The sequence below is a fragment of the Taudactylus pleione genome, unplaced genomic scaffold (genome assembly GCF_031769625.1).
Source record: "Taudactylus pleione unplaced genomic scaffold, aTauple2 ptg000439l, whole genome shotgun sequence".
Lineage (NCBI taxonomy): Eukaryota > Metazoa > Chordata > Amphibia > Anura > Myobatrachidae > Taudactylus > Taudactylus pleione.
The window spans coordinates 470,578-542,666 of record NW_028284841.1 but is presented as its reverse complement, the minus strand read 5'-3'; the positions used below and the strand labels follow the sequence as shown (position 1 = coordinate 542,666).

Sequence of the window (72,089 nt, the reverse complement as noted above, 5' to 3'; positions counted from 1 at the left end):
TAATCTTAACTAAACAATAGAGTACAGTATTAATATTTGACGGCAATAAAGGTGCCTACACATGATTTGTCCGATGTCCAAATCGTGAGTGTCCACTCAGGATCGCGATGCCGATGCGCGGCCCCACAGGTTGTACATCGCATCTTCAGATCTGCCGTGCTGTAGGGCAGATCTAACAATCTCAGTCACGATGCACTGGAATAGTTAGGAGGCACGATAGATCGTTTGGCACATTGGACAGTTTTTAACACCAAATCGTGCCCACGACTGCCAGGGAGCTGCTGGGGAGAGTTCAAGGGGAAAACGGAGACGATATCGCATCATGACATCATGACCACATCGCCAAGTGTGTAGGCACCTTAAGACAATATAATGTCAAAATAATATCTGACTGTAAATAACAATAGAAATAAAATAGTGTATGTTGGAAATGTGTGTACAACTTGGTGTTCTAGCAGAGTTGTGTACACACCAGCAGATGTATAAAGAACCCAGGCAACTAGTCCAGTGGAACTTAACCAGGGTGTGTGGTTTATTGTGTACAGCCATACTCATTTTAACATTGGTTTTGTCCAAAGCATGAAGCGGAGCTTGTAGCAGAGCGGGGTTAGGCAGCTCACCAGCCAGTGACTGTCTCATGTACTGTGGTAATGGTCTCATGTACTGCAGCAATGGTCTCATGTACTGTGGCAACAGTGCAGGCACTGGTACAGTGGTAATAAGTGGTTACTGGTCTCAGGAGCTAAAAGGAGGACAGCTGTCCTCCACTGTATTGCTCATACACAGTGAAACAAGATGACACCACACATGTGCAGCTAGGGTATCAGTGGCCATCTTGGTAAGGAAACAGAAGTATCCCTTGAGGTGCCATATTGTTGGAGCGCACTCAACTTCTAAGCCCCCCCATCTTGCTACAAGCTACTCCATGTTACACAAACTTACGCATGAAGCTTCTCTGTAGCAACCTGTAAAAGAGGTGAGGTTAGACATGTAAAAGAATATCAATATATCAAACAATCTTGGTTTGGCCTTCTTAGCCGGAAAATTTTATGAAAGTCCATTTCACTCATTACATAGGCCTGAGCGACAGTTTCTTGACTTATAATTTCTGACTTGCTGTCCCTGCAATGAATCTTGATGCCTTTTACGTTCTTGACTCTTAAATAATGAAAAGTCTTTTTTTCCTACATTAGACTTCCATTCACACCAATTGGTCTTTGACTTTGGCCTTTGAACTTCTTAAGTTACACTAAATCCAATATTAGCAAAATCCTCATCATATCTTTGATCTAGCAGATGATCTTTGTTGTGGTTAAACTTCCACACTGGTAGTCACTGGTTCAGATCCTTCTCCAGCTGCTGGTATGTCCAATGACACATACTTGCACTGCATGTCAAAGTTAAAGCTTCTCTTCAACTTGTATTGCCTCTTTTAAATACAACGTCCCTTGATTTAAAAAGTTTTCTTGTACTTGGATTCCATATTCTGTAACCATTACTTTCATGGCAATAGCCAAGCATTATGCACTTTATTGACTTAAGACCTGATTCGGAGATGGACACAATTGTGATATTTACACAAATCAAGCAATTGTTTGCTAGTGCACATGCGTATTAGTCGCAATACACACGCGCCGTGATTGCTTTGCAATTACATTCGCACAAAGTATACATTTGCAAAGTGAGTGACAGGTAGTCAGCATTTGGGGGTGTTAATGTGGGGTTTTCAGAAAAACGCAGGTGTGACACTCTGTTTGAACGCTGTTTCATGTGCATGCATAAATTTGCCCTTGCAATTGCAATCGCAGCATGAAGCTCTCAGTGTGCGAGGAGAGCTGCATTGTTTACGACTGGTTAGGCTTGTTGCAAGGGCAAGATGGCTGCCCAATGTGCGCAGGTAAGCGACATCATACGCAGGTGAGAAGGCAGCAGTGGACATCCATATGCTCGAGTGATCTTTGCAAACATTAGCATATTTTTCCAGCTGCATTGTTTACCCTTTACCCTCTCTCACTGTTGTAAACTGTTTCCTGTCCCTGGCTATGGCTCCGCCCCTCACCAGGAGACCCTGCCCCCTCTTCTACCCTGTCTATTTTAAGCCACCTCCTCCTGTCCCTGCCCAAGACTCCGCCCCCTCACACGAGCCTCCGCCCCCTCTCAAATCTATCTTGTCTTTTGTATTTCTTCCTGTACCTGGAGCTCCGCAGGGACCAGACAGATCCTTCCAGACAGGTACTTGTCAGTGGAGATATGAAATGTTTAAATTATATTTGTGGGGGGGTGGAATACTTATGCAATGGGTAGAGGTGTAGTCGCTTTTGTCTTGTTTTCTGTGGGGGAGTGGGGTGTTTTAATAGTTGTGCTGGGGTTGGTGTAGTAATGTGTGTTTATGGGGGTATTATTACTTTATGTTAGGGCATATTTATAATATATGTGTTATACATGGGTCTATGTTGGTCTCTGCATTATCTGGCGATTTCTGGGATGCTCTGCATTATCTGGCGATTTCTGGGATGCTCTGCATTATCTGGAAGCCACTGCACACTCCCTGATCTGGCGGTTACTGCAAACCTCTCTGCATTATATGGCACATCACTGCGACGCTCCCTGATCTGGCGATTACTGCAAACCTCTCTGCATTATATGGCACATCACTGCGACGCTCCCTGATCTGCCGGTTACTGCAAACCTCTCTGCATTATATGGCATATCACTGCGATGTCCCTGATCTGGCGGTCAAACCCCTCTGCATTATATAGCACATCACTGTGACGCTCCCTGATCTGGCGGTCACTGCGAACCCCTCTGCATTATATTGCACATCACTGCACTGCTCCCTGATCTGGCGGTCACTGAGGAATAGTCCCTGTATTGTATATTGATAAGTAGAATGGTTCCTGCATTGTATATCCGCCACCAGAGTACTGTGAGCATTTTGTAGGGGTCACTAGAATGGTTTCTGGTTTGGGATGGGGCTGGTCGCTGTATTTGTTAATAGTTCTTTGAAATAACAATGTTTCATATATTTCATTGCAGGGCCGCAACTAGGGGGGAGCTAGAGGTGCACTTGCACCGGGTGCCGGGATGCAGGGGGTGAAATAGGGCTGACACAGCCCCTGCACACCCCACGCAGTCTTGTAGTGCGCGGTGATTTGGGGGCTGCAGATTCCATGCGTACTAGCCATCCGCATGGGCTCTGCTGAAAACTGCCCTCCAAAAATGGCTGCCATCAAGTAGGAGACAGATGCTAGATGTCCTACTGGACCTCTAGTGTCTGTTAGGCCAGCGCAGCTGCCGGGAGAAGATGCAGAAAGGTCTTGTCCCGTGAAACCCCCTGGCAACGAGCATGAAACCCCCTGGCAAGGAGCGTGAAACCTCCTGACAACGAGCATGGAACCCCTGGTAATGAGCATGAAACCCCTGACAACGAGCAGGTAATTTTAAAGTAATTAGAAGCCTTACTGTGGGGCATAAAATGGTGTCAGGGGCAAATATGTAAGTGGCACTTTGGTAATAGACATTACAGTGTGTGGCATAATGTGTAATGGGCATTACGGTGTGTGGAGTAATGTTAGTCACTATACCAGGGACGTCTAACTAGTGCACTGCCTTATGGAGGAGCAAGGCCAAAATCCAGGTACGGGAAGGGAGGGGGCGCAAAATTACTGCCTTGCACCGGGTGACAGATATCCTAGTTTCGGCCCTGTTCATTGGCTATTTAAAGCACGCCCACATTAGACCAGCTTTACCTACAAAGGCTATTATCATGCGTCTTTCCCACTGCAATGCGCTGGTGGAAAAACAGGGCCACTTATTTGTGTCTGCCCCCCAGGTTAAAAGTTGCCAGCCAGCCCCTGGCCCTTAGAGCAATACTTCCAAATGTTCTAAGGTGTTTGACATTTGGCTTTCTTTTTGACCAGGCCTAAATCAGTATTATGTCATTTTGGGCCACTTTTGGAGAACTGTTCTTTAACCACTTAACTGACGATTTTTTTTCTAAAAACCGCTCCAAAATTTATTTATTTTTTTTAAATGAGTGAATTAGGTGAGGAACATCCATTTTGCTTATCCAAAATTATTTCATTAAAAAAAAAAAAAAAAAAATAATAATAATAAAAAAAAACGGTTTGTTAAACGTCGGTACCACCATCGGAAAATAAGAAACATTGCGACCATCACGAAGTTCAATTTGAGACCGGTTTCAGGCACCAAGTATACTAGCCGCTGACTATCTTTGCAGCCGCTTGGTGGGGACTCCTACTTTGCTGACCGATCAGCAGTGATCGGCAGCACAGCAGACACAGGGGGAGAGGGTGCAGGCAAGCAGAGGGACCGGAAGGTCCCTCTGAGAGCAGCAGCTGTGGGAAGATTCTCTTCCTGCAAATCGCCCTCATGTATACCTGACTGGTTGAAATTTTGCGACCAGAACAGATAAAGAACTGCCTCTTGTGGTCAGAAAATTACGACCATGCCGGGCAAGTGGTTAAATAAACAGCTGTGGCCACGGCTTCTACTCAAAACTGTTTCTCTAGTTTTGCATCCTTCAGCATGCATCTTGCTTTCTCCACTAGTGTGCTATTTGCTTGTTAACTAACACCATATTGCTGAGGAGTAGCATGGTACCATGGCGCCTGGAGAAAGTGCATGTCATAGCGCCCACCCCCTCCTTGTACTGAACTGTGTCTGTGAGGTATGGCCGGCCCTCGGGGGAATACTGAAGTGAAGAGAGAAACAGCAAACCGTGGCAGCATCACGCTGGGAATTAAACTCCCATTGGGGGAATAGAATGCTTCGGTGGTGCATCTGACATTAAGGAGTATCTTCTTTGGCACTGCTTTATTTATTTATAGCACCTAGGATCTGACTTTTATCTCATTGTTATTAGTCAATAGAGGACATTGTATTATATATTCTGATCATTTTACTTAAACGGGCAGAACACATGTGCTAGAGTGAGATTCCACAGGTGCACAGCTTATTACTACAATTACTGCCCCAAGCAGCTTTCACCTATGGGAACACCTATGGGAAGTTTCCTTCTCAGCTATGCTCCTACTTCGTAAATATACATTGCACCTATATTAATGTACTACTAACCATGTCATGCTATGTATACCACCATTATTAATATTTCAGGTCACCTAATATTTTTAAAAGACCTTTCAAATAACACTTTGTGGTCATGCCTGGGAATATCTCATTACTTTACATAGCAAAGCAGTGACTTTTTTCATACTCATACCTTATAACTGAAGTTTAGGATTTTACCTCATGTGTCACTTAAAAGCACAATGAATGAATAAATGAGGCGAGAAGGAGGGAGGGGATCAAACGGGGGAAGGGGAGAGGAAAGTGCTGATTAGAGAGGGGAGGTGACAGAGGCCAATAAGAAAGATGAGTGGAGGGGCAAAACCAATCAGAGAGGGGCATTGATAGAAGCCAATAAGAAAAGGAGAGGAGAGGGGTTTTGACAGAAGCCAATAAGAATGGAGTGGACAGGGGCAAAGAGCCGATCGCAGGGTAGAGAGGGAGGGAATTAAAGAGGTGAGAAGTGGATATAATCAATCTGACAGAAAAGGGGAGGTGACAGAAGATGATCACAGAGGAGGGAGGGCCGGAGGGGAGGCAATCTGGGCAGCTTAAGGAAGCATGAAATGTAGAAACGGATCTCAGATCCGTAACTTATGTAGGATATTGAGAAAAACAAACCAAGATAAAACTAACAGGAGGCTCTCATACTGTGCAGTGCCCCATGAATTCGGGAACCCTGGATGGTGCCCTCTGTCCATTTTGGTGCCGGAGCTCATGCTCCACTGGAACCACCCTAGCTACACCCCTGACTATAAGCAATGCTCAACTGATGCTTTATTCCATACTTCCTCAAGAATTGTTCCACCTCTTTGTTAATATATTTACCACTGGGGACTTCCGGGGGTGGGGCATCCAAGATGGCCGCATCTTAATGAGGCTCTGCTCTGCCTTTCTACAACCTGCTGCCACACCTATGTTTCAAGCTCTTGAATCAAGTGGAAACAACAGAATTTAGTAGCTGACACTTGCAGGACCAAAGTGTTATGCTTATAGTGCAGAGCAGTGCCTACCATTTCATCCCCGGAGTCTGGCCATATTTTGGCGCAAATTTTTACATGGCAGCTGGTCTGCCGGAGTAATACTGCCTAATCACAGTTATCAGCTTGGAACGTTTACCGTGTTCAGAACCAGAAGAAAAATACCTCTGAAGCGGGATAGGACTTATCGGAGGTCCATTCTACTTACCTTTCCAGAGATTGAGGAACACGCTGTGGACGCGATCTCCCTTCCGCCAGCCTGTGGAGCCTATGCAGCTGCTTGCCTGCTGAGTGGAACTGACCTTAATCAGCACCTTACTACAGCCAACACTAATCAACTGGGGGCTGTCAGCTACTGGAACAATCGGGTGGACTCGTGGATTACAGCCCTGACTGACTTCTACCTCACCTGGCCTGTAACGCTAGGTGGAGATCCGCTGAAACTTCCTGGCTTTACATCGGGTGGCTGCTGTGTACCGAGCAACAACCTGCTGTTATTGCCGTGTGACACCGGGTGGACATCTGGGATCAGGTGGTCGAGGTGAATATACCTGCGGGGCCCATGTGGACTGATCCTTCCCTCATCTCCCTTCTTTTTTGGGACGCTTGTGGGAATCCCGCTGGGGAGCAGGATTGTATAACATAAACGGCAGTGCTGGAGATGACTCGCTCTCTAAGCATTCTGCCTATTATCATCCCTAACTGTGAGATCTAACAAAGAATGGGCCGAAAGTGATGCCGCTGTGATTTCCTCCAGACAGCCACATAACTGTGTAACAGCCAAAGGGCCTGATTCAGACCCACTCGCGAGCGGCTGTCCGCTCGCAAGTGGGTCGATGTTCTGGACTGAGCATGCGCACGACGGAGGGAGCTCCGTCGTGCGCATGCGCCAGACGCGATGAGCGAAGGAAAGTCCTTCGCCCGTTGTGTCCGATCAAAGGGGGCGTGCTGTCAATGTTGATTGACAGCACGCCCCCTTTGGTAGGCGTGCCGGGGGCGTGCCTCCCTGACGGGGGCGTTCCCACGGGAACGCCTCCCGTCAAAAGCCGGCCCACTGACATCACTAGTGATGTCAGTGGGAGTGATTTTGGCTCTGATAGAGCCAAAATCACTCCGGAGCTTGCGGTTGAAAACCTCAACCGCAGGCTCCGGCTCACAGTTTCGATGGTCGCGATGGTCACGACCATCGCGGCCATCAAAATGCACGCTCTTATAGCCTGTGGGTGGTGACCCACAGCTATACGAGCGTCCAGGAGGACGCTCCATTTTCATGGAGACCGGCCCTCATTCAGAGCGTGCGCTCTGCTCAGAGCGTACGGCTCTGAATGAGGGCCAAAGTCTGCTGCGCTGATGCTCGCTTGGGGCTTATCACGGCTGTGACTTTGGACTCTGACCCCTGGCTCCTCTGCTATACAGAAGGATACTGAGCCTTACCAGCTGAAGATTTGGCTATTATAAATCACTTTGGAATACCAGTGTCTGCTACTTGACCTACTAATCTTTCTGTTCAGAAACCAATCATAAAGTTGTAGACCGGAGAGGCAATCTGACATTCCGAGCTCTGGCAGAGGAAGATATTGTAACTAAGGAACAATATTGCTGATTGATTATACAAGTGGATGAACCTTGGTTAATTACTGTTCCTCCCATTCCTTAATCTGCCATAGTGAAATGATAGAAATGAACTAACTATTCGACCCCCTCTGCTCCTCCTCCGATGCTGATTGCCTGCCTGACGTTTTTCCGCTTCTGCTTAAGACATCGTTTCTGTTTGTAATGCTCAATGTGACATATGTCTTACTATAACCACTGATTGTGTGATTACTGGAATAGAGTGTACTATTTAGTGGGCATTTCACCTATTATTTGCAGCCGTATTTTTCTAAGTCTTTACCTGCCCAGCTTAATTTGCTGTGTACCAATATGTCACTGTTTGATACTACATTAATGGCTAAGGCACTGGTGACAGAATTGCTTAAGATATTACTGCCTGAACTAGATAAACGATTTGACCGCTTAATGTTCTCTTTTGACCGGGTTCTGACCCTGTCATCTGACCATCTAACCTGCTCTGATATACAGGAACAGGGGGTAGATGATACCAAGATTTTGTTTGTTCATCAACATGACCCAGAATTGGCATTTGCTCATTTTGCAGATGAAGGTACTGCCAAAGGCACTGAGGGCCTGATTCAGACCCGCTCGCGAGCGCTGAGCGCTCGCAAGCGGGTCGATGGTGCCCTAGTGCGCATGCGCAAGACGGAGGGAACTCTGTCGTGCGCATGCGCGAGACCCGGATAGCGACAGCCAAGCTGTCGCTCCTGGTCTCGCACCAAAGGGGGTGTGCTGTCGATGGTGAGTGACAGCATGCCCCCTTTGGTGGGCGTGCCGGGGGCGTGGCTGCCAGACGGAGGCGTTCCCATGGCAACGCCTACCGTCTGGGTCCGGCCCCACTGACATCACTAGTGATATCAGTGGGAGTGATTTTGGCTCTGATAGAGCCAAAATCACTCCAGGGCTTGCGGTCACCAGGACCCTACCGCAAGGTCTCGTCGCAAGCCCGATGGTCGCAATGGTCTTGACCATCGCGACCATCATCATGGACGCTCGCATAAGCTGTGGGTGGTAACCCACAGCTATGCGAGCGTCCAGGAGGATGCTCCAAAAAAAAACAAAAAACGCCCTGATTCAGAGCGGGCGCTCGTTCAGTGCGTCCAGCTCTGAATCAGGCCCTGAATCCATAGCTTATCTCGATTTGAATTTCTCATTTAAGCAGGATGGTCCTGTCGGGTGCTTATTATTTTGTTGTTTGGATTGCTCCTTTCCCCTCCACCCCCCCCCCCCCCCATTTTTATGAATGTCCCTATTAAAATGGTCCTAGGCCTCTAACCGTGTGCTACTTGGAGAGTTTGGCTGATTGCAGACATTTAGAGGCCACCCATGGAAACCAGTACATCATTGTATACACTTATGAAACCTTGATATTTTTTTTATTTTTCTCATACACGGACAGCATTTAACTAAGGCAATTGATTAATACTATTATATTATTGGTTTTGATACGCATCTGTTTGTTTTTTTTTCCTTTAATTATTTTCATTTATAGCCTATCGTCCCTATATGGCCTATTGGAATACATAATTTTTATGTTGAGATATTTTAACTATACATATGTAAACACTTTTTTTTTTCAGTGTAAGTTTATCATTTTTTTTTTCCCCCGTTTTGAGATTCCCTCATTGTTTTATTTTACCTTCTATCTCATTAGCAGATACTTAAATTAGATGCGTGTGTCATGCTCAAGAATTCATCTATGAATGTTAAGTAGTATCTGTATCCACTAACAGATTTTACTTCCATTGGTCCACACACATCTTAATGCACTATTTCAAGTGGTGCCATTGCTCTAATTTGTTAACTTTGGAAGCGGTTGACAACTTTGTTTCCCAAATAAGCAGCTTTCACACACAGGTTTCTCTGTGTTGGTCACTGACATTTCTGTGACCATCGCATTCTGCAGCTTTTGGACACTGTCATATACAAGATGACCAAATCATCTATGCCAAAGTTCCAATGACTGTGACTCACTTGCTATCTTTGCATAGCAGTACTGTTTAAAAAGGACATACATTACTGTACAATTGTTGGAGTCTTCTGCCTGTAGCAATAATTGTCCCACTTCTGTTTCTCACAATGCACTTTCCTTTGGTGAATTGAACTCTGTCGTCTCTCAGTTATAGGACACTGATTTGTTCCCATTTCTGTTATATAAAATAAATTTTGGATTTCTGTGACTTTTATTCTCGATCCAATCCTCGAACAAGCTTAATTATCCCAACTTCTGTGATTGTCAACATTTGAGTGCCAATTCCCTTGATTGTAATAGGGTCACACTCACTTATCTTAGTGAACCACTCCTTGTTGCATCTGAAATGTCTGGTTGCACCTGAATTGATATGCCAAGAGTCTTTTCTGTGGTTATCTGTGACTTTTAGTGCTGAATGATCTCTGTCATCACATTTTTGGCTCTGCACAGGACTCACTCTGTTAAATTCTGAAGCATGGCCATTGCTATTTCCTGATTATCTATTTCTACATCAACAGATGTTAACTGCTGATAAATAGATGTCCTGTCTATATAATTACTCATATCATTGCATTCATGTAACTTTGTATTATACAGTAAACTTCTCAAATGTATTCTCCTCATGAGAACTCCATCCTGACATGCCTCCTACAATGCAGTCCAAATGTCTCTAGCTGACATTTTCCCATTAATTATGGAGTACATATGTTGCTCCACACACAAGCCTATGGTACCCATGGCTCTCTCTATTTCATCTGGCCTTTATGACCAGGATCTACTGTTACTTTCCACAGTCTTTCCCACTTAAGTTGCACCTCTATTGCAAATTTTCATGTAGTGTATTTTTCTGCACCTTTAAGTATTGTGAACCCCATCATTGGTGTAATTCCTGTATGCTCGCTCCTCACAGAATTGATGTGCAGCTGTTGTATTGCAAAATGTCATTGCAAAATGTGTTTGCAGTGACATTGTTTTGCTTGAAATACACTCTGCCTGCTTTAGTGTGTGCTGCTGCAGCCCTTGTATCTTTACATGCAGCCAAAATGGTGCCTGTACACTGCTCTGGCATTTATATTGAAACTTCACATGTGCTTCTGCACTTTCCGTATACTCTCTGTGTGCCTTGAACGCTGCTTGCCTACACTTTGTGTGACACTTAAATACTTGTGTGCGCTTGTAGCATTTTTGCAGTAGTATGTATTGGGTGCCTTTATATAGTTGTGTGCCCATAAACTGTTGGAAATGTGTGTACAACATGGTGTTCTAGCAGAGTTGTGTACACACCAGTTTTGTATACCACATCATAGGTGTAATTCCTATATGCATGCTTCTTATAGAAATTTGCTGTGCAGATGTTGTGTTATAATGTGTTTGCAGTGACATACATTGTTTTGCTTGAAACACACTCAGCTTGTTTTACGGTGTGTTGCTGTAGCCTCTGCATCTTTACTTGCGGCCAAGATGGCGCCTGAACACAGTTCTAGTGTTTATATTGGGTGTCTTTATACAGTTGTGCACCCTGGGCCCATAAACTGTTGGAAATGTGTGTACAACCTGATGTTCTAGCAGAGTTGTGTACTCACCAGTAGATATATAAAGTACCCAGGCAACTAGTCCAGTGGAACTTAACCGGGATGTGTGGTTTGTTGTGTTTCACTGGCTTTGTCCAAAGCATGAAGCTGAGCTTGTAGCAAAGCGGGGTTAGACTGTTCACCAACTGGTGACTGTCTTATGTACTGCAGCAACATAAGCAGTAATAAGTGGTTACTGGTCTCAGGACCAGTAACCACTTGTTACTGGAGGAGAAGAGGAGGATAGCTGTACTCCATTGTATCGCTCATAGGCCCTCATTCAGAGCCGTTCGCTATTTGCGTTCGTTCGTTCAAAAACAAGGGGTGGCTATGCAAATGATCCGTTCGCACATTGCAGTCTGTTCACACCTCTAAGTCTGAACGAGCGAGCAAAACATACGCTCTTTTATTTCTTAAAAACGCCCCCTGGCCGCTCGCACCATACGTCATGTCCGTTATTTATTAGATTAATCGAGTACATCGAACAGGATATGAACTGCTCGCTATTCTTGTGGTTGGTTTTTTCAACCGCTATTTTGCGAGCAGTTCTGAGTTAAAAAAAACCAAGTGACGTGGTCATTGACGCTGCTATATTAATTATGCACACCCATAAAACGCCCGTTTTGACCTTTAAGCACGCCTGCGATCGGATCTCCACTCCCCGTTTTCAAGCACCTTCCCCTGTTACCACCCACGTACGCCTCATTCTGTCACTCAAAATAGCAGGCACTCGCTATATTGCGTACAAATAATTTTCGGCCGCACTGAATGGTTCGCGCATGCGTACTAAAAACCGTACGCATGCGCAGATGTGCGAACATCACTCGTAACGAGCGTACTGCCGATAGCGAGTGGCTCTGAATGAGGGCCATAGTCAGTGAAACAAGATGGTGCTACACATCTTGGTAAGGGAACAGAAGTGTCTCTTGAGGAGTCATGTTGTTGGAGCAGAAGCACACTCCACTTCTAACCATGTAGAGGAAGTTGCATTTTTTGCAATAATCACTATAATGCGTCTCAGATTTACAAGCTTTTCATATGTAGTTATACATTGTTATGCAACAAGTCCTATGGCTTGAAAAGCACTATATATTTCATTTATTATTTTTATTATGATATTTTGACAATATTTTGAATAAAAAATAACTTACATTGACTAATGAACTCATACAAAAGAAAGACACTGACATTTTATTTTCTCTATTCATTTTATTTGAAGTACAATATTTAAGAATTTTACTTTACTTTTGGCTTAAGTAAATATACGTTTACAGTTGAGTTTTACTTTGCTGCGCACTTTGATTGCTGTTATTCAGGTTTGAAAGTGGTTTATACATCCAACATGAACCTGATCACACAACTCTGTGCAAAGATTGTGGCCATGCCAACAAATTACAGTCTCATATAGATGATGGGTGCTTGAAGCTGGTATGGTATCCTGCAGCTGCCTCTCGTTTATGGGTAAGATCCACAGGTTACAGCTGCTACATTTGAAGATCATGCTCATAATCATACGTCACCACCTGTCTTCTGAAATTACAAACAAAAAATAGATAGTTTTTGCTTTTACAGTGAAGTTATATTTATAGTGCTGAAAAACATATGCACCATGTAATGATAAAAATATTTTTATAAAGAATCACACTAGTAAGTGCATTGCAAATATTGGTAACAGTCTGTTAAAATAAAGTAGAAATGAGCGGTTCTGTTTGTCAGGAAACCGGACACACCAGAACTTGGTGTTTCTTAGTGGATCTGAGTCCCAACTTGGTTCTTCCCACCAAGCTCAGAGTTCGGAACAAGGAAAAATGTACTTTTCCCCTAAATCTCAGATCTCATATTTCTTAGGTCGCAAATAGCAGTCCCTTCATCGTGATCAGGCGCCATTTGAGATAAGAGAGTGTAGGGAGAGGGTGCAGGCTTTAGTTGGTCTTAGACAATGCCATTAGGCTGACAGAGAGAGTTGTAGTAGTAGGTAGATGGGGAGTAGGTGGGAAAGGTGACTGGCTGCAGGCATCTTTGTCACTGTGTATGTGTGTTTGTCAGACACACTAACTAGCAACATCTGCAATCCAATGCACTGCAATGCAAACAGGCTAATGTGTGTTTGTCAGACATAGAAGAACCTGCATTCTTGTGCTGCAAACAGGCTGTTGTGTTTGTGTATGTTTGTTAAAATGAGCTTGCACTTGTTTTTCACAAGGATAGATCAGTATCTCTGACAATACAATATATACACTGCATTGCAGTCACTTGTGTATGAGGGCAGAAACAGTGTTATCTCAACTTTAATCTTATTTGTTAATAAATTACTGTGCTGTGTCTGAGTGAGCTGCACCCCAATGAAAGAAGACTTATTCCTTTTATAATAAAAATAATAATTTAAGACTTTTTTTTTTGCTAGTGTTTTTCATGTCTTTTTATATTTTCAAGAGTGTGTGTTTCGCAGACAGCATATATTACTATACTTAGTGGGTGAAGACATATCCCTGTCAGCTACAGCTCAAAAATAATAAGTGGAAACAAGGCATTTTTGTTTTGCCAGTGTTAAAAAAACATTTCAAGTCTCTTATTATAATTCAATAAAAATGTTATTATTTCAAGAGTGTGTGTCTTGTAGAGGCAGCATATATTACTGTACTTAGTGGGTATAGATGTGTCCCTGTCAGCTGCAGCCTAAAAATTATAAGTGGAAAATAGGCATTTTATGTTTTTGGTTTCAACAAAAATCTCCAGTTCCTAAATTCCCTATCTCATTGTACGTTCACTTGGTATGGTGGCAGTTAAGTTCAACTACAGTAGCTTTTCTCTTGTCCTGTTGTAAAAAATAAATCCAATCATGGATCAGTCGATAGAAGAGCTGGAGCAACCAAGTACTTTTGCTGGCAGTGATATTACTTCTTTAACATCTACAAAAGGAGGTCAAAGGGAAAGACATTTTATGAAAGGGCACCTCAAATCTAAACAGTATTTCTACTTCAGGGTCCATAGGGTTCCACAGGATACCTTGGGGTATAGGTGTGACGTCAGTCATTGGGCACCAAAGAGTTAAGCTTTCAGCCTCCCAGGATGCACTAGGTCCCCATCCTATACCCCGCCCCCGAGCCAAGGCATCTCAGTTTCGTTTGGTGCCCGGCCATAGTCGGAGGCACCTGCTAGAGGGGGGCTTAGAAGAGCCCCTGAAGCTTTTTCTTCATGCAGCTGTGGCTGCACATCTGGATGAACAGCATGGACAGTCAGTCCTGACGTCCATGCTGTCTTCCCTACACCCCGCCGGTACCAGAACGCCGGTACTGATCCGGGGATGCTGGTGGACATCTGGGGTCACAGCTAGCGGTGACCCCAGATGTTCCGGACCATGGCCGGATTCAAGGGGGACAGAGGTAAGCAGCGGGGTCCCGCGGTGGGTCCCCGCTGGTCACATGGTCCTAAGTCCCCAGGCAGGGGGCTCCCTGGGGACTGGCTGCAGCGTGGAGCCAGGCGACCAACCTGCGCTTTCCACTACCCCCTGGGACAGCGGACCGCAGCAGAGCGGTAGCGCTGCGGCGTCCCAGGGGTTAAATGCATGCCAGGGGAGCGCGCCTTCCCTGTCTCACAGCCGGCGCCTCCCCCGCTGCACACAGCCCTCTCTGCACTGTGCTGACTGGCCCTGTGCCAGCGCTCCTCCCCCAGGCCAGCCTTCTCTCTGCTCCTCGGTGGCCATCTTTTCTGAAGCATGGTGAACGCTGCTGGAAGCCTGCATTTGAAGCATCGTGGTCTGGGTCCCCCCGCATACCTCTCCTCCGCTGTGGTCAGGTCTGTGTATGCAGCGCTGTGTCCTACCAGGCCCTGTGTCTGTGTAGTTGAGTGATCAGCACTGTTAGTGCAGGAAGTTATTTCTCTGCATTGTATGTGACTGTGCTAGCGCTGCTGCCTGTAACTTTTTTTCTAAACTGTCAGCTTTATACTGTCCCTGTTTTTTTCTGCTAAGCCCTTGCGGTGCGGTGCTGCAGGGTGGTCTCTCGCCTCTTAAATATATAATTGGTGAGAGGGGTCACATACGTGGTGCCATCATGTCTGAAAGTGATTTTCCCCTCCGGCTACAGTATACTACGTGTAAAGTACCGTTAGTGGAGGGGGAGGGTAGCGCGGAGGGCCTCTGCCGGCAGTGTTTGTCTATGGCGCGGCCTCTTACGGTTACTGCACCGGTACAGGAGCCGCCCTGGGCTTGTTTCGCTCAAGCGCTTACAGCCTTAGTGGGCCAGTTAGCTCCGCAGCCCGCGTTTACACCGATGGGTTTGTCCCAGCAGTCAGTGGTGTCGTCACCCATGCAGGGTTTCCCACGACAATTGGTGGTACCCCACAGTCTCCCTATTTCCCCGCTCCCGGTTTCTCAGGAGCCAGCGTGGGTTAACTCCCTGACGAGTTCTGTACAGCACTTGTCGGATGTGTTGCAAGGGGAGTCTGTGATGCGGCCACATAAACGGCCGGTGGCGTCTCTGTCGGCTCCTTATGAGGATGACGAGGGGATGTCTGATGATGGGGAGATTCTGGATCCTTACGATCAGGAACCTCTCCATGCTAAGGACGCTGATGCTAAGTCCAAAGTATATATTCCTGGACTTATTCAGGCGGTCCGCACAGCCTTGGTGATTGAGGACGAAGTTCCACCAGCGGCTAAATCTAAGTATGCCTTTTTCAAAGATGTGAAGGGCGATGCCACAGTCTTTCCTCTTTCGGGTCAGTTGGTGGACCATTTAGAGGAGGCGTGGAAACAGCCTGGCAAAAGATACCAGCCGCAGAGACGCCTGGCGGTGGCTTATCCGTTCGTGGATAATTATTTTGCAAAGTGGGAATCCCCTCCACAGGTGGATTCTCACGTGACCCGTCTTGTCCGTAGTGCCACATTGCCGATGCCATCCATGTCCTCCCTTAAGGATGCTACGGACCGCAAGGTGGAGATCTGCCTGAAGTCCGCTTATTCCCTTGCGGGGGGGCAGCACGGCCGGCTATGGCCATTTGCTGGGTTGCCAGAGCGATGGAGCGCTGGGCGGATTCATTAGAGGCTTCTTTTGATTCCGACTGTCCGGCCGAACAGGCAGAGTTGATTGGCAATCTCCGTGATTCGGCCACCTACATCAACGAGGCGGCCCTAGACATTAGTACTCTGGTGTCTAGGATTTCTTCAGCAGCGGTAGCTGCTTGTCGCACCTTTTGGCTGCGATCCTGGAAAGCGGACGCAGATTCCAAAAAGGGTCTGGAGGCATTGCCGTTTACCGGAGAAGTTCTCTTCGGTCCGGATCTGGATAAGATTGTGGCCACGCTGGCGGCAGCCAAATCGGCTTTTCTCCCGTTGGCCGCTGCTCCTTCTGGTTCTTGACCATCGTCCTTTCGGTCATCTAGGGCCCAGGGCAGGCCCAAACCACAGTCGTTTCCTTGACAGGCTGGCCCTAAGAAATTGGTCAAGCCCCGGAAGCAGACACGGAGTACCAGACGTCCGGCCCCCAAGCCAGATGACAAGCCTGCGGCCTGACGGTCCGGGCCTCCCTTTGGGGGATCCCAGGGTGGGAGGCCGCCTGCTGCAGTTCGCCCAGTGTTGGTCGACCACTACGACAGACACTTGGGTTCTGGAGGTGGTCTCCCACGGGTACGCCCTCTCCTTCCGGCACAGACCCCCGGCTCGATTCTTCAACACGGGTCTACCATCAGACCGGAACAAGGCTACGGAGCTGCGGAAGGTATTGCACACTATGCTCCAGGCTGGAGTTATAGTGCCTGTTCCATTCTCCCAGAGGGGCCAGGGTTTCTATTCAAATCTTTTTTTTGGTACAGAAACCCAATGGGTCGTATCGTCCGATTCTCAACCTCAAAGCACTCAACAGGTCTTTGCGGGTACCGAAGTTTTGGATGGAGACCCTACGGTCCATCATTCTGGCGCTGGAACCTGGGGACTACATGGTGTCATTGGACATACAGGACGCTTACCTGCATGTCCCTATTCTTTTGCGCCATCAACAGTTCCTCAGGTTTGCAATCCGCAGCGACCACTTCCAGTGTCGGGCGTTACCTTTTGGCCTGGCGACAGCACCACAGGTTTTCACCAAGGTGATGGCGGTCATGGCGGCTTCTCTGCGGCTGCAGGGAGTCCGCATGTTGCCGTACTTGGACGACCTGTTATTGGTGGCAGGATCTCCAGAGCTCCTGTTACGCCACTTGGACCTGACCATTGCACTGCTGCAACGGCACGGCTGGCTAATCAACTGGCAGAAGTCCACTCTAATCCCGTCTCGGAGGATTCTGCATCTTGGAGCCTTATTGGACTCGGGACAGCAAAGGATCTTCGTGACGGAGGACAAGATCTCTGCTTTACAGTCAAGGGTGCGCAGTTGTCTGCACAGCCGCCGGGTGTCCCTACACTCGGCGATGAGGTTACTGGGCTCCATGGTGTCGGTGTTCGACATGGTGGAATACGCCCAGTTTCACTCCAGACCTCTGCAGCACCTGATCCTGTCCAAGTGGAATGGGCTGCCTCAGTCTCTGAAGTCCCAGACGATTGTGCTCACCCCGGAGGTTCGCCTGTCCCTTGCTTGGTGGTTACAGACGACCCACCTCAACAAGGGACGTCCGTTCTGGGTTCCAAATTGGGTCCTGTTGACAACGGACGCCAGTCTTCGGGGCTGGGGAGCGGTTTTGGGTCCACACTTGTACCAGGGCAGGTGGACGCCGACAGAAGCGGAGCTTCCCATAAATATCTTGGAAATCCGTGCGGTCTTCAATGCTCTCCAGCAGGCACATCGGTTTCTCCAGGGTCACCCGGTACAGGTCCAGTCGGACAACGCTACCACCGTGGCCTACATAAACAGGCAAGGAGGAACCCGCAGTCGGGCGGCTCTCGTAGAGGTCTCTCGGATCCTGGTTTGGGCGGAGCGCAATCTTCCGGCCATATCAGTGGTCTTCATCCCGGGAGTGCTAAATTGGGAGGCGGACTTTCTAAGTCGCCAGGACGTTCATCCGGGGGAATGGTCCCTGCACCCGGATGTTTTTCAACTGCTGGTGGACAGGTGGGGTCTTCCAGAGATCGACCTCATGGCGTCCCGGCACAACAACAAGTTGCCGGTGTACGGGTCTCGCACAAGAGACGAAGGGGCGTCTCTGGTGGATGCTCTGTCCGTCCGGTGGACGTTCCGGTTCGCATACTTGTTCCCTCCGGTCTCCCTTCTTCCACGGGTAATCTGGAAATTCAAACAGGAAGGAGGGACGCTCCTGTTGATAGCTCCCGCGTGGCCCAGACGGCACTGGTTCTCAGACCTTCAGGGTCTGTCCGTGGTCAGTCCTCTGCGGTTGCCGCTACGACCGGACCTTCTATCTCAGGGTCCTTGTCTTCACCCAGACCTGACTCGGCTGTCTTTGATGGCGTGGCTGTTGAGACGGCTATGCTGAGGTCCCGGGGGTTTTCCAGCTCTGTGGTGCGTACCATGTTGCGAGCTCGGAAACCGTCTTCCGCGAGGATATACCATCGCGTGTGGCATACGTTCTTCCAGTGGTGTCGACCGAGAGGTTATGCACCGCGGGAGTTTCGTCTGTCTCGGATTCTCGCCTTCCTACAAGCGGGACTAGATCATGGGCTTCGCCTTGCTTCTTTGAAGGTACAGGTTTCGGCCCTGTCTGTCTGGTTTCACCGTAGGATTGCTACAATCCCGGATATGCGCACCTTTATGCAAGGTGTTGTCCGCATTCAGCCGCCCTTTGTTCCACCTGTGGCGCCTTGGGATTTGGCTGTGGTCCTGAGGGCTCTCCAAGGACCGCCGTTTGAACCACTGGGCTCAGTGGATCTTAAATGGCTAACAGCTAAGACTGTTTTCCTTCTGGCTATTGCTTCGGCCAGATGTGTTTCTGAGTTAGGGGCTCTTTCTTGTAGACCCCCTTTCTTGGTTTTTCATGGGAACAGGGTAGTGCTCCGCACTCGGCCCGAGTTTCTTCCCAAAGTTGTTTCCCAGTTTCATGTTAACGAGGAAATCGTTGTTCCGGCCTTTAACTCACCGGGTCTTTCCGTGGGTGAGGCCTCTTTGGATGTCGTGCGGGCCTTAAGGACTTATGTTGACCGCACTTCTTCGTTTAGGAAGTCGGACGCTTTGTTTGTCCTCTATGGCTTCCGTAAAAAGGGTTGGCCTGCTTCAAAGCAAACTTTGGCAGCCTGGATCCGTATGGCTATTTCTGAAGCTTATCTTCATGAAGGCCTGCCGGTTCCTCCTTCTGTGAAGGCTCATTCCACTAGGTCTGTGGGTCCTTCGTGGGCAGCTCGACGTGGTGCCTCTGCAGTCCAGATCTGCAAGGCTGCTACGTGGTCCTCTGTCCATACCTTCGTGAGGTATTACAGGTTTGACACCTTCGCCTCTCAGGATGCTTCCTTCGGGCGGCGGATTCTCCTTTCTGCACAGGAGCGTCCCCACCCTTAAAGTATACTGCTTTGGGACATCCCCAAGGTATCCTGTGGATACCCTATGGACCCTGAAGTAGAAAATATGAGATATGGTAAGAACTTACCCTTGTTATCTCTATTTCTACAAAGTCCATAGGGTTCCACAGGACTCCCGCCCTGTCGCACCTGTGCTGCAGATGGGCTTTGCTCTGGTCACCGGTTTTCCGTCTCCCTCTGGTGAGAATGTGATTCTTGTATGTGTCCAGATCTTTGTTCTCTCTCTTCCTTCTCCTCCTCCGGCCTATGGCTTGGTAACTAACTGAGATGCCTTGGCTCGGGGGCGGGGTATAGGAGGGGGACCTAGTGCATCCTGGGAGGCTGAAAGCTTAACTCTTTGGTGCCCGATGACTGACGTCACACCTATACCCCAAGGTATCCTGTGGAACCCTATGGACTTCGTAGAAATAGAGATAACAAGGGTAAGTTCTTGCCATATCTCATATTTTCACAATCTTAAAGAAAACACCACCTCTAACTATGAGGGAAAAGTTACTGCCGAAAAATGTAAAATTGCTAATATGCAGTGGCAAGAAAAAGCTCAGACCTTGGGTTTTCTTTGTGAGTGGTGGTTCTGCTGCTACTGTTTCATTAACCATCTAGGCACCTCCTCCCTGTTACATAATTTGCAGTGAGTTCATGCAAATTTATGTATCGAAATCTGGAAAATCATGTAAAATAAAACAAGCAGTCCAGCATCAGCTACCAGCAGTATGGATAGATCCCAGCACATGCAATCTTCACTGCCAACATCTTCATCATCAATCTCCTCATTAATCGGAGGTAGTCCTCCTGCACCCAATTTGCAGAGGCAAACTGCCTCCTCCCCTATCCACGATTCCCAAGAAGAATCCTTATGCTAAGGTTGCTGCTGCTTGGGGTGAATCTTCATCACAGAAGGGGACCAAGAAGACTAGTAATTTCAAAAACAATTTATTGTGAAACAAGCTGTAGCAAGAGGAACCAGGTATGACAGCTGCCATCCTATTGCACAGCAGATCACTGAAGCCAAGATGCCTATGTAAGCATTAGATCTGTGTTCAATACCTGCCATCAATGCATCTGGTTTTAGACCATTAGTTGAGGTCATGTGTCCACACTACCAAATTCCATCTCAATTCTATTTTACCAGAACAACAATTCCTCACCTGTACCAGGACATTAAAAAAAATATATTCTTTGCCCAGAATGCCATTGTACTGACTAGCCACTTCACTACAGATATGTGGACAAGCGATACTAGTCAAACTAAAGATTACATGACTATAACAGCCAACTGGATGGGTGTACCGCCTTTAGCAGCAGCAATATGTATCACACAATGCCAGCTCATTCAAATGCAGGCTATTCTCTGTAGCATTGGCTTCACTAAGAGACATACTGGTGCCAATCTGTTTAAAAAACTCAGGGATGTGATCACAAAATGGCTTATCCCGCTAAGACTCTCAGGATTTGTCATTTCCAATAATACAAGTAACATGCAAGCATTACGGCAGACTGATTTTTCTGGGCAACATCCAGGAAGTGGGACAGAACCTGGAAATGGTGACAGGTGATCTTGCTCAGATAAAGAAGCAGTGTGGGTTGACAACTTTCCTAATTAGACCATATGCTTTTGAGCATTCAGGTTGAGAATGGATTATGTCACAGGGAAACCCTGGACACTGGGAATAACGCATGGTAAGCCAAAGATCGCTGCTGGCATAAGGTTTATGAATGACAGTGTTCCTAACCCTATTACTTACTGAAAATTTCTAGTGTATTTTTTTTTTTGTTGAAAAACTGTTTACAATACTTTGTTCAAATATGATAGCTTGTAGCTCAAACTAATATTGAGTGTACATTGACAGAGACATGTAGTTCTCTGTACAGTCTGACCAAAGCTGTCCATACACTGAAAGGTTTTTTCAGACAATCTGACAAAGGACCATTGGTCTGACAGGTGTAAAAGATCTTGAAGTGACTTCATACAATCACGATTTCACAATCACTGGTAATACAAAGGGAAACGTCTGAACATCGGTCAGGTAGATCAAATGAGCTTGAAAATCACATCAAAAGCATAAGACTTTTTTGCCGTGTATAATGCTGTACTTATTTATAAACAGTGCTATAAGGGTTTAGACATATTGGTGTGTTGGCAAAGTATGACAAGTGTGAGTCCACACGAAGATGCACTTAACTGGTAATAAAATCTATTCAGGAAACACAGGTTTAATACAGACACAGCCAGGAGCATACGGGGTATATGCAGGGTAAAGGATATATTGTATAACCAGTGGTGACAGTGGTAGCTGTACGGTTATGCTGCCCACCAGTGGTGGTGTAGCACCACTAATATAAATAACACTCCTTTGCAGGAGCACTTGGTGGGCAGGTCCTCGCACTATAAAGGATGAAGGATAAGAATTTGCAGGGACTTTGCACATACATACATAGTAGCGCATTTGGCCCGAGACCGCAGAATCAGCAGTCCATGCCCAAAAGTAACCAGAGGAGACAGAGCATAGAGCTCACTCCTCTCCACATGGTGAAAGTAAAATACATTGAAGAGGAGACCACCAGACCAATACTTGTACCCAGGGGCGCTGGGAGGGAAATTGAGCCATGTCTACATTGGTGTGTGCTGCCCCAAAGCATTGGCACAAGAGAAACTTGTCTGGGCTTGGCCACGTACCTACTTGATTATCCCTCTACCCAGCATCTGGGCCACCAGTCTGTGCTGGATTTGTCAGCAGCCCTATCTGTACCCCTGCTTCTGCTGTTAGTCACTTTGCTGCTTATGCTTACTGTAGGCATTTGAGTGAGATTGTCTTTGAGGGGGATATATTTATTATTATTTGCAGCCAGCACCCGAAAATAAAGATTCCTTAACTCCACAATTGTGCCATTGGTGTGTCGCTGGGACAGGGTCTCCAATAGAAGCCCATCCCGACTAGCACTGATAAGTAATGTGATCACATTGCGATCATATTATTTCCTCCTTAGCCCCCTCAGCTGAGCTCCTGTGGGTGCATACATCCTGGGGATACTTAATATTTGTGGGTATCGCCAGAAATATGCCACAAATATACTTTAATAAATAGGAATAGGTCCCTTAGTGTATGTTTTCCCATATATTAGCACCTAATATGTCATATAAACATATACAATATTTTAATGGGCAATAAATGTGATCTGTTGTTCTAAGATATATCACATATATAATATAACATTATGGTTAGCATTGCTGGCTCACAGCACATGGACAGGAGTTTGATTCCGACCAGGCTCTTTTTCTGATCAGGCTCTTATTTATGTGGTGTTTGTTTGTTCTCAATCATGTTTGTGTGCTTTATTTCAAGGTATCCTTCCACACCCCAAAGACATACTAGTAGGTTACTTGGCTTCAGACAAATTTAACCCAAATTTGTGTATTTGTCTGTCCATTTGGTAGGGAATCTGTGTAGTAGTGAATATACTGGGGCAGTGAGTAAAGTCAGTGGCAAACGCAGGATTTCTAGTCGGGGGTTTCCAAATGCTTGATTTTAGAGCGAATGTGGCCTGTCCATGAAGAGGGCAGGATTAGGGTCAACCAGTTTTAATATGCATCATACAAAGTGTATTGTGTATCATAATTCCAGCATATACAGGACCAGCGATCACAATAAGCCATTAGATGCGGCAGTAGGGCCATCCTTCCTGAGCTGGATGTTTTTATTTTAGATGTGGGCACCATTCCAGAGCATGGGAGCAAGTCCGGGAGTCTGGGGGAGCAGCAGAAGAACCTAGCACTGCCCTGGACATATATATATGTACATATTGGGCTCTATAGCAGTGCATCCCTAATAGTGCATGTTTTCCAGATCTCCTAGTTGGTGCACAGGTTATTTATTACTGACTGATACATGGTAAAAGATCCACAGGTGGTGTTAATTATTTCATTTGTGATACTGAGAAGAACATGCAACACTAGCAAAATTTTATTATATTACTATTTCTACTGTGGTCGTGTGTGCTGGGGAGGGGGGTTTCCAGGCAGACGGAACCCCCCCCCTGCGTTTGCCTATGAAAGTGAATAAGTAAATTATTACTATGTAATACGCAGATGTTATTTAAATAAAGGTTAGTAAATTAATGCTAGTATGTAAAAATAATTAATTTGTTTTGATGGTTTTATCGTCACCAGAAATGGCCTCTGATTTCACTATGGGACTTAAATACTGTAGTAAGAGCAGCTATTCATAATTAATACTGATAAAGTAGTGGCATAGTATAGCATAATAACAGTTTATGTTGACGACATTGCTTACCTGTCATTATCTTCATCAGAGTTTTTCACTTTTAGTGGATGGGAACTCAATTTATATTGTAGTTTTTGGAGATGTGTTGCTCTTCCAAACTGAAGTGGTAATGAACCAAGGGACTGATGGAAATTTCCACCATATTGTGACCTTCCAAACCTCTGGGGCAAGTTAGCCACTGACTGGATGTTGGCCTTGCCAGATATGTATCTCCCAAATCGCTGAGGTAGGTTTGGAAAGCTCTTTGCTATTTTCTCATCAGATGCTCTTCCAAATCGTAGTGGCAGATTTGCAGCAGGCTTCAGGCTTCTTTCTTCAAGTAATTCTCTATCCAGCTGTATCGGCATGCGAGTGTACTTACTCATTATAGGGGAGCTCATCTCACTTATGCTATTGGGTCTCCAGTATCGATACTCATCAGAATTAGCATTTCTCTGATTTTGGAAATCTTCTCTGGACTGTACAAAATAAGTTAAAAAGAAACAAAAACAAAACCACAAATATGTTTATAAATGTGTTTTCTTCTCAGGGGACTAGATTTAGTTGTATAAGGGGTAGCATTTATGTTTAAAGGATGGAAACTGTATTGCCTTTAATTTGTCTATTTATGTACAGTATCTATATTTGGAATTCTAAAGCTGGCACTTATAGGTCAATCCTGATACTCGGTTAGAGTAACAAGATCGCTTTAGAATTTGGGCATATTGGATAAAACCTATCCATTCTAATCCTTATAACTATTTTTCTGTATATTTTAATAATATATTAAAGTGTAGCTTTTATATTTCTTATTGAAATACATTACTAGCAACCAATTCAAATCAATAACTTGTCTATTAAAGCATTTCTTTCTTAAAGCTGTCCATACATCAGACCAACTTTCCTCCAACCATCCAACTAGTTGGTTGGTTGGAATAAAAATCCGGTAATGTATGGGAGCAAATTACAATCAGCCCTTTGCTCCCAAACACTGGAAAACAGACGAAAGCTTCTGTTCAAACAGATTTAACCCACTTGACTGAATTACTTTTTTTTAGTGTTTTGTGGTGATTGGGAGCAAATTACTGATTGTCATTTGCTCCCATATATTACCGGATTTTAATTCCAACCAACCAACTAGTTGGATGGTTGGAAGAAAGTTGGTCTGGTGTATGGTCAGCTTAACAAGACAAGATACATATTATACCCTACATTACAGATTTTTGTTCAGTGTGTTGTCCCTTTAAATGTTTCAATTCTAATCTGTATTTACAGTAAAAATTTCAATAAGGGATAATGAATTTGTAATGCCCTCATTTAAATATACAGTTAATGTTTCCACTTTTCATTTAAAACCATTTCTTACCATTATTTTTACCAGAAAATAGAAAGCGTAGGTTTGGGGCAGCGTGGTAGAAGTCTTTGCGGTAAGAGCTGTGGTTGAAGTGGGGCGGTATACAGCGGTATGACATACCGCCACTTCCCGGCTCCACTTAATTTAAGCCGCAGTAGAGAATACACCAGCACTGGGATCCAGTATGACATCCCAGCTGGAAAAACGGCGGAAACGTGTAGAGATCTCGATCTGCGGCAGCGGTGACGCTGGCATGTAGCCAGGAGAAAGCATCCGGTCCCAGCTGCACTGTAAGCAGCACACACTGGCTGCCAGCCAATCACGGGGCTCGCAGCCGCCAGTCAATCATGGGGCTCGCAGCCGCCAGCCAATCGCGGGGCTCTTGGCCGCCAGCCAATAGGAAGCTGCCAAGTAGCTGCATCTCATTGGCTCACAGTGACGCCGAATTAGTGTAAACTGCACTGCATTACTGCAGCAGCAACAAGGACCCGGTGCTTCCGGTGGCTCCATTCCAGCAGCGCAGGTCAGAGGGAAGTAGAGAGAGGAGAGGATGTGAGAGAGGGAATAGAGAGAGGACCAGACAGTGGGAGGCAGGCAGTTAGTATTGTAGGGGGTGAAAGAGAGAGGGAATCAGTAAGTGAGAAGGGCAGGGTGTGAGAGAAGGGAGCAGGCAGAGATAAGTGTATGAGGGTGGGTGGTGAAAAGTACAATGGGGTGATATGGAAGCAAGGGCCCAAGGGGGGAGATTCATTCTCCATACTCCCATCTCTAAATTCCCACTTCGAGCACTGGGTAAGAGTGAGTGATAATCAGTGGGGAGGAGTGGTGATGGAAACCGGCTGAGCGGAATACTACTGTAGGTCCTTTAAGGGATAAGGAGCCAGTGGTGGGATTGGCAGAGAGGTGAGACAGAGCCACGTAAAAAAATATCTGTCTTGCAGCAGCGTTAAGGAGAGGTTGAAGAGAACAGAGAGTGCTGAGGGGAAGACCTAAAAAGAATGTTGCAATAGTCGAGAATAGATGAGAGATGATGAGGGAATGGATACATGTTTTGGTAGTGTCGAAGAATAGGAAGGGGTGAATTCTGGTGATGTTCCACAGATGAAACTACAACTGAGTGTGGTGAGTGACTGAATGTGTGGAGCTAATGAGCAAGCGGAATCAAGGGTCACTCCCAGAGAGCAAGCTGAACAAATAATTGTGTTGTCAACAGTGATGTAGAGATGCTCTGCTTACACCAGCCCATGACAATACTATTGTCAGTGATAGTACAATCTCCTATAGTTTCCCAGCTCAGTGAAAAGTTAATAACTATTGGACATCTGAATATTATTGATGTATTATGATCTAGATATTTTGGTTCAAATGATAAACACCCACATCTGCTCCATCAGGTAGTTTGGTGAACAGATTAACCACTTAACTGGCCACTATTTTTTCTAAAACCCACTCAGAAATTGTAATTTTTTTATGATTGAATTAGGTCAAGAACATCTTTTTAAAACTTTTCTAACACGATTTTATAAAAAACTTTTTTTTTTAAACACTGTTTACCATAAAAAATAGCAATTTTTATGGTATACTGTAGTGATGGCCATTGACAGCTGTACCATCAATGGGTGATGGGTTCAGCCATCGATAGAAACCATGAATTGTTTGAGACTGCAGCTGCCTATGTTTCCTTAACATCAGTTGGGGGGCTGCCATAGGTGGTGCAGCAATGGTGCCCATCAGCGATGGTAAAACCACTTGTCATAGACCAGTGATTCCCAACCTCGGTCCTCAAGGCACCCTAACAGTCCTGGTTTTAGTAATATCCATGCTTGTGCACAGATGGTTAAATCAAAATAACTGAGGTACTAATTAAGTCACCTGTGCTCAAGTATGGCTATCCTTAAAACCTGGACTGTTAGTGTGCCTTGAGGACCGTGGTTGGGAACCTCTGTCATAGACTATCGATGGCATACAAACCATTGATGGTCGGTGGCAATCCTAGTATACTGTATAGTATACCACCCCTAATCGGAGGCCCCGTATCGAGTCTTGATCGATACAGGACCGCCATAATAAAAATGAAATGATCTATAATATCAATGTTAATAATAACTAAGAAACTATATACAAAATTGTAAAAGAAATTTTTTTTATATATATATATATATATATATATATATATACACACACACACACATCTATGCACACGTATATACATATATGTATATTCGTAAAATACCTATTATGTGCTATACATATATAAATTAATGTCTATATATCAGATCAGATTTCTTAAAAGATACTGGGCTGCTTTTCCCCCAAAAAAGTCCTTAGCAAGTAGGACTTACTGTATATGAATTTAGAGTACATGAATGATTTTTTGGGGAGCGCCTATTTTTTCAAATTAATATAGTCCACTTTTCAATAAATTTATTGTTTTTCTGAGCATATTTCCTGTTATATTTAATAAAAAATTTTTTGAGACTTCTTCGATTTGCATATCTTTCCTAGATATAATAAATACTTTCCTGAGTACACCCAATATTTTCATATACCTTATACAATTTTAAAAACAGTTTAATTGTCAATAAAACAACTTAAAAGCTTTTCTCAATACACAATTCATAATTCACCATTTCATTACACAAGTTTTTACTTAACAAAGGTTTTTCTTATGTTGTTGCCTTCACATGGGCTAGCTTGTTATCAACAAATAAAGTTCCTGTTGTTCAAAAGGAACTTGATTGGTTGATAACAAGCTAGCCCATGTGAAGGCAACAACATAAGAAAAACCTTTGTTAAGTAAAAACTTCTGTTATGAAATGGTGAATTATGAATTGTATATTATGTGAGAAAAGCTTTTAAGTTGTTTTATTGACAATTAAACTGTTTTTAAAATTGTACAGTATATGGTATATGAAAATATTATTGGGTGTACTCAGGAAAGTATTTATTATATCTAGGAAAGAAATTGAAGAAGTCTCAAAAAAATAAAAATTTATTAAATATAACAGGAAAATACTCATAAAATTAATAAATTAATTGAAAAGTGAACTATATAGAATTGACAATAAAGACACTCTTTGGATACACCATTATTACAAGTCTCAGAGTGCCGTTGAATTATGCTAACTACATTGGAAGGCATTATACACCATGGATGAAGGCACCTGAGCCAGTTAAGTTGGGCTTGAGCAACCCGTGAGTGCCGGTCCATTTTTTGGATATATATATACAGTGTGTATATATATATATATATATATATATATATATATAAATTTATCCAAGTCCTGCACTCACATCCACATTAATCTCCAGCATAGTGGTGCACTCCAGCCACACCAGTCCGTATTCCAGATAGAAGGCAACAATATCAGTCCCAATGGAGGCACTCACCAGTCAGATGTAACCAAAATGATTTATTCCAGTGTTATATCGATGCTGAAATGGCGACATTTTGGTCATATCCAGACCTTTTTCAAGCCAACAGCATATATCAACAGCAGCAACAATCAAAGGTATACACAATGCTGGAGCTATGGCTGTACATTGTGTATACCTTTGATATATGCTGTTGGCTTGAAAAAGGTCTGGATATGAAACGTCGCCATTTCGGCCTCTGATATAACACTGGAATAAATCATTTTGGCTACATCTGACTGGTGAGTGCCTACATTGGGACTGATATATAAATACATACACTAAACTTTTGTCCAGGAATGATGATGTTTGTCCATGAAAGATGACGTTTTGCCTCTTTCTGAGTCCCGTTTTTTGGAGGGAAAAAATCCGAACCTGGCGTGCAAAACGAACTAATCCGAGCCTGCACATCCATAATATATAGATCAGGACAGAGGTGGAGCTTGAACAGGAGGGAGGGGTTATGGATTCCGCCAGCTGTAGTACTCACAGTCTCACACAAGCAGCCACACCAAGGACATGCGGAGCAGCCTCGCTGGGAGGAGGAGGGGGAAGGAGGGTCGGGCACAAAGCAGCAGCAGCTAGGAGGAGGGGGTGGAGGATGGGCTGGCCTGGGGACACATCAGCCGCCGAGCCGGGGGAGGGGTTGACCAGGGTCACAGCAGGAGGCAGCCACGCCGGGAGTAGATCATACACCGCCAGCTTTCCGGGGGGACCATGAGCTGTGGCTACTGCTTACAACTACTGCAGGGAGTAGGGTCACGCAGGCTGCTCGATTACTGCTGGCCACAGTGATCGGGATACACTGGAGCCTGCAGCCGCGCTGGGAGGGGGGTGCCACCGGGTGTGATCGGGACATACTGGAGGGACAGCCAGGGGTGCAGAGAGACCAGCAGGTAGGCGGCTACTACAAGATTAGCTTCCCGCAGGCACCTAGTGGGCATTTCTGACTGGTCGCATCAGATGCGACCCTGTCAGGGAAAGCCCAGTCTGGTGTGGTCGCATCTGATGCGATCACACCAGGCAAGTGGTTAAGCACTTTTTTTTATTCATGTTTATACAGCTAAGGTGTGGAAATCAGTTGCAACATCCAGAAGTATTTATCACAATAAATTATTAAAATAAATGTAAAAACCTAGGGCACATAAAACAAACTACATTGCTTTGGTTTGTGTGGCAGATTCTTGGATAATGATGTCTGTTCTCTCTAGAGACATGTATTTTTGGGACGGGCCTTGCATATGTGTGCGTATGTGTTGAACTGATATTTACAAATGTATGTTATTATGCTGTTTACCCTAGCTAAGGTTTGCATTAGGCCACAGGCCGCCCATTCATTTATAGACAAGTTCCCTGATTCTTCATGTACAAAACTAATGTGTATATATCAGTTAATACTAATTATTAATCATACTTTAATGCAGTATAATTTTTTTAAAGTTATCAACTTTCTGATCATTATATCTTAACATATAACTAATATGTAGACCAATAGTATCATAGTCAAAATTAAAATAAAGTTGATCAAAACTGTACCACGGCTTGGGAAGTTTCTACTCTAATGCATTTTGGATCTTGTACATCCTGGGAACTGATGGACAAAAATATTTTTATTTATTTTATTTTTATTTTAGCAAACAATATAAAATCAGAAAATGAACTAAGTATTTCTTATGTGGTACAAATATGTCTGTCATATATTGCTCTACAGATAGAGTGTTCATATATGCAAATCTTTATATAGATTGTAATAGGTAAAAACAGTATCATGTCATACAAGACTACTGTATACTGTACATTATTAAGCTACTTTTCTGGACAAGACTTGCAAAGAACCCATAGTCATCAGATACACAATAGCCATTGATACCGTACATACTAATCAAGCCAATAGAATGTTTCCTTACCTCGAATAAGTCATTGTATTTCTCTTGGCTTTCCAGATTTGTCATTGGAGTCTCATCAGAGCAGATGCAAAATGCAAAAAGAATGGAGAAAGTATATAGAGAAAAAAGCATGATGGAACGGGTAGAAAAGCTGCCTATTTCTGTAGCTTGTTCAGCTTGTTTATATAATCCCAGTTGCCAGGTCTCCTTCATTTTATATAGTGATTGCACAAAAAAGCAGCATCAAACAAGGACATTCCTAAGTATCTTCTCAGTCTTAATTAATATAAAAACATTAATATAACAACCTTCAATTAGATCATAAAGAATTAGAAGAATGTTTTTGCAAATAGCTTACAAACACATTAAATACATGTAAAAGAAATGTATCCTAATTAATTAAGTATTTTAGAGAACAGCAAATTATGACCTACATGAACTATGTTCAATTAGCACATAGCCCACATTTTCATTTCTACATAGATTATTTAATTAGCATAAATATAATTTAATTAACGTTCATTTATGCACATAAAGCATTCTCCAACAATTTTTGTTAACCATAAATGTAGAATGAGATATTTTTGTAGACATAGAATGAGATAAAGAAAAGAAGCTACATAGATGTGGGATTATGAAATAGGCAAAATTAGCAAAACAATTGGAAGGTCGCAGTAACTTCTTGCCTAGGATAAACATTGTGTTTCAGACAAATCTTAAGGCTCCTGCACACTAGACAATATCTTGAGCGATTTGGCTAATTCCGATGCATCGAAACAAAAAATCATTCCTATTGTCCAGTGTGTATGCACGACGCCGATGCCGACGGGTCGTCCGTCACATCCTCAGATCTTTTATACATGCAGAAAGATCTGAGGATGTAGCTAGCAAGGCCATGCTGCTGAATGCAGCATGGCCCCAGCTACCCTCGTCCCCGCCGTCGCTGGCAAGTGTGTATGCATTTGCCAATGTCGGCACCCCTGTCAGGTTCGTCTCGCACAATAGATCGGCTGGGTACACATGGTCTAATGCAGGGGTGGCCAACCAGTCAGTGGCAAAGGGCCCAAAAATATCTGTAGTCAAGTTAAAGAGCCGATAGCATGTCACAAGGCCACGCCCCATTTTTGTGCGCCCGCCTTTGGTATGATATCTGCAGGAGCATGACCCTGTGTCATACCCCGGTTTGTTCACGTTGTTAGCGCACGCACACATTCGCCATGGAGGTAACTGTTGAAGTGAAATTAAAAGCCACATTCTCATAAAATACACTGAAACAAGCCAGATCCACACAAAATATACTGAAACAAGCCAGATCAACATAAAATACACTGAAACAAGCCAGATCCACCTACTGTAAAATATGTTTTAAAAACCACATCCACATAAAATACATTTTGAAATTCAGAACTACATAAAATACCTTGAAAGTGCAAAATTCACATGATACACACTTCAGATACTCCATGTGTCAATTCAGCCCCCTCCCTTGCCATTCCAGCCCACATTCATGTGTCATTGCACCCCCTATGCCACTGCAGCGGCCCCTCATGTGTCACTCCAGCCTCCCCCCCCCCCCCCCGGGGAGTTATCTCAACAGCCCCACTCTGCCCCCATAAACATGAAAGCAGGCATCATCCCCTCAGCTCTCAGGCTGCCCCTACCCACTGGCTCTTAGGCACTAGTGCCCATTATGCTGTGCCCCCTGTAGTTGTGCCCCATATGCAGTGCCCCCTGTAGTTGTGCCCCCTGTAGTTGTGCCCCTTATGCAGTGCCCCCTGTATTTGTGCCCCTTATGCAGTGCCCCCTGTATTTGTGCCCCTTATGCAGTTCCCCCTGTATTTGTGCCCCTTATGCACTGTCCCCTGCAGGGCAGGCTCCTCACATCACGTCACCCGAACACTGCATCACTGGGAACGCGGGCCTCTGAAACGATCAGAGGCTTCTTTAGCCTCTGATCGCTTCAGAGGCCAGCGTTCACTGTTCAAGTGGGGGCAGCCGCAAACTCAAAACCAAAAGAGCCGCATGCGGCTCGAAAGTCGCAGGTTGGCCACCCCTGGTCTAATGTGTACCCAGCTTTAGGCTAGTCATAGAGGTCCATCAAACCTAGAGTGCAAATTGCTTTATAATCAAATAGTCCCTAGTTAAATATTCACAGTATTCTGCCAAGGCTAAGACCAGGATGGGATATTTTCTATGCATATTAGACTTATTATATCAGCAAACCAGCACTGGATTTATAGTTTGTAGAGATTATATAAAAAGACCATCTTTCTCTTTCCAAAATATATTGTAGATAGACTTTAGGACTGGGCTCCATAAAGAGGAGGTGATATAAAACAGCCGCAACCTATTTAGAAGCATCCCGTAGTCCCAAGGCGGATACTGATTGGAATGCAGGACTCAGAGACACTACAGCACACAGAGAGGTGCTTTGTGCACCAATAGCAAAAATGATCCAGTTTAACTATCCCCCTATGATCAAGTTGATCGTATTGAAGCACATGCAACAGATTACTATCCTAACTTCTGTAATATTGCTGCATGCAAAGAGTAGTGGCAAATGATGAGCCCATGTTGACCTAGAAAAGCAGGTCACCACTGCTTCACCGCTGCATGGTACATTATGTACAGGGACATTATTACAGTACATATTATAGAGGCCTATGAGAGCAGTGTCTTTGGGAGAATTATCACCTATACAGTATATATTGGAATTAATGTTCTATGGAAAGTCCTGCATAATTTTATTTTGTAGGATTAAGTTGATAACTTGATATATCTCCAAGTGTTCTAATGATTTATGTTATTTTATTGTAATATTATTGGAGCTGCTGGAATGTTATACTGTTGTTTTAAATTGAAACCAGAACACAGTTGAGCTTCACTCAGTATGGACTGAGCTAGACATTGTACTGGCGAGGACTGAGAGCCAGAAGCTGAAATATATACCCCGTGGGTTAGCCAGGATTGGATTAACAGCATCAGATGTTCCCGGCTGACTCAGGCTGGCCAGTGATTGGCCGGATTGATCAGGGGATCTGGACTGCAGTACTCCTGGACTGGCTGGATGGGAGCTGCGGCCTAGCAGGCCAGAAACAATGAAGCCTGCGTCTCACAGGGATGACAGTGGACACACGAACTGAGCTCAGGGAGCTGACCACCGGTAAGTGACCCACCGGCAGGGGTAACAAGCCCAGGTTGTGACACCCCGCTAAATAGTGTCCGGTGCTGGATGTGGAAAATACGGGGGACCCCTGCTCATTTTGTCTCCCATATTTCCAGAACCAAGACTGGCTCACTGAGCCTAGTGCTGGTTGAATAAACTACAGGAAAAGCCTATGTCTTGATATTGCAAATTTATTGGCATTACCTAAGTAAGTCAAACTAATGTTTTTGCAATTGCAAGCAAAATTCTGGTTTGAATAGCTGCTTTAGGACCTCTTAGTTTCTGCCTGGAATCTGTACAGCCTCAGTGTAGCTGGCTTCTTATGAAAGAACTTTCTGTAACCGTATTATCCTTGGTCTTGCTGGGTGAATCTGCAAGATCTATAGAATCCCTGGGAACATGAGCCACAGAGAGAACGTTGAGCACAGAAAATACAAAAACTGAGCACGATCTGAACTGTAGTATGTGTCTAATAAAGTTGCATATAGTATTGAAATGAATGAATGGCCAACTGCGTGCCTAAATAGCTGCAAATGTTCATTGTCAGTGACCCGACATTGTAGTTTTAGCAACATTAAGAAACAGTTTTTGCTATAAATGAACAATACCAAAACATCACTCTTTAGGGCAAAACAATATTACAAAACACCCTGAATGATGCCATGTTATTTTTAGGATTTATTACATCTCTTCTGTTGGTGTATACTAGTGGGGTGTCATCATAAATTCACTAGCCAGTCATGCCTCTATTGAACTTAGACTGGAATGCCTTACACGTGAGGAATTCCCCCCTGCAGATGGCACTTTAGTGGGTTGGATTAAACTGGCGCCTCTTTTATTGAAAATTGTAAAGAAAGAAAAACATAGATATATAATTGAAGTTTCAAGTCATTGTCATAGCATTGCCTACATTCTAAGCTTGGCAAATACTTCAGCTACAATATCCATCGTGCCCACATGGGGGAGCAATATTCATACGAATAAATGCAGGCTCACAATACTATGACACTGAATTCCAGATAATCTTATTTTAAAACATATTCACTTTGTAAAAGGGGCAATATCAGACTAATGTGCATTGGACCACCATAACTGATTTCATGGATTTGTTGAAAAGCTGAAGTTTATTAAGTTTAGAACATTTTATTTCCATTTTTTAAAAGGCTATTACATTTTGCAAGCATGAAATGATGTAGAATATCTAGGAAAACTATTATTTGCCCAAGCAAAGATATGCAAACACTATGTATTCACATGTATAAAAAATACAACATATTTCACGCACTATTACTGCTGTAAAGCTGTCTTTCTTCAGAGGATTACATGAGAAGTTACACATTACGTTTTTGTTTTTTAAAGGTTTTAATTTAAGAATTTTACACGCCAGCACAAGTACTGACATAGCATACAAAGCTAATAAACAAAGCTAAATTATATAAAGAAAAAAGCAGCATAATTGTAAGCAGTTTGAAAATACACGTTATATACTGTGGTACCTAAAGCTTCTCATTACTGGGTAAAAGCACACATTTCAAATGACATTAATCAACCAGTTCCAATCAAAATATGTTTGTACCCCAAAATGTATTTGTTGGCAACCCTCATCTTTAAATGTCATTGCAATGGTTTTCTTAGCATAAAATATTCTCCTACAAATCAGGAGTTTCTGTGCTCTTGCTTACCATTCCAAGGTGTCAGGTGAATCATTGGGAAGTATCTGCATTGCTAAAGCTACCAATATGATAACGTTAGATCTACATTTCCCCATATCTGAGGAGATCACTAGGGACATTTGACAGACATTAATCCAGTGGTTCCCAAACTCCACGATTACAGACCACGTTTTAAGGATATCCATGCTTGAGCACAGGAGACTTAATTAGTACCTCTGTCAATTTGATTTAACCATCTGGATTCAAGCATGGATGTCCTTAAAACCTGGACTGTAATGGTGGACTTTGGGAACCTCTGGATGGGATGTAGTCTGGAAGCCGACGCTTTAAATGCCCAGCGCCGGCTTCCAGACTCTCTAATCCCGGCTTGGTACTAATGACAGGCGTAAAAAACTTGATGCCTGTCATTAACCATACGCCGGAAGACCGACACCCGGCATACCGAACGAAGGTAAGCCGGGCGCGGACAGCCGCGGGGGGAGGAGGGTTAGGTTAGGGCTCCCGGGGGGATTTAGGGTTCGGCACCCCCCTGGGAGGGTTAGGTTTAGGCTAGGGGAAGGGGGGGTTAGGGTTAGGCACCCCCCCAGGGGACTTAGTTTTAGGCAGCAGGGAAGGGGGGGTTAGGAGGCAGAAGGGGGATTAGGGTTAGGCACTTGGGGGGGAGGTTAGGGTTAGGCACCCCCCCGGCGGACTTAGGTTTAGGCAGCGGGGAAAGGGGGGTTAGGGTTAGGCACTTAGAGGGAGGATTAGGGATAGGCACTTGGGGGGAGGTTAGGGTTAGGGTCCCCTAAGGGAGGGTTAGGGGGTAGAATTAGGTTAGTGTTACTTACCTTAGAGGCAATCGGGATCTTCACCCTTGCCGGGCTGCCACTGTCGGGATTTGAACCGCCGGCCATACTACACCCCTCTGGGTTACTCTGTTTCACATGTGGACTATATACCACCAGATCCTATGTTGCACACGTCACCAATCCAGCACACACCATCAGTACTCCCAAGGCTCAGAGTACTGTTAAAAGCCCCAACTCTGCTAATAGGTTATGGACCCAGTGTCCTAAACCTGGTCACTCTTCTAATAATTAATGGGCCCAGCCATAGGTTCAGTTTAGCGCAAGCAGGACCTGAACCCAGGCTGCCACTGTTCACGACTCCAGCTGCCAAAAGTCCAGATACCTTGGTGTGAAGCAAGATGAAAGAAATAATTACAGACCATAGTGAGCTGTTAGGTCATGAGGAATGGGACATGTGATTCTTTGACACCACTTTTTCCAGCACAGCTAATTTGTGGGTGGTTACAGCACTTTTGGCTGCTGGACAGTGTCATCTGTGCATGACAATGACTCCCTATTGCTACATCACAGAATTTCAAGCAGATACCGCAGGTTCCACTGTTGGAGTGTGGCTACAAACCAAAATGGAAACAATGTCCACTCCACTCCATAGGGCATGCCCTCACATGTTAATGGAGAGAGATCATACTAGAAGGATGCTTTCTATTCAAACACACTAAGATGGTGTCTTATGTAGTTGGCACATACCTGTTTCTGTGTGAGCAGGTCATGCATTCATTTACATTGTAGTGGCATCTTTTAGATCAGAAAATAAAAGGAAATGAAAAGGGAAAGATTTACCATCTGCTTTGGGTTTTTTTTAAAGGAAAATTAATTGAAACACCATTAAAGCAAGTTGTACAAGGTGCATTTGCAAACATAGGAAGAAATTACAAATAAACAAATACATCCAATTCCAATAATTAAGACTCACAATGCGGCTGAAAATACTATATACTATACAGGGAGAATAGAGTCATAATACAGTTCTTGTGAAAGTAACAGATAGTTTGTGTCTTAAAATAAAAGATAAAAATGTTAAACGACTTTTCTTGTCGTACAATCTCTCTCTCGAAAAAAAATACATATACAACTTTGTGATCCTAATCGAGAAGACCTTAAATAGAAATAAATAAGGAGCACGGCCGCGGGACCAAGAAGGGGAGGAGTGAGGGGGGAAAGGTAAAATCCCCTTAGAAATTAAACCGAATCGGGCGATCCTCCGATATCATCCGAAGACAGTACCATTGGGTTAGTTTCAGTGACTCATGAATTCTACGCCTCTGTTCTAAGGTCAAAGTCCCAATATAGCTTTCCCAAGTTTGGAAAAATTTTGATACACGAGTTTCTTCCTCTAGCATAGTTTAGATCCAATCCATGTTAAGTACATGGAAGAGCTTTTCCTTAAAAAGTCACAATGTCGGTGGTGCGGCATCAATTCGTGTCTGAATTACAGCTTTATAGGCCACAGCCCTAATAATAAGTAGAAGTCTTCTGCAACCCTTCGCCACTAGCTGACCTTCCGGAAGTATACCAAATAATGCCCAAACATCAGTAAATGGTATGTCATTCACCAAGTGCTCTAGGGCAAATTTCCTCACTTGCAGCCAGAAGACTCTCAGGGGAGAACAAGACCAGGAATAATGATACAAGTCAGCCACAGAGGATCGACAGTGAGGGCAAGAGGCTGAAGAAGACATGCCTGCTAGAAACTGGCGATGTAAGGAGAAATATACTTTGTGAAAAATATTCATAAACATTTCTTGATATTGAATAGCAGGGAGTAAGTTATGTGATAGGTGAAGTGTTTTAATAAGAGTATCGCATGATAAAGAGGAGACCACCTGCACCCACCTACTCATCCCAGTGCGTATCCCCTCATGTTGCATTGGTTATCGTAGGAATGAATAGTTGATCGATATCGCCTTCCTAGAACCCGAATCTGAGATAAGTATAGTATTTAGCGAGTTGTCCCAAGCCATATCTGAGAACCACCTAATGACAGAAACTACATAATATTTAGCCTTCATAAAAGCAAAAGGGTGGGTGCAGAATGAGGGAAACTTTTCCGATGCCTCAGTATATGTAAGAGTTTGTTTTAATAAGGTATTAAGAAAAGTGCCAATATTAGTCAAGCCTTCTTTGTGGAGCTTGGTAAAAGGAAACAGTGCTTTATCTCCTTGAAACTCGGGGTTTCCTATAAATGGCAAAAAGATAGATTTATGGGAATTTTAATTACAGTGTTGTCGAAGAATATGCCACACCTTTCGTGTAGACCACAAAAGGGGATTACTACGTATGTGATCTGGAATTACTTCATGGTGCATATGCAAAAAGCCCACTGGAGTACAATCTTCTAAAAATTGACCCTCAATTGATGATGAGTTAGCATAAAGGTCTTGGTTATGAAGCCAGTCCCGGAGATACCTTATTATAGTCGCATGGTTATAGTTTAAGATGTGAGGAAAGTTAATACCTCCGTCCACCTTGGTCTGCTGTAAATTAATACATGGGTGTTTGGATCTCCATATACATTTTATAAAAAGGGAATTTAACAATACAGTAGGAGATCCTTCTGGGTTAAAAGAAGAGGAAGAGCCTGAAGCAAGTAATGCAGTCTTGGAAAGGTTACCATCATAATAAGTTTAGCTCTACCCATGTAAGATAGACAAAGGTGTTGCCAGCCCTCCAATTCCTTAGTTATATGTGTAATTGCATTTGTGAGGTTAAGTTTATATAATTCAGATGGATGTTTGGGAAGCTGCATTCCTAGGTAGTCCATACTAGTCCTATCACACCTCATAGGCAAGTGATGACCCCAATGAGGACTTGTGTGTTTGGATACAGATAAAGCCCTAAGGACTTAGACAAATTAACCACATACCCCCAAATCTTCCCAAAATCAGAAAATTTGGACATAATCTTTCCCAATGATAACTCAGGACAATCAATATAAAGTAGCAGATCATCCACAAAAGCAGATAGTTTAATCTCTGCTGCCCCCACCTTAATTCCTCGGAACTTTGACTAGGCCTGAAGAATCTGAAAGAAAGGATCGATACACAAGTTAAACAACAATAGTGAGAGGGGGCAATCCTGGTGAGTTCCTCAATGCATTGATATCAAATCCCCCCTACCACATTTATTAATAAAGTCATAGTGGGTTGAGAATAAAAATTCCTTACCAATCCAATGAACAGAGGATCAAAACCCCTCCTTTCCAGGATAGCAAAAAGATGTGGCCAAGCTACCGAATCAAAAGCTTTGTGTGTGTGTCAAGGCTGAGTAGCATGCCCCACTGCCTCTCCTGATGGGTACCTGCCAAACTGTCGGTAACACCAAGCGAATTGCTCTAACCGAGTGCCTTCCTCGGACAAATCCTGTCTGGTGCCGGGTCAACATGTCTGTCAAGATAGTCTGCAACCTATTGGCCATTATTTTGGAGAGTAATTTAAAGTCTGAGTTCAGAAGCGAGATCGGATAATATGATTCAGCTATTAGTGGTCTTTAACCGGTTTTGGAATGAGTGTCATGTAGCAGTATGTGAAGGATGGGAAGGCCGGGGCATCGTGCAGCATATTATTAAATAATTCCAACAAAGTGGGTGTTAAACTATCTTTTAAAACTTTATAGTAAGAGCCCAAAAAAAACATCAGGTCCAGGAGACATATGAGGGATTAGAGCGGCTATCACAATGTGGAGTTTCTCCTCCAATATGTTTTTAGCTAATATTTCTCGTTGTTCTTGAGTTAAAGCAGGTAATCGAGCGGCTGATAAAAGTTCTTCCTGCAGACCCCCCTCCACTGGAATTGACTGATAAAAATGGAAGGAATGGAAATCAAATAACATCTCTTTAGTGGTACATTGCGTTCTATTGGATGAAGGTCCTTTATAGCTGTGATGAAAGACAGCCTCGCCCATGGCCTGGACATAAGTGCAAGAAGATTGCCAGGCTTGTTGCCCCACTTGTAATACATTTGCTTAGAGTAATCTAGATGAGTTCTAGCTTGCCCAGACAGAAAGGACTCCAAAAGTCTCTTATTCCTATTATACTCCTCAAGGGTGTTAGTAGATATCACCGGAAAGCCACTGCCATCGCGTTGTGCAAATTATGGTATTGCTTCTTCGATTCTCTTTTGAATTTGGATACATATTGCAAGATGTGGCCTCGCATAATGGCCTTCGAAGCACTCCATAACAAAATTTTATTGACTAAATAATTGATTAAGAACCGTTTAGTTCTCTGATTTAGCTAGGTAATCTGAGAATCGCCATAGACGATATGCAGAGGTCAAAGAGGCCTGCCACATATCCAAAGACACTGGGGCATGGTCTGAGATTAGTATCTCGTGAATCTTTGACGCACGTACCTGTGTCATTAAAGAATTCGAAATAAGGAAAAATGAAATCCTGGACAAAGATCGGTGAGCTCCGTAAAGGTGAGTATATGTACGCTCTAATCCATGTAAAAGCCTCCAGTGATCAGAAAGTTGAAGAAAAGTTTTAAGGGACTGTATATGATACCAAGAAGGTGTATTAGGCCTATTCACCAGAGGAAACCTATCTATAGTTGGGTCGTAATCACCTGCCAAAATTAACTCATACACCGTTCGATGCGCTACCATCTTACGGCCGTTATCAATTAGAAGCAAAAAGTTGTTTTCCGGAAAAAAGTATCGCCGATTGCGTCTTTTTGCCAGGTCGGAACTTATCTCCGTAATCAATTCCAGCCGGTTTTTGCCTACGCGGAAAGTCAATACAATGTGATAGGTGAAAAAGATTCGCCTCTGAATAGTAGGTTTAAAGAATTGCAACATTTTTATTATGGGGTGCAAAGGTGGGGGAAACACTCAGAGTCCTTGGGACAGCCCCACAAAGAACAACTGTGTCAAAAAATCACAGAGAACACCCCAAAAAAGTACTTTTATTTTGGGGGCGAAAAAGCACAAAGTGGGGAGACAAGTATAACGAAATAGACTTCTTGGGGGTCTGCAAGGATGGGTTTTTATGATTCAGGTGCTTGTAACGTGCGTTTTTCACATTTTTTAGAACTTCACTTTAGAGACTTTAAAATATGCTAGCACCCATTTTCAAGTACCCCACATTTGAAAGGACTAATTATTTTCTACAATAAATACTGCTTAATGCCATTCTTCAACACTTGTGCAAAGACGCTAATAAGAATCTATTGAAACAACTTAAGTACCCCAAACAGTTTTATTAGGGCTATTCGGGCACATATACATTGATCCCCAATGTTATTGCATCTTTTTGGGGGGGGGTTCAGGCTGATTTCCCCAATTCTGACAGCACTGCCGTTTTCGCGTGTTTTGCAATTGAATACGGAGAATAGCGGGGACGCGCACAATAAGTTTCCACATCCAAAAGATGAGAATGTCTGCGAAAAGTCCGGCAGGCGAAACCTTTCCGCGGGTGCTAAACTAATTGAATACCGCCCATAGATAGATTAGTCAAAAATTGATTTGGAGAAAGATTGAGAGCATATAAATTGACTATAGTATAATTGCGTCCTTCGACGGCCAAATCCACTAGCAAATAACGACCCTCAGGATCTATTAGCTTATTAATATGGAATAACGTAAATTTCAATCTGCACTTCATGTAGCCCGGAGGCCTCCATTTTGTCTCCTGCAACAACACTATATCTGGATGTACGTAGCGTAAGTGGGCCACAACTTTCTTGCGTTTAATAGGAATATTGAGGCCATCAACATTTGATGACACCAGATTAAAATGAGGGGGTGTAGTAGGCCTATCCCCCTGGTTCAGTTTATCAGACGTGGATTGATGAGAAAAAAGTAATCATATGCAAAAGACCACCCACCTCAAAAGGACCGAGAAAAAAGCCAAGAGAAAGAGGAACCGAATCAAAAAGGAAAAAGGTGGACCACTGCTTGCACCCAGTCCCGCGGCCCTGTTCCTCCCAACAATATATTACACATCAGGAGGTTATGGTATTTAGGAAAAGGACATATCAAAATCATGATGTGCAATTGGGCAATAGAAAGTTCAATCCATATTATCATAGCGACAAACAAATTATGAACATGGTGTTTAAAATTTTGTGTTGTAAAACAAAATGGAGGGGATCAGTGGCGGCTTCAGAGATTGGGCTGCAGCGCAGTCCAAAATTCAATTAGGGGAGCCACACCAACTGCCAGTGAGTTCCGGCTGTTGATGTTTGGCAGCGTTTGGGGTGGCAGTTGGTGTGGCTCCCCTATATGAATTATGGACTGCGCTGCAGCCTCACCTCTGGAGCAGCAACTGGTGGGGATATGCCACCAACATCCACTGAGGATACCGTCCCAAAGCAGGATGGATGCTCCGTACAAACATCCCGAAAACGTCGGAATCCCGAATCTCCATGGCCGGATAACTATTCTCATGTCCCCGGGGAAGAGAGGGTTAGGTTTAGACACCCCTGGGGGGAAATTGGGGTTAGGCACCCCTGGGAGTGTTATAGTTAGGTTGCAGAGAGCGGGGGTTAGGGTTAGGTATCACTGGGTGGGATTAAAGTTAGGCCCCCCCCGGGAGACTTATGTTTAGGGTGCTGGGAGGGGGGTTAGGGTTAGGCACCACCATGGGGGCGTTAGGGTTAGGCACCACTAAGGGAGGGTTAGGGGGGAGAGGGCAGGGTTAGGGTACTTACCTTCCCTCGTCGGGATCTCCTCCTGTCGGGCTTCTGCCGTCGGAATTTGAACCAGCTGCTGAAGAGCTGCCGGTATTTCGATACCATTCCATACCTATAGTGCGTTTATAAAAAAATACCATTTGCTTTATTTATTTTGCAGCTGGATCAACTTTGATCAACAAACACACTAATGCTTCCTGCAAGCACCTCTGTGTATGTTTGGTTCTTGTGAGATCATAAAATATATAGCTTGCCCTGCTCTCCTATTACAGGTATGTCATTGTAACAGAGCAGAGTCCTCCATTCTGTCTAACTATGTTATGATTCAAAGGTGTTACCTCCCTGAGAAGTGATTTAGAACAGTGGTCGCCAACCTTAATTGAGGTGTGAGTTACTTTAGTAAAATGAAACCTGAAGAGCTACTAAAATTGTAGAAAAAAAATGTGGCTAATAACCGGACAATTGAAGGTCATTTAAGAAAAAAAAAAAAAAAAATGTTTCATAGAACACAATTATTACAGTGATATTGTTGTAGTTTGTAAATAAAATTTAAGCACAGGCATATTTCACTGTTAATTACCGGCTCCAAGGAGGTACGCGCGAACTACGGGTTGGAGACCACTGATTTAGAGTCTCCCTTGGCTTCATGGAAAAATTGTCTAGAAAGCCTGTATGTTACTAATTGCTGGCAGAAAGATAAATTAGATTCTCATGAGCATAGATTATGGACATTTCTGGGCAGATTGTAGAGGTGTGCTACCAGATATTAATTAAATCCCAAATCAATTCTCACTCTAAAGTTAGAGGACAGAAACAATTTAAGTGAATTTTTTCTTATGACTTACCTAATTAGACCAAACGTCCAGTAATGGGGAAACATTTGGTACTCATGCTAGAATTTCAGAATGAATTACGGGTGTTTTTCATAAATTAAATAATTTTTTATGGAAGTAGCTAAAACAAGAAATCATAGAAAAGTAATTTTGTTCTGTCTGTCTATTTTTATGCCCATAAATACAAATATATTTACTCAACTGCAGTACCAAAATAGAGCACTATCTGCTCTAAAGACAAAAACAATATAAAATTCACTTGGTTATCATCTTTGCCTACTATATTTCTTCTATATGGGCTCAGGAGAGAGCTTACTTTATTGTTAGTAGAGTGCACTGCTGAAACAAGAGAAGCTAGTGTAGCTCAGAGTGGAGATTGGGGGATTCGTACTGGATGTATAGGTGGGAGTAAGGTAGGTGTGAGGGAGATTAGTGTCGGTAATATAGGTGGGAGTAAGGTAGATTGGAGGGTACCTTAATGTGGGTAGTATAGATGGGAGCATGGTAGGTGTGAGGGTCCATAAGTGTGGGAAGTATAGGTGGGAATAGGGTAGATATGAGGGTGTATTAGCGTGTATCGTATAGGTGGAATAAGGGAAGGTGTAAGGGTGCATTAGTTTGAGTAGTATAGGCAGGAGTTGGGTAGGTGTGAGGGTTTTAGTGAGGGTAGTAAGGTGTGAGTAGGGTAGGTGTGAGGGTGCATTCATGTGGGTAGTATAGGTGGGAGTAGGGTAGGTGTGAGGGTGCAATAGTGTGGGTAGTATAGGTGGGAGTAGGGTAGGTGTGAGGGTGCATTAGTGTGGGTAGTAAGGTGAGAGTATGGTAGGTGTGAGGGTGCATTAGTTTGAGTAGTATAGGTGGGAGTAGGGTAGGTGTGAGGGTGCAATAGTGAGGGTAGTAAAGTGGGAGTATGGTAGGTGTTAGGATGCATTCGTGTGGGTAGTATAGGTGGGAGTAGGGTAGGTGTGAGGGTGCAATAGTGTGTGGTATTATAGGTGGGAGTAGGGTAGGTGTGAGGGTGCAATAGTGTGGGTAGTAAGGTGGAGTAGTGTAGGTGTGAGGGTGCAATAGTGTGGATAGTAAGGTGGAGTAGGGTAGGCGTGAGGGTGCATTAGTGTGGGTAGTAAGGTGAGAGTATGGTAGGTGTGAAGGTGCATTAGTTTGAGTAGTATAGGTGGGAGTGGGGTAGGTGTGAGGGTGCATTAGTGTGGGTTGTCCAAATGGGAGTGGGGTAGGTGTAATGGTGCAATATTTTGGGTAGTGTATGTTGGAGTAGGGTAGGTGTGAGGGTGCAATGGTGTGGGTAGTAAGGTGGGAGTAGGGTAGGTGTGAGGGTGCAATAGTGTGGGTAGTATAGGTGGGAGTAGGGTAGGTGTGAGGGTGCAATAGTGTGGGTAGTATAGGTGGGAGTAGGGTAGGGTTGAGGGTGCAATAGAGTGGGTAGTAAAGTGGGAGTAGGGTAGGGGTGAGGGTGCATTAGTGTGGGTAGTAAGGTGGGAATAGGGAGATGTGAGGGTGCATTAGAGTGGGTAGTATAGGTGGGAGTAGGGTAGGTGTGAGGGTGTAATAGTGTGGGTAGTAAGGTGGGAGTAGGGTAGGTGTGAGGGTGCATTATTGTGGGTAGTATAGGTGGGAGTAGGGTAGCTGTGAGGGTGCATTAGTGTGGGTGGTAAGGTAGGAGTAGGGTAGGTGTGAGGGTGCAATAGTGTGGGTAGTAAGGTGGGAGTAGGGTAGGGTTGAGGGTGCAATAGAGTGGGTAGTAAGGTGGGAGTAGGGTAGGGGTGAGGGTGCATTAGTGTGGGTAGTAAGGTGGGAGTAGGGAGATGTGAGGGTGCAATAGTGTGGGTAGTAAGGTGGGAGTAGGTTAGGGGTGAGGGTGCAATAGTGTGGGTAGTAAGTTGGGAGTAGGGTAGGGGTGAGGGTGCATTAGTGTGGGTAGTAAGGTGTTAGTAGGGAGACGTGAGGGTGCAATAGTGTGGATAGTAAGGTGGGTGTAGGGTAGGGAGAGAGCCCGGCGCTGAACGATATCATTAATCGTTCAGCGGGTCTGCTCAATGTCATGAGCGACATTGAGCACACCCTGCCGGGGACACACTAGACGATATCGCTCAGGGAGCATATCGTCTAGTGTGTACGCACCAATAGAGGAGTGTGAAGGATAAATGTAGCACAGGTTGATAGCCACCCAAAGAAAGGCAATGCTTCTCAGCAAATATATTTTTCATAATTTTCTCTTAGCTATACTGTAGTATAAATGAATATGAACATATTAAAAAGTGATGTTTAAATCCCCTAATAAGATGTATCCAGAAGTTTTAGAAAACATTATAATGTAAAAGGAGAGCAGACTGTGTTTATACAGTAGATACATTCCCCATTAACGTTCTAGATGCCACATTTACTTATTTAGCATTCTCCTGTTAGCATTTCATTTTCTGTAACACATAAATCCTAAAACATTTTTAATTTTTACGCAAGCAGTTTAAACACCAAGCCAACCACCTAACATATGGACATATATTATGATATACTTGGAGGGGTTAGAAAAACATATGGGGCAGTATTTCCTCTGGAGGATTGATGAGGCTTCACTGTTACATATAAAACAAATATTTCACATGCCAGTAACAGATTTAAATATTCAAAGAGGTTAAAAAGGTTGGGATGGGATTATTATTCTCTGCACACAAATGACCTCATAATAAATCTGCGAGTGTCCTGTTATCTCTGAATAGTGCAGAGCCTCTATTACCATTCGCCAGCTAATTGTGCTATTATTATATATTGATACCACCATTTCGCTGATGACCATAATTTCCAGGAGTTAAGCAGGAAATTTTGTTATTAAAGTAATCACTGGCACAATTACACCTATAATGGTTGGGTCTATTAATTCATGCTTGGCAAGGTCACAATTATGACATCAGATTGATTTTTGTCCTCATTGTTCGATATTTGCAGAGGATATTGCCAACATATATACTGAGCTAAACATAAGACTTGTTGTAATTATCCTGTAGCCATTATTGATCAAAGTATAATAAAGGTTTTATACTGATGTGAAATGGATGAGTTTGACCTTTAAATGTCATTTGTGTTCAGAAGGTCAATGGTGTTTCATTTTGTATTAACCTGCTGAGAAAATAGCACATCCAACAATTTATCATTTAAGGACTCTTTAACTCGATTATTATGTTCTGCAATTCAACTGCTCTCTGTTTATGTACACAGTAGAGGGCTCTCTGGAGGTGATGACTAAGGCCAAAGACAAAAATGTTGGTTAACTTTTTCTGGTGCAGGCTATCTGAACTTGAAATTTGTGTATGTAAAATAGCAGGGCCAGATTAAGGTTTATGGGGGTCCTGGGGCAATTCAATTGTGAGGGCCCCTTCAATAACATTGCTACGAACTCACGCAGCGAATACTATGTCCCCCAACATAAAATCATTCCGACACACCTGATTGGAATATATATATATATATATATATATACTGGATCATCACCGCTGCTTGGATCTCGGGCTCACAACCCCCGCCGCCATCCGCACAGAGACTTAGTTGTCAATGTGTACTTTGCATTATATATTTTATGCACTAAGGAGCACCCCCTGTTTTTCTCTTTTGACAGTTTTTTTTATCCGTGGGATTCAGGATTACAGAGGGGAGCAACGGTCTTAACATTAGGACATTGGTGTAAACATTTGGACATTTGTGGCTGTATAGCGTTTCTATTTTAGGTGTGGACATATATGTATGGACACTAATTTTCTATGGATGTGAGGAAGCTGCACACTGGGTATTAATATTGTTATATTATATATAGTGGAGAGAAAAAGGGAGAGAGGGGGGAGATAGAGTGGGATGGACAGGGGGGAGAGGGATGGGACAGAGAGGAAGGGACGATTATAGAGAGAGAGGGACGGAGGGAGAGATAGAGGAAATGGATAGGGAGGGGGAGAGAGAGGAAAAGGGAGGGAGGGGGAGAGAAGGAGGGAGGAAGGGACAGGGGGACTTATCGTGCCGCTATAACGCTTAGTGCTTCACTTCTTTACTGAGGCGAAGCAGGAAGCACTAACAATGAGATGTATTAACATAACGCCCCTGTCACTTACCGCCCAGCACCCCAATCATACATTGGGGAGAAGTGGTGTTAGTGACCATAATGTGCACTGGTGCCGCTACGACGGTTAACACTGTACATCTGTCCCACTGAGGACAGGGAGGGAAGAAAGGAGAGAGAGGTGGGGAGGGAGTGAGAATGAGATGAAGACAGAGAGGGAGGGGGAGAGAGACAGAGAGGGAGAGAGAGAGAGTTAGATGAAGAGAGAGAGGGGGGAGAGAGACAGAGAGGGAGATGAAGTGAGAGAGGGAGGGGGGAGAGAGAGAGATGCAGGGACAGAGAGCTTGCACACAATCACTACCTGTTGCAGCAGCAACATCTTTCTGATGGGGTGGGTACTTCTCTGCATCAGGCCACGCCCCCTACCCAAATACCAGCAAATTGTGGCCATGAGGGGGCGGGGCTTACATTATCAGTCATGGTCGGGCCCATTAATGAAAGAATTTGCTGTGTATTGCTGCCAGGAGCCGCCCAGGGAGAGTCCAGATTAGCCAGGTTCCGGACCAATATTTGCGGCAATGTGGGGCCCCCCAATGTGTGGGGGCCCCTGGACAACCACCCCATCCACCCCGCCTACAATCTGGCCCTGCCCTGTAAGACAGACTGTTAGGGGTAAGGGGAGTTTTGGAGCTCCCCATTTGCAAGATGTGCTGCAGCGTTTGGATTCTCAAGTGCTGTACCTCTGTATTCTTGTAAGAAATAAGATTTAATTACGGGAAGCAAGGTAATTGTAATGAGATCGTGGAGAAGGCACATTTTCAGTGGCGTGCCTTGCCATTCATAGACCTTCCCACTTTTCAAAAGGGCTTCAATTTTGTATCAGCTTAAAGCTGGCATCGATTGGGCCATGTACTATTCATCTAATGGGAACTGTTTTGCGTCTTCATGTTGTGTCTCTACAGAGAACCGTATTTCCTGGTAAAATATGGAAACTGGGTTTCAAATAGGAATAGATAAACATGCTTAGGCAATTAATATAAAAGTAAATATAAAAATATGAAAATTAAAAATGAAAACAGATGATTTAAATGTAAAGTTTTCGAAGTGAGACAGTGTTAAGAAAATAAAAAAGGTAACGACTGTGAAAGGTGGGTGTAAAGTGTGGATGGATATGTATAAATTTAAGGACAGAAGAAAAAAATCACAAATAAATTACAGTAAGGGGTCTATTTATTATACTAATTCTGAGCTTAAAACACATGTAAACACCTATTTCTACTTGTTTAAGCAGAATTAATTTTTACAAAAAAGTATTAAACCTAAAAAACAGGAGATATTGGATATGAGGATGTCTATTTAACAAGCTCCAAAAATCTTAGCCTGCAATAGCTAGCACCCTCTTCAGATGGTGTTAGCTCACAATTTCTGTTTTTGCAATCCCCCTCCAGTGGGCTGGAGTTACTGCAATGGCCTTTGTAACTTTTGTTGAGGAGAGCGCTTTTGATTCTTTTTTATCTGCTTTCCACTACATTCTCCACCTCCATTTCCCATACTGCCTGGGAAGACAGTGAGCAGCGCTCTGTCCTGCCGCAGCACCTGCTAGTGACCACCGGCAAGTCAGGACATCGGGACCCGCCGTGGCCGCAGATTAGAGTGGACGCCGAAATCCCCCGGCACGCCAGAACATCCACCTAACAGGTAAGTGGCGGGGTCTGATATTTGGGTCTCTGGCTAGGGTTGTGACACACAGATGATAAAAACAGTGCTATACTAAGAGAGGAGGGGTCCAGTGTGCAGTCTCCATGTGGACCTCTTCCTCTCTAGTGGGCGGCACGGGTGAGTTGACTCTGGTACCAGAGTCTACTGCGCACATGCAGATCTCCGGGCACATGGTTCCCACACCATGTTCCCGGTGATTTTTCTACTGCATATGCGCAAAATAGATAAAATTTGATGGGAAACAATCCGTAAAAAAGAATAAACAACAGCGCATTAATATCTGTTATCTATCCCCTTGTCATTAATCAAAGAGAAATACATTTTAGAAGTTGCAGATATCATTAGGTGTTCAGGGACCTCTTTACACAGACAACTAGGTAAAACACCAACATCTTAAATATTAGGAAACATAGAATATTTACATAAAACTTAAACAACCCACTTGAGAGTCAGTATTTCATAAAATACAATAAAACTGTATAAAGTAAATTATAATCTTTGTATTAAATTTCTTAAATAGGTTTCTTCCCGATGGAATCACTAAAATAGCAAGCCATGGTAATAAACTTTGGAATAATGAACAATTAGAACAATATGGGCAAAATAAACATTTTTGTTTCAAAATCAGTTTGTGACATTTTGTGAGGGAGTTTGGCATTTTCTTAATGCATATTTGACAGTGTATTTTTTTACTGACGTGGACAATAAATGATAAATATGCAAGTTCATATGAATGAAAATCACACTCTTGTGGGTAAAGTTACTAAGCGTCAAGTTTGCTGTCGTTTGAAAACCAATGGGCAACTCCGTTGGTTTTGTGGAGTTAAAACACAGTATTTACTAAGCATCAGTTTATGTTTCTAAACCACTGTAACTATGCAAAGTTGCTGTAAATATGCTGCAGTTTGTAAGCAACTCTAAGGATTTGTGCAGGCTTGTTTATTAATTCATAAAACAACAACAATTTGAGGTCCTCCCCAAAATGTTAATCATCCCTAGGCTTTTAAGCATAGACTGGTGGAAAAAGCAGGGAGTCAAAAAGTGTGGAGTTATCTCAATTTTCCATGTAACAGTACTAGATTTGACCAGCCAATTCTGGTGGAAACAAATAGGGGAGACCGTGTAGGCGCCCAACCACCATCATTCCACCAGCCCTTGGCCAGTTGGCACAATGGCTGGCTTTCGAAGGAGAGTTCGGGCCCCCCAAAATATGTGCCCTCCTCCTTAGGTATAACCAGCCCTAAGGATAATAGCACTAGAACTCTGGACTGGCGAGTATGGAGTAATAAGTGGAAAAAAAAGTTTTTTAAGCAATTTGTCCTTGATGAACTACAGGTACCAGAATGCCGTGGTGCCAAATACGCCCACCAAGGCATGCTTACACTTGAATAACAACAAGTACCAGCTTGTTCTGGCACCCGGCCACCTGTATTGCTGAAGGGAAAATTGCAAATAAATGCAGGACCCACGTATAAGAAAAGACATGTGGCGGGTTTGTGGCAGGTTCTAAACCCATTTTATAGTTAAATAGGGGGTTCTATACTGTACTGACCCAGAGACAGGGGGGCACAAGGGGGGCACATGTACTGGGCCCTGAGATTCCAAGGGCCCCTCAGGAATTTTGGGAACCCAGTTCATGTGTCCCCCTAGCCTCTGCCATTGTATTCAGCAGGGCACGTGCACAGAAAGGGAGGCCTGCACAATAAATCTGGCACACCTCTAGTTATGGGATGTAGTTATGACTCAATCCTGACAGTGTCATCCTGGCAAGGGATTTAACATAGTCGAAATACCGACGTCTATGTTATAATCCCAACGCCAGAACACCCAAGGATGCCAGACCGATCGTCCTCCTGCCGGGTAAGTAAGCACTTAGCCCGGGGATGGGGGGGTTAGGTTTAGGGACCCCCGGGGGGACTTAGGGTTAGGCACCCCCCTGGGGAAAGTTAGGGTTAGGCTAGGGAGAGGTTGGGGTTAGGGTTAGGCACTAGGGATGTTAGGGTTAGTTACCCCCCTGGGAGACAGGATATAGGGTGCGGGGAGGGGGGGCACCCCTGGGGGTAGGTTAGGATTAGGCACTAGGGGGAGGTTAGGGATAGGCACCCCTAAGGGAGGGTTAGGGTTAGAGGGGGGAGTGGGGAGGGTTAGTATACTTACAGGCGCCTATCGGTATCTTCATCCGTCGGTCTCTCACTGTCGGGATTAGAACCGGCGGCTATTAAGCCGTCTGTATTTCAATCCCATTCCCTAGTTATGGCCCTAGTACATGGCAAATCACATTGTCTACATGCTGACTGTTGACATTCATTATGTCATTCTGTCAATGTCATCAGTGTCAACATTCTGAATGTCATCATTCTGTCCATTGTGGCATTAAGATTATGTCGTCATTCTGAATGTTTATACCACACCTGATTTCGGGGCTCAGGGGCTTTTCAGTGATGGAGTTGTCTGCCATACATTTATTAATAAAACCATATTCTTTCTACATAATCTGATAGGGGCAGCACTATTCTAGCACTGATTTGAATACACAAAACTGATTTGTTATTTCTTTGTATGTGAGTAATATAATCAGTAATCACATTTCCAGCATACATGTAGTGCAGATGTATAATTATATGCTAGTATGTGCACATTAGAAATCCCATTAAAATAGTCATATTGTTTATAAAGTTACTTATCGCCATTTCTATGAGGAAGTTAAAGTATTTTCATTATAGAGAAAAAGCTAATCAAATATGGCATCATTAGCAGAAGTGATTACTCAGATTTTAAGCAGTAGAATAATATGAATAATTGATTGAATATGAAATATATTTTATATGTATTCACTGGAGATAAAAAAATAACTATACAGTATACAGTGTGCGACAATTGAATGTTGCAGATTTAATATGATGATACATAGGCTTAAATGTTGTTAAAACCTTCTGTGGCGTGTGGCTTAATTGTCATAAACCCAACTTTTAAACACAATGTTGAACCCAACCCTTCATTGCTGAGTGTCTTACTGGAGGCAAAACTAGAAGTGACTGACACTGAACTGAGAGGTATTTTTTTAGCAAAACTATTTTATTTTTGGTAAACACTTAAAAGTTATTTTACGTGTTTTCCAGGGAAAAACGTGAAAACTATTGTTATTAACGGATCCATCTGTCTGTCCATTAGTGCTCAAAGATCACTCCACACCTACACAAAGATCACTCCACACCTACACAAAGATCACTCCACACATACACAAAGATCACTCCACACCTACACAAAGATCATTTCACACCTACACAAAGATCACTCCACACTACACAAAGATCATTCCACACCTACACAAAGATCACTCCACACTACACAAAGATCACTCCACACTAGGGGTGTGCACCGGCCACTTTTCGTGTTTTGGTTTTGGATCTGGATCTTTCTTCGTGTTTTGGATCTGGATTGGTTTTGCCAAAACCACCCTTCCGTGTTTTGGGTTCTGGGTTTTGTGTTTTGGATCTGTATTTTTTTGAAAAAAAGCATAAAAACAGCTATAATCACAGAATTTGTAGTTTTTTCTGCTCCTATGCTATTATTAACCTCAATAACCTTAATTTCCACTCATTTCCAGTCTATTCTGAACACCTCACACCTCACAATAGTGTTTTTATGTCCAAAAGGTTGCACTGAGGTAGCTGGATGACTATGCTAAGCGACACGAGTGGGCGGCACAAACACGTGACCCATCTAGGCGTGAAACTGCAGTGGCAGACAGGATGGCAGTTTGAAAAACTAGGCCCCAAACTGTACATAATGCAAAGAAAAAAAAGAGGTGCAAGATGGAATTGTCCTTGGGCCCTCCCACCCACCCTTATGTTGTATAAATAGGACATGCACACTTTAACAAACCAATCATTTCAGCGCCAGGGTCTGCCACACAACTGTGGCTGAAATGATTGGTTCGTTTGGGCCCCCACAAAACAAGCTGGCAATTAATGTGTCCCTGCACAAACAGGCTCTACGGAGGCAAGATGTCATCCTCATCCTCCTCATCCACCGATTCCTCACCCTCTTCAGTGTGTACATCCTCATCCTCACAAAGTATTAACTCGTCCCCACTTGAATCCACCACCACAGGTCCCTCTGTACCTTCTGGAGGCTGGTCTCCCTGGAAGAGCTGATAATTCATTTTGATGAACATCATCTTCTCCACATTCTGTGGAAGCAACCTCCTACGCCTTTCGCTGACAAGGTTCCCGGCTGCACTAAACACTCTTTCGGAGTACACACTGGAGGGGGGGCAACTCAGGTAAAATAGAGCCAGTTTGTACAGGGGCCTCCAAATTGCCTCTTTTTCCTGCCAGTACAGGTATGGACTGTCTGACATGCCTACTTGGATGCTGTCACAGATGTAATCCTCCACCATTCTGTCAATGGTGACAGTATCATATGCAGTGACTGTAGACATGTCAGAAATTGTTGCCAGGTCCTTCAGTCCAGACCAGATGTCCAAACTTGGTCCTGCCTGCCCTGCATCACCGCCAGCAGGTTGCTTAGGATACCTAAGTTTTTTCCTGGCAGCCCCAGTTGCGGGAGAAAATGAAGAAGGAGCCGTTGACGTGTCACGTTCCGCTTCAGCTGACAGTGTGTTCACCAGCAGGTCTTTGCACCTCTGCAGGCTTGTGTCGGCTGGAAAGAGAGACACCACATAGGCTTTAAACCTAGGATCGAGCACGGTGGCCAAAATGTAGTGGTCTGATTTCAACAGATTGACCACCCTGGAATCCTGGCAAAGCGAATGAAGGGCTTCATCCACAAGTCCCACATGCCGAGCGGAATCGCTCCGTCTTAGCTCCTCCTTCACTTTCTCCAGCTGCTTCTGCAAAAGCCTGATGAGGGGAATGACCTGACTCAAGCTGGCAGTGTCTGAACTGACTTCACGTGTGGCAAGTTCGAAGGGCTGGAGAACCTTGCACAACACGGAAATCATTCTCCACTGCGCTTGAGTCAGGTGCATACCCCCTCCTTTGCCTATGTCATAGGTGGATGTATAGGCTTGTATGGCCTTTTGCTGCTCCTCCATCCTCTGAAGCATATAGAGGGTTGAGTTCCACCGCGTCACAACCTCTTACATCAGGTGATGGCGGGGCAGGTTCAAGAGTGTTTGCTGGCGCTCCAGTCTTCGGCACGCAGTCGCTGAATGGCGAAAGTGGGCAGAAATTTTTCGGGCCACCCAAAGCGTCTCCTGCACGCCCCTGTCGCTTTTCAGAAAATTCTGCACCACCAAGTTTATTGTGTGAGCAAAACATGGGACGTGCTGGAATTTGCCCAGATGTAATGCCCGCACAATATTGGTGGCGTTGTCAGATATCACAAATCCCCAGGAGAGTCTAAGTGGGGTAAGCCACTGGGCGATGATTTCCCTCAGTTTCTCTAAGAGGTTGTCGGCGGTGTGCCTCTTACTGAAACCGGTGATACACAGCGTAGCCTGCCTTGTAACGAGCTGGCGTTTCTGAGATGCTGCTACTGGTGACGCTGCTGCTGTTGCTGCGTAAGGTGATACATCTACCCAGTGGGCTGTCACAGTCATATAGTCCTTAGTCTGCCCTGTTCCACTTGTCCACATGTCCGTGATTAAGTGGACATTGAGTACAACGGCATTTTTCAGGACACTGATGACACTTTTTCTGACGTTTCTGTACAGTCTCGGTATCGCCTGCCTAGTGAAGTGGAATCTAGACGGGATTTGGAACCGGGGACACACTACCTCCATCAATTGTCTAAATCCAACTGCACTAATGGCGGATACCGGACGCACGTCTAACACCAACATAGCAGTCAAGGCCTCAGTTATACGTTTTGCTTCAGGATGACTGCTGTCGTACTTCATCCTCCTCGCTAAGGACTGTTGGAGGGTCAATTGTTTAGTAAAAGTAGTGGTGTTCCTACTTCCTCTCTGGGATGATGAACGACTCCCAGCAGTAGCAACAGCAGCAGCGGCAGCAGTAGGCGTAGCAATGCAGGATCCTCCGGAGGAATCCCGGATAGGAGAGTCAGTCATGCCAGTGACATGGCCTGCAGGACTACTTCCGATCCTGACTAAGGAGGAAATTGACGAGGAGGGAGTTGACGGTGTGGTTTGCAGGCGCTTGGATACAACAGGACAACGGGATTTAGGTGTCCCTGGACTGCTTACGGTCTTAGCCAAAGTTTCTGAACTTGACAGTAACTTTTTATGAACGCGCTGCAGGTGCCGTATAAGGGAGGATGTTCCTAGGTGGTTGACGTCCCTACCCCTACTTATTTCACCTTTACATATGGTACATATGGCAAGACAGTTGTCCGGATTTGGATAGAAATATTGCCAGACCAAAGAGGTGGAATGTTTGGTCTTCTGCCCAGGCATGACCGTGATGGGCTTTTTCATCCCACGGACAACAACTGTCTCCCCCGGAGCCTGATTTAAACAAACCACATCACCATCAGAATCCTCCTCGCCAACTTCCTCCTCAGCGCCAGCTACACCAGTATCCTCATCCTGTTGTACTTCAACAGTGACATCTTCAATTTGCATATCAGCAAGTGGACTGTGGGTGCTCCTTTCAGCACTTGCAGGGGGCGTGCAAATGGTGGAAAGAGCCACCTCTTCCCGTCCAGTGCTGGGAAGGTCAGGCATCGCAACCACCACCACACTTGGACTCTCCTTGGGGATTTGTGATATCTTCTTAGAAAGCACAGTTCTTCGCTGTGCTTTTGCCAGCTTAACTCTTTTGATTTTTTTAGTGGGAGGAGGGCTTCCATCGTCATGTGAAGCTGAACCACTAGTCATGAACATACTAGGGATCGACCTTAGCCGTTCCTTGCCACTCCGTGTCGTAAATGGCATATTGGCAAGTTTACGTTTCTCTTCAGCTGATTTAAATGTTTTTTTCAAGGTCATTTTCCTGAACTTTGTCATTTGGGATTGTATGTGCCCTCTACTATGACATTGTGCATCGGCCTTGGCAGACGACGTTGATGGCATGTTATCGTCTATGTCATGACTAGTGGCAGCAGCTTCAGCACTAGGAGGAAGTGGTTCTTGATCTTTCTCTATTTTATTTTTATCGGAGAAAGTTTGGTCCTCCATTTATGTTATATCGATTTGATATATACGTGCGGCTAAACACAGAAAATATTTTTTTATTTTTGCTGGAGAGTAGTGCACTTTGTGGGTTACACCAGCCTTTAAGAAATGAGCCAGCCGGCTCTTTACTTATGGGACACAGGCGCACGTTTGGCGCTGCTCCTTTGTTGATGCACGTGCGGCTACTGCGCACACAATTCACAAACACAGAAAAATAATTTTTTTTTGGTTTGGAGTGTACTTTGGGGGTTACAGCACCCTTTAACGGTCAAGCCAGCCGGCCCTTTACTTATGACACAGGCGCACGCTTGGCACTACTTTGTTGATGCACGTGCGGCTACTGCGCACACAATTCACAAACACAGAAAATAATTTTTTTTTTGGTTTGGACTGGAGTGTACTTTCGGGGGTTACAGCACCCTTAACGGTCAAGCCAGCCGGCCCTTTACTTATGACACAGGCGCACGCTTGGCACTACTTTGTTGATGCACGTGCGGCTACTGCGCACACAATTCACAAACACAGAAAATAATTTTTTTTTTGGTTTGGACTGGAGTGTACTTTGGGGGTTACAGCACCCTTTAACGGTCAAGCCAGCCGGCCCTTTACTTATGACACAGGCGCACGCTTGGCACTACTTTGTTGATGCACGTGCGGCTACTGCGCACACAATTCACAAACACAGAAAATAATATTTTTTGGGGTTTGGACTGGAGTGTACTTTCGGGGGTTACAGCACCCTTAACGGTCAAGCCAGCCGGCCCTTTACTTATGACACAGGCGCACGCTTGGCACTACTTTGTTGATGCACGTGCGGCTACTGCGCACACAATTCACAAACACAGAAAATAATTTTTTTTTGGGTTTGGACTGGAGTGTACTTTCGGGGGTTACAGCACCCTTAACGGTCAAGCCAGCCGGCCCTTTACTTATGACACAGGCGCACGCTTGGCACTACTTTGTTGATGCACGTGCGGCTACTGTGCACACAATTCACAAACACAGAAAATAATTTTTTTTTTGGTTTGGACTGGAGTGTACTTTGGGGGTTACAGCACCCTTTAACGGTCAAGCCAGCCGGCCCTTTACTTCTGACACAGGCGCACGCTTGGCACTACTTTGTTGATGCACGTGCGGCTACTGCGCACACAATTCACAAACACAGAAAATAATATTTTTTTGGGTTTGGACTGGAGTGTACTTTCGGGGGTTACAGCACCCTTAACGGTCAAGCCAGCCGGCCCTTTACTTATGACACAGGCGCATGCTTGGCACTACTTTGTTGATGCACGTGCGGCTACTGCGCACACAATTCACAAACACAGAAAATAATTTTTTTTTCGGTTTGGACTGGAGTGTACTTTCGGAGGTTACAGCACCCTTAACGGTCAAGCCAGCCGGCCCTTTACTTATGACACAGGCGCACGCTTGGCACTACTTTGTTGATGCACGTGCGGCTACTGCGCACACAATTCACAAACACAGAAAATAATATTTTTTTGGGTTTGGACTGGAGTGTACTTTCGGGGGTTACAGCACCCTTAACGGTCAAGCCAGCCGGCCCTTTACTTATGACACAGGCGCACGCTTGGCACTACTTTGTTGATGCACGTGCGGCTACTGCGCACACAATTCACAAACACAGAAAATAATTTTTTTGGGGGTTTGGACTGGAGTGTACTTTGGGGGTTACAGCACCCTTTAACGGTCAAGCCAGCCGGCCCTTTACTTATGACACAGGCGCACGCTTGGCACTACTTTGTTGATGCACGTGCGGCTACTGCGCACACAATTCACAAACACAGAAAATAATTTTTTTTTTGGTTTGGACTGGAGTGTACTTTCGGGGGATACAGCACCCTTTAACGGTCAAGCCAGCCGGCCCTTTACTTATGACACAGGCCCACGCTTGGCACTACTTTGTTGATGCACGTGCGGCTACTGCGCACACAATTCACAAACACAGAAAATAATTTTTTTTTTGGTTTGGACTGGAGTGTACTTTCGGGGGTTACAGCACCCTTTAACGGTCAAGCCAGCTGGCCCTTTACTTATGACACAGGCGCACGCTTGGCACTACTTTGTTGATGCACGTGCGGCTACTGCGCACACAATTCACAAACACAGAAAATAATATTTTTTTGGGTTTGGACTGGAGTGTACTTTGGGGGTTACAGCACCCTTTAACGGTCAAGCCAGCCGGCCCTTTACTTATGACACAGGCGCACGCTTGGCACTACTTTGTTGATGCACGTGCGGCTACTGCGCACACAATTCACAAACACAGAAAATAATTTTTTTTTTGGTTTGGACTGGAGTGTACTTTCGGGGGTTACAGCACCCTTTAACGGTCAAGCCAGCCGGCCCTTTACTTATGACACAGGCGCACGCTTGGCACTACTTTGTTGATGCACGTGCGGCTACTGCGCACACAATTCACAAACACAGAAAATAATATTTTTTTGGGTTTGGACTGGAGTGTACTTTGGGGGTTACAGCACCCTTTAACGGTCAAGCCAGCTGGCCCTTTACTTATGACACAGACGCACGCTTGGCACTACTTTGTTGATGCACGTGCGGCTACTGCGCACACAATTCACAAACACAAAAAAATAATTTTTTTTTTGGTTTGGACTGGAGTGTACTTTCGGGGGATACAGCACCCTTTAACGGTCAAGCCAGCCGGCCCTTTACTTATGACACAGGCGCACGCTTGGCACTACTTTGTTGATGCACGTGCGGCTACTGCGCACACAATTCACAAACACAGAAAATAATTTTTTTTTTGGTTTGGACTGGAGTGTACTTTCGGGGGATACAGCACCCTTTAACGGTCAAGCCAGCCGGCCCTTTACTTATGACACAGGCACACGCTTGGCACTACTTTGTTGATGCACGTGCGGCTACTGCGCACACAATTCACAAACACAGAAAATAATATTTTTTGGGGTTTGGACTGGAGTGTACTTTGGGGGTTACAGCACCCTTTAACGGTCAAGCCAGCCGGCCCTTTACTTATGACACAGGCGCACGCTTGGCACTACTTTGTTGATGCACGTGCAGCTTCTGCGCACACAATTCACAAACACAGAAAATATATTATTTTTTTAGCACTTGGGGGGAGCACCCCTGATGGACAGAGCACCCCCTGGACAACACTACAGCACCCCTTTAGGACTGGGACACTGCACAGGACTTTGGAGTGGACACAGCCCCTATGGAGAACTGACTGCACAACACAGTCCAGCCAGCCCCTATGGACTTTGAAGTAGTGGACAAAGCCCCTATTAACAACAGCAGCACAACACAGCCAGCCCCTATGGACTTTGAAGTAGTGGACAACAGCAGTACTACACTACACTACACAGCCCTAACTCCCACCCTCCCTCTTCACTGTCCACAGCCGAGTGAGAAAATTGCGCCGACGCGGGTACCTTATATAGGATCCAAAACCCGCGAGACTCGGAAGGCGGGATGATGACGTTTTGCCTCGATTTCAGATCCGAGTCAGGCGGGAAAAGTCGAGCCTGACTCGGATCGGACTCGGATCGGGGGGGTTCGGATTTCAGAAATCCGAACCCGCTCACCCCTACTCCACACCTACACAAAGATCACTCCACACCTACTTCCATAACACTCATTTGAGGGCCCATTTATTAGCGATATTAGTGCCCATGATTGCATTGCAGGATGCGATCATACCACCCGGATGTATAAAAAAGGCACATGCAGTGACAGGGGCTCCAAAAAGAGCCCATCCCTGCGGTTTGCTGGGAGTGAAGTTACCGCATCAGCTATCTCTTCACTGACCACATGTGTGGCGGCAATTGTTAGTTAATTGCTAGTTATGCGATATGTAGCCCATAGGCTACAGTGGATTACACCATCTTCAGATGGCGTGAGCTGTGGGGACCAAGCTCCGGAAAGCTTTGCATTCCAGAACTTGGTAAATCTGACAGCATCGCATGAGGGGTTGCGGCTGTTGGTGGAAATTAAGGGACAATAGCAGATATCAGAGATATCTACGAACCCTCCATAATATATTTAAGTGATACTAAATATTTGTGGGTTTCCCCTGAAAATGGGTGTTTTTGGGGAATAAGCAGGAAATATTTAATGATAAATGGGACCTTAGGAAAAGGTAAAATGATGCAAAGTATCACAGATGAGGGCAAGACAAGACTATCAAGACAAGGTAAAACAATATAGCACTGTACTGCTTGGTCAAGACCATACCTAAAAACAGCTTTGCTGCTTATAAAGTATATGTATATTACAGATGTGCGGTTCGGTTTTCCTGAAATACAAACACACCCAAACTTGGGGGTTTCCAAGTCAAATCAAGTCCCAGTATGGAATCACTTTGGAGTTCTGAGTGGAACCGAGTCCCTGCTCAGGTCTGCTGTCAGTTCAGAAGAAAGATTTAAAAAACGAACTTGGGTTTTGGGTTGCAAGTAAACAGGTCCTAATTACATAATATAACTGTTTTTATTGACTTTTAAGGGATCCAAAACCGAATCCAAAGCAAAACATTTTAGGGTTGTTTTGACAAACCAAAATATGATGATGAATTAGAACCAAAATCAAAACGCAGGGTCTGTGCGTCTATCTATCTATCTATCTATCTATCTATCTATCTATCTATCAACCAAATCTGAACACAAGATTTCATGTTGCCCTCCTAAAAGCTGATAGACACTGAAGTAAATATGGGAGGAAAACCACCTGTATAGGTCAACGTTTCGGTGATCTATAATCACTTCAGGATGAAGTGATTAAAGATGACTAAAATGATTACCTTTACGGGCTGTTCGCCTCGTTCCTAAAGTATCTGAGTGCCGACCCACCTTTCCTTGAGTGTGTGTATATATATATATATATGTGTGTGTATATATTAGGGGTGTGCACCGGCCACTTTTTGTGTTTTGGTTTTGGATCTGGATCTTTCTTCGTGTTTTGGATCTGGATTGGTTTTGCCAAAACCACCCTTCCGTGTTTTGGGTTCTGGGTTTTGTGTTTTGGATCTGTATTTTTTTTAAAAAAAGCATAAAAACAGCTAAAATCACAGAATTTGTTGGTTTCTCTGCTCCTATGCTATTATTAACCTCAATAACCTTAATTTCCACTCATTTCCAGTCTATTCTGAACACCTCACACCTCACAATAGTGTTTTTATGTCCCAAAGGTTGCACCGAGGTAGCTGGATGACTATGCTAAGCGACACGAGTGGGCGGCACAAACACGTGACCCATCTAGGAGTGACACTGCAGTGGCAGACAGGATGGCAGTTAGAAAAACTAGGCCCCAAACTGTACATAATGCAAAGAAAAAAAAGAAGTGCAAGATGGAATTGTCCTTGGGACCTCCCACCCACCCTTATGTTGTATAAACAGGACATGCACACTTTAACAAATCAATCATTTCAGCGCCAGGGTCTGCCACACAACTGTGGCTGAAATGATTGGTTCGTTTGGGCCCCCACAAAACAAGCTGGCAATTAATGTGTCCCTGCACAAACTGGCTGTACGGAGGCAAGATGTCATCCTCATCCTCCTCATCCACCGATTCCTCACCCTCTTCAGTGTGTACATCCTCATCCTCACAAAGTATTAACTCGTCCCCACTTGAATCCACCACCACAGGTCCCTCTGTACCTTCTGGAGGCTGGTCTCCCTGGAAGAGCTGATAATTCATTTTGATGAACATCATCTTCTCCACATTCTGTGGAAGCAACCTCCTACCCCTTTCGCTGACAAGGTTCCCGGCTGCACTAAACACTCTTTCGGAGTACACACTGGAGGGGGGGCAACTCAGGTAAAATAGAGCCAGCTTGTACAGGGGCCTCCAAATTGCCTCTTTTTCCTGCCAGTACAGGTATGGACTGTCTGACATGCCTACTTGGATGCTGTCACCGATGTAATCCTCCACCATTCTGTCAATGGTGACAGTATCATATGCAGTGACTGTAGACATGTCAGAAATTGTTGCCAGGTCCTTCAGTCCGGACCAGATGTCCAAACTTGGTCCTGCCTGCCCTGCATCACCGCCAGCGGGTTGCTTAGGATACCTAAGTTTTTTCCTGGCAGCCCCAGTTGCGGGAGAAAATGAAGAAGGAGCCGTTGACGTGTCACGTTCCGCTTCAGCTGACAGTGTGTTCACCAGCAGGTCTTTGCACCTCTGCAGGCTTGTGTCGGCCGGAAAGAGAGACACCACATAGGCTTTAAACCTAGGATCAAGCACGGTGGCCAAAATGTAGTGGTCTGATTTCAACAGATTGACCACCCTGGAATCCTGGCAAAGCGAATGAAGGGCTTCATCCACAAGTCCCACATGCTGAGCGGAATCGCTCCGTCTTAGCTCCTCCTTCACTTTCTCCAGCTGCTTCTGCAAAAGCCTGATGAGGGGAATGACCTGACTCAAGCTGGCAGTGTCTGAACTGACTTCACGTGTGGCAAGTTCGAAGGGCTGGAGAACCTTGCACAACACGGAAATCATTCTCCACTGCGCTTGAGTCAGGTGCATACCCCCTCCTTTGCCTATGTCATAGGTGGATGTATAGGCTTGTATGGCCTTTTGCTGCTCCTCCATCCTCTGAAGCATATAGAGGGTTGAGTTCCACCGCGTCACAACCTCTTGCTTCAGGTGATGGCGGGGCAGGTTCAAGAGTGTTTGCTGGCGCTCCAGTCTTCGGCACGCAGTCGCTGAATGGCGAAAGTGGGCAGAAATTTTTCGGGCCACCCAAAGCGTCTCCTGCACGCCCCTGTCGCTTTTCAGAAAATTCTGCACCACCAAGTTTATTGTGTGAGCAAAACATGGGACGTGCTGGAATTTGCCCAGATGTAATGCCCGCACAATATTGGTGGCGTTGTCAGATATCACAAATCCCCAGGAGAGTCTAAGTGGGGTAAGCCACTGGGCGATGATTTCCCTCAGTTTCTCTAAGAGGTTGTCGGCGGTGTGCCTCTTACTGAAACCGGTGATACACAGCGTAGCCTGCCTTGTAACGAGCTGGCGTTTCTGAGATGCTGCTACTGGTGACGCTGCTGCTGTTGCTGCGTAAGGTGATACATCTACCCAGTGGGCTGTTACAGTCATATAGTCCTTAGTCTGCCCTGTTCCACTTGTCCACATGTCCGTGGTTAAGTGGACATTGTGTACAACGGCATTTTTCAGGACACTGAGGACACTTTTTCTGACGTTTCTGTACAGTCTCGGTATCGCCTGCCTAGTGAAGTGGAATCTAGACGGGATTTGGAACCGGGGACACACTACCTCCATCAATTGTCTAAATCCCACTGCACTAATGGCGGATACCGGACGCACGTCTAACACCAACATAGCAGTCAAGGCCTCAGTTATACGTTTTGCTTCAGGATGACTGCTGTCGTACTTCATCCTCCTCGCTAAGGACTGTTGGAGGGTCAATTGTTTAGTAAAAGTAGTGGTGTTCCTACTTCCTCTCTGGGATGATGAACGACTCCCAGCAGCAGCAGCAGCGGCAGCAGTAGGCGTAGCAATGCAGGATCCTCCAGAGGAATCCCGGATAGGAGAGTCAGTCATGCCAGTGACATGGCCTGCAGGACTACTTCCGATCCTGACTAAGGAGAAAATTGACGAGGAGGGAGTTGACGGTGTGGTTTGCAGGCGCTTGGATACAACAGGACAACGGGATTTAGGTGGACTGCTTACGGTCTTAGCCAAAGTTTCTGAACTTGACAGTAACTTTTTATGAACGCGCTGCAGGTGCCGTATAAGGGAGGATGTTCCTAGGTGGTTGACGTCCCTACCCCTACATATTACACCTTTACATATGGTACATATGGCAAGACAGTTGTTGTCCGGATTTGGATAGAAATATTGCCAGACCAAAGAGGTGGAATGTTTGGTCTTCTGCCCAGGCATGACCGTGATGGGCTTTTTCATCCCACGGACAACAACTGTCTCCCCCGGAGCCTGATTTAAACAAACCACATCACCATCAGAATCCTCCTCGCCAACTTCCTCCTCAGCGCCAGCTACACCAGTATCCTCATCCTGTTGTACTTCAACAGTGACATCTTCAATTTGCATATCAGCAAGTGGACTGTGGGTGCTCCTTTCAGCACTTGCAGGGGGCGTGCAAATGGTGGAAAGAGCCACCTCTTCCCGTCCAGTGCTGGGAAGGTCAGGCATCGCAACCACCACCACACTTGGACTCTCCTTGGGGATTTGTGATATCTTCTTAGAAAGCACAGTTCTTCGCTGTGCTTTTGCCAGCTTAACTCTTTTGATTTTTTTAGTGGGAGGAGGGCTTCCATCGTCATGTGAAGCTGAACCACTAGTCATGAACATACTAGGGATCGACCTTAGCCGTTCCTTGCCACTCCGTGTTGTAAATGGCATATTGGCAAGTTTACGTTTCTCTTCAGCTGATTTAAATGTCTTTTTCAAGGTCATTTTCCTGAACTTTGCCATTTGGGATTGTCTGTGCCCTCTACTATGACATTGGGCATCGGCCTTGGCAGACGACGTTGATGGCATGTTATCGTCTATGTCATGACTAGTGGCAGCAGCTTCAGCACTAGGAGGAAGTGGTTCTTGATCTTTCTGTATTTTATTTTTATCGGAGAAAGTTTGGTCCTCCATTTATGTTATATCGATTTGATATATACGTGCGGCTAAACACAGAAAATAATTTTTTTTTTGGTTTGGACTGGAGTGTACTTTCGGGGGTTACAGCACCCTTAACGGTCAAGCCAGCCGGCCCTTTACTTATGACACAGGCGCACGCTTGGCACTACTTTGTTGATGCACGTGCGGCTACTGCGCACACAATTCACAAACACAGAAAATAATTTTTTTTTGGTTTGGACTGGAGTGTACTTTCGGGGGTTACAGCACCCTTAACGGTCAAGCCAGCCGGCCCTTTACTTATGACACAGGCGCACGCTTGGCACTACTTTGTTGATGCACGTGCGGCTACTGCGCACACAATTCACAAACACAGAAAATAATTTTTTTTTGGTTTGGACTGGAGTGTACTTTCGGGGGTTACAGCACCCTTAACGGTCAAGCCAGCCGGCCCTTTACTTATGACACAGGCGCACGCTTGGCACTACTTTGTTGATGCACGTGCGGCTACTGCGCACACAATTCACAAACACAGAAAATAATTTTTTTTTTTGGTTTGGACTGGAGTGTACTTTGGGGGTTACAGCACCCTTTAACGGTCAAGCCAGCCGGCCCTTTACTTATGACACAGGCGCACGCTTGGCACTACTTTGTTGATGCACGTGCGGCTACTGCGCACACAATTCACAAACACAGAAAATAATTTTTTTTTGGTTTGGACTGGAGTGTACTTTCGGGGGTTACAGCACCCTTTAACGGTCAAGCCAGCCGGCCCTTTACTTGTGACACAGGCGCACGCTTGGCACTACTTTGTTGATGCACGTGCGGCTACTGCGCACACAATTCACAAACACAGAAAATAATTTTTTTTTTGGTTTGGACTGGAGTGTACTTTCGGGGGTTACAGCACCCTTAACGGTCAAGCCAGCCGGCCCTTTACTTATGACACAGGCGCACGCTTGGCACTACTTTGTTGATGCACGTGCGGCTACTGCGCACACAATTCACAAACACAGAAAATAATTTTTTTTTTGGTTTGGACTGGAGTGTACTTTCGGGGGTTACAGCACCCTTAACGGTCAAGCCAGCCGGCCCTTTACTTATGACACAGGCGCACGCTTGGCGCTACTTTGTTGATGCACGTGCGGCTACTGCGCACACAATTCACAAACACAGAAAATATTTTTTTTTTTGGTTTGGACTGGAGTGTACTTTCGGGGGTTACAGCACCCTTAACGGTCAAGCCAGCCGGCCCTTTACTCATGACACAGGCGCACGCTTGGCACTACTTTGTTGATGCACGAGCGGCTACTGCGCACACAATTCACAAACACAGAAAATAATTTTTTTTTGGTTTGGATTGGAGTGTACTTTCGGGGGTTACAGCACCCTTTAACGGTCAAGCCAGCCGGCCCTTTACTTATGACACAGGCGCACGCTTGGCACTACTTTGTTGATGCACGTGCGGCTACTACGCACACAATTCACAAACACAGAAAATAATTTTTTTTTTGGTTTGGACTGGAGTTTTCTTTGGGGGTTACAGCACCCTTTAACGGTCAAGCCAGCCGGCCCTTTACTTATGACACAGGCGCACGCTTGGCACTACTTTGTTGATGCACGTGCGGCTACTGCGCACACAATTCACAAACACAGAAAATAATTTTTTTTTTGGTTTGGACTGGAGTGTACTTTGGGGGTTACAGCACCCTTTAACGGTCAAGCCAGCCGGCCCTTTACTTATGACACAGGCGCACGCTTGGCACTACTTTGTTGATGCACGTGCGGCTACTGCGCACACAATTCACAAACACAGAAAATAATTTTTTTTTGGTTTGGACTGGAGTGTACTTTGGGGGTTACAGCACCCTTTAACGGTCAAGCCAGCCGGCCCTTTACTTATGACACAGGCGCACTCTTGGCACTACTTTGTTGATGCACGTGCGGCTACTGCGCACACAATTCACAAACACAGAAAATAATTTTTTTGGGGGTTTGGACTGGAGTGTACTTTCGGGGGTTACAGCACCCTTAACGGTCAAGCCAGCCGGCCCTTTACTTATGACACAGGCGCACGCTTGGCACTACTTTGTTGATGCACGTGCGGCTACTGTGCACACAATTCACAAACACAGAAAATAATTTTTTTTTTGGTTTGGACTGGAGTGTACTTTCGGGGGTTACAGCACCCTTAACGGTCAAGCCAGCCGGCCCTTTACTTATGACACAGGCGCACGCTTGGCACTACTTTGTTGATGCACGTGCGGCTACTGCGCACACAATTCACAAACACAGAAAATATTTTTTTTTTTGGTTTGGACTGGAGTGTACTTTCGGGTGTTACAGCACCCTTAACGGTCAAGCCAGCCGTCCCTTTACTTATGACACAGGCGCACGCTTGGCACTACTTTGTTGATGCACGTGCGGCTACTGCGCACACAATTCACAAACACAGAAAATAATTTTTTTTTGGATTGGAGTGTACTTTCGGGGGTTACAGCACCCTTTAACGGTCAAGCCAGCCGGCCCTTTACTTATGACACAGGCGCACGCTTGGCACTACTTTGTTGATGCACGTGCGGCTACTGCGCACACAATTCACAAACACAGAAAATAATTTTTTTTTTGGTTTGGACTGGAGTTTTCTTTGGGGGTTACAGCACCCTTTAACGGTCAAGCCAGCCGGCCCTTTACTTATGACACAGGCGCACGCTTGGCACTACTTTGTTGATGCACGTGCGGCTACTGCGCACACAATTCACAAACACAGAAAATAATTTTTTTTTTGGTTTGGACTGGAGTGTACTTTGGGGGTTAAAGCACCCTTTAACGGTCAAGCCAGCCGGCCCTTTACTTATGACACAGGCGCACGCTTGGCACTACTTTGTTGATGCACGTGCGGCTACTGCGCACACAATTCACAAACACAGAAAATAATATTTTTTTGGTTTGGACTGGAGTGTACTTTCGGGGGTTACAGCACCCTTTAACGGTCAAGCCAGCCGGCCCTTTACTTATGACACAGGCGCACGCTTGGCACTACTTTGTTGATGCACGTGCGGCTACTGCGCACACAATTCACAAACACAGAAAATAATTTTTTTTTTGGTTTGGACTGGAGTGTACTTTGGGGGTTACAGCACCCTTTAATGGTCAAGCCAGCCGGCCCTTTACATATGACACAGGCGCACTCTTGGCACTACTTTGTTGATGCACGTGCGGCTACTGCGCACACAATTCACAAACACAGAAAATAATTTTTTTTTGGATTGGAGTGTACTTTCGGGGGTTACAGCACCCTTTGACGGTCCAGCCAGCCGACCCTTTACTTATGACACAGGCGCACGCTTGGCACTACTTTGTTGATGCACGTGCGGCTACTGCGCACACAATTCACAAACACAGAAAATAATTTTTTTTTTGGTTTGGACTGGAGTGTACTTTGGGGGTTACAGCACCCTTTAACGGTCAAGCCAGCCGGCCCTTTACTTATGACACAGGCGCACGCTTGGCACTACTTTGTTGATGCACGTGCGGCTACTGCGCACACAATTCACAAACACAGAAAATAATTTTTTTTTTGGTTTGGACTGGAGTGTACTTTGGGGGTTACAGCACCCTTTAACGGTCAAGCCAGCCGGCCCTTTACTTATGACACAGGCGCACGCTTGGCACTACTTTGTTGATGCACGTGCGGCTACTGCGCACACAATTCACAAACACAGAAAATAATTTTTTTTTGGTTTGGACTGGAGTGTACTTTGGGGGTTACAGCACCCTTTAACGGTCAAGCCAGCCGGCCCTTTACTTATGACACAGGCGCACTCTTGGCACTACTTTGTTGATGCACGTGCGGCTACTGCGCACACAATTCACAAACACAGAAAATAATTTTTTTTGGGGTTTGGACTGGAGTGTACTTTCGGGGGTTACAGCACCCTTAACGGTCAAGCCAGCCGGCCCTTTACTTATGACACAGGCGCACGCTTGGCACTACTTTGTTGATGCACGTGCGGCTACTGTGCACACAATTCACAAACACAGAAAATAATTTTTTTTTTGGTTTGGACTGGAGTGTACTTTCGGGGGTTACAGCACCCTTAACGGTCAAGCCAGCCGGCCCTTTACTTATGACACAGGCGCACGCTTGGCACTACTTTGTTGATGCACGTGCGGCTACTGCGCACACAATTCACAAACACAGAAAATAATTTTTTTTTTGGTTTGGACTGGAGTGTACTTTCGGGTGTTACAGCACCCTTAACGGTCAAGCCAGCCGTCCCTTTACTTATGACACAGGCGCACGCTTGGCACTACTTTGTTGATGCACGTGCGGCTACTGCGCACACAATTCACAAACACAGAAAATAATTTTTTTTTGGATTGGAGTGTACTTTCGGGGGTTACAGCACCCTTTAACGGTCAAGCCAGCCGGCCCTTTACTTATGACACAGGCGCACGCTTGGCACTACTTTGTTGATGCACGTGCGGCTACTGCGCACACAATTCACAAACACAGAAAATAATTTTTTTTTTGGTTTGGACTGGAGTTTTCTTTGGGGGTTACAGCACCCTTTAACGGTCAAGCCAGCCGGCCCTTTACTTATGACACAGGCGCACGCTTGGCACTACTTTGTTGATGCACGTGCGGCTACTGCGCACACAATTCACAAACACAGAAAATAATTTTTTTTTTGGTTTGGACTGGAGTGTACTTTCGGGTGTTACAGCACCCTTAACGGTCAAGCCAGCCGTCCCTTTACTTATGACACAGGCGCACGCTTGGCACTACTTTGTTGATGCACGTGCGGCTACTGCGCACACAATTCACAAACACAGAAAATAATTTTTTTTTTTTGGATTGGAGTGTACTTTCGGGGGTTACAGCACCCTTTAACGGTCAAGCCAGCCGGCCCTTTACTTATGACACAGGCGCACGCTTGGCACTACTTTGTTGATGCACGTGCGGCTACTGCGCACACAATTCACAAACACAGAAAATAATTTTTTTTTTGGTTTGGACTGGAGTTTTCTTTGGGGGTTACAGCACCCTTTAACGGTCAAGCCAGCCGGCCCTTTACTTATGACACAGGCGCACGCTTGGCACTACTTTGTTGATGCACGTGCGGCTACTGCGCACACAATTCACAAACACAGAAAATAATTTTTTTTTTGGTTTGGACTGGAGTGTACTTTGGGGGTTAAAGCACCCTTTAACGGTCAAGCCAGCCGGCCCTTTACTTATGACACAGGCGCACGCTTGGCACTACTTTGTTGATGCACGTGCGGCTACTGCGCACACAATTCACAAACACAGAAAATAATTTTTTTTTTGGTTTGGACTGGAGTGTACTTTCGGGTGTTACAGCACCCTTAACGGTCAAGCCAGCCGTCCCTTTACTTATGACACAGGCGCACGCTTGGCACTACTTTGTTGATGCACGTGCGGCTACTGCGCACACAATTCACAAACACAGAAAATTATTTTTTTTTTGGTTTGGACTGGAGTGTACTTTCGGGGGTTACAGCACCCTTAACGGTCAAGCCAGCCGGCCCTTTACTTATGACACAGGCGCACGCTTGGCACTACTTTGTTGATGCACGTGCGGCTACTGCGCACACAATTCACAAACACAGAAAATAATTTTTTTTTTGGTTTGGACTGGAGTGTACTTTCGGGTGTTACAGCACCCTTAACGGTCAAGCCAGCCGTCCCTTTACTTATGACACAGGCGCACGCTTGGCACTACTTTGTTGATGCACGTGCGGCTACTGCGCACACAATTCACAAACACAGAAAATAATTTTTTTTTGGATTGGAGTGTACTTTCGGGGGTTACAGCACCCTTTAACGGTCAAGCCAGCCGGCCCTTTACTTATGACACAGGCGCACGCTTGGCACTACTTTGTTGATGCACGTGCGGCTACTGCGCACACAATTCACAAACACAGAAAATAATTTTTTTTTTGGTTTGGACTGGAGTTTTCTTTGGGGGTTACAGCACCCTTTAACGGTCAAGCCAGCCGGCCCTTTACTTATGACACAGGCGCACGCTTGGCACTACTTTGTTGATGCACGTGCGGCTACTGCGCACACAATTCACAAACACAGAAAATAATTTTTTTTTTGGTTTGGACTGGAGTGTACTTTGGGGGTTAAAGCACCCTTTAACGGTCAAGCCAGCCGGCCCTTTACTTATGACACAGGCGCACGCTTGGCACTACTTTGTTGATGCACGTGCGGCTACTGCGCACACAATTCACAAACACAGAAAATAATATTTTTTTGGTTTGGACTGGAGTGTACTTTCGGGGGTTACAGCACCCTTTAACGGTCAAGCCAGCCGGCCCTTTACTTATGACACAGGCGCACGCTTGGCACTACTTTGTTGATGCACGTGCGGCTACTGCGCACACAATTCACAAACACAGAAAATAATTTTTTTTTTGGTTTGGACTGGAGTGTACTTTGGGGGTTACAGCACCCTTTAATGGTCAAGCCAGCCGGCCCTTTACATATGACACAGGCGCACTCTTGGCACTACTTTGTTGATGCACGTGCGGCTACTGCGCACACAATTCACAAACACAGAAAATAATTTTTTTTTGGATTGGAGTGTACTTTCGGGGGTTACAGCACCCTTTGACGGTCCAGCCAGCCGACCCTTTACTTATGACACAGGCGCACGCTTGGCACTACTTTGTTGATGCACGTGCGGCTACTGCGCACACAATTCACAAACACAGAAAATAATTTTTTTTTTGGTTTGGACTGGAGTTTTCTTTGGGGGTTACAGCACCCTTTAACGGTCAAGCCAGCCGGCCCTTTACTTATGACACAGGCGCAC

The 72,089-nt window shown here is 44.9% G+C and overlaps 1 protein-coding gene across 3 annotated transcripts; it reads right to left on the bottom strand.

Moving 5' to 3' along the window:
- Positions 1–12,438: 12,438 nt before the first annotated feature.
- Positions 12,439–37,024, bottom strand: NPVF (neuropeptide VF precursor). Of its 3 annotated transcripts, XM_088447787.1 has the most exons (4): positions 36,974–37,024; positions 30,618–30,668; positions 23,973–24,421; positions 12,439–12,755 (listed from the first exon to the last, which is right to left on the bottom strand). In XM_088447787.1, exons 1-4 carry the CDS (start codon positions 36,998–37,000, stop codon positions 12,710–12,712), a joined length of 573 nt encoding a protein of 190 aa, XP_088303913.1. In that variant the 5' UTR covers positions 37,001–37,024; the 3' UTR covers positions 12,439–12,709. The 3 variants fall into 3 exon arrangements, with proteins under 3 accessions (XP_088303913.1, XP_088303911.1, XP_088303912.1); XM_088447785.1 differs by lacking the exon at positions 36,974–37,024 and having other exon boundaries at positions 30,618–30,759; XM_088447786.1 differs by lacking the exon at positions 36,974–37,024 and having other exon boundaries at positions 12,439–12,752; positions 30,618–30,759.
- Between the last annotated feature and the right edge of the window lie 35,065 nt (positions 37,025–72,089).

What these genes read in the sequence shown, in the direction of transcription:
- NPVF (XM_088447785.1), bottom strand. Translation starts at nt 30,728, where the DNA reads ATGCTTTTTTCTCTATATACTTTCTCCATTCTTTTTGCATTTTGCATC. An exon ending in AATACAATGACTTATTCGAG is followed by an intron (nt 24,422 to 30,617) that starts GTAAGGAAACAT and finishes TATTTTGTACAG; the next exon opens with TCCAGAGAAGATTTCCAAAA. An exon ending in TCTGATGAAGATAATGACAG is followed by an intron (nt 12,756 to 23,972) that starts GTAAGCAATGTC and finishes TTGTAATTTCAG; the next exon opens with AAGACAGGTGGTGACGTATG.